Genomic DNA, 70443 nt, shown 5'->3' on the forward strand with positions numbered 1-70443 from the left:
AAGAATTGTTTTCGAAAGCCTGTAAAGGCTAGGCAGTGGTACAGGAAATGCGCCAGCGTTTCACGCCCTTCCCCACACGCTCTACACCTGTCGCTACCCTTGCATCCAATTTTTTGTAGATGTGCCTTCAGGCTGAGGTGTCCCGTAAGAATAGCCGTCAGTCAGCTTATTTCTTTATACCCTTCACCACACTGTGGTACAGGGTATAATGTCTTTGTGCATATGTTTGTAAGAGGCAAAAGGAAACGAGATAGACACATTATTCATTTTTAGAATATGAATAGAATCACTTTTTAAGTCGATTTTTGCATGTCCGTCCATCTGTCTGTCTGTCTGTCCATGTTAAATTGTAAACAAAGTACAGGTCGCATTTATGATCCGAATTGGATGAAACTTGGCATAGGTCACTAATTTGGCCCAAAGACGAACCCTATTGAAATTATCTAGAATGATGTGTATTAAGTTTTCTGAAATCGGTCCAGATTTAGATATAGCTCCCATATATATTTTCGTCCGATTTAAGGTAAACGGTGCGCCAAAGTCCCTAAATATCTTTCGATCTGCACAAAATTCGGCACAGCGTAAGTAATAACGTCTAGAATGATGTGTTTTAAGTTTTCTGAAAATCGGTTCAAATTTCGATATAGCTCCCATATATATTTTCGTCCGATTTTATGTAAATGGTGCACCAAAGTCCCTACATATCTTTCGATTTGCACGAAATTTGTATTCATAAGTAAATGAAGAACTCAAAATATAGCCGAATGCACAAAACATACGGAAATAAGTGTAAAATAACATGTGACAAGTTTCGATGAAATCGGTTTAGATTTCGATATTTTGCTTCAAATTTATTTACATAATTTTGTCCCATTGTAAGAAGCAACTCTATATCTGACCAAAGGTTAGTATATGTTGCAGAATGACATGTTTAATTTCATGTTAAAAATGCGACGTCTGTTAAGATTCCATCTGTTGAATATGAAGGGTATCTTATAGTAGAAGTGGTGAAGGGTATCTTACAGTCGGCCCCGTCCGACTTTACCACTTTCCTTACTGGTTTTTAGATGTGCCTTCATGTTTGGGGTGTCCCGTAAGAATAGCCGTCAGTCAGCTTATTTTCTTTTTGTTTAGCGTTTGGATTTGCTTAATTTTGTATTCATTTCTTTTTGTCTTTCCTGTCCCCTCATTATCCTAAAGAATTCTGTGGGTCTCTTTCATGAATACCCTCATTTCTTGGCGTGTTGCGCTAAAGGGTTTGGCACTACTCACATCTATTGTAGGTAGTGCAGTGGCACTTCTAGCCAGTTGGTTGGCTATCTGGATGGACTAAGCGGATTTACCATTTTAGGCGCAGTCGCGGTCAAAATTTGCATGAAATAATCTTTAAGCATTTAATTATATGAATCGTTCTATCGATTCGAATAAAGATTTCATAAAATTGTCTGGCTTTTCTGAGTACAATTTTCTACGTTTGGTTCTTTGGGTATAACAATTTCCTATCGAAAATGATCAATTCAATATTTTGGGGGTTTTAGGCACGCTTTTTTAAGAGAATCGGCTAAAATCGTATGATATTGGCCCACGTTTTGGGGTAGCTCGCATATATCGCATATATATATGAACCCAATAATTAGTTATGCCAAATTTCGTGCAAATCGAAGGATATAGAGGGACTTTGGTGCACTATCGGAAATCGGACGAAACTATATATCTAAATCTGGACCGATTTTCACGAAACATGGCAGACATCACTTTAGGCTCAATTCAGTACGTTATACCAAATTTGGGCAAATCGAAAGATATATAGGGACTTTTGTGCACCATTTACCTTAAATCGGAGCAAAATATATATGGGAGCTATATCTAAATCTGGACCGATTTTCTCGAAACTTGGTAGACATCACTCTGGGCTCAATTCAGTACGTTATGCCAAATTTGATGCAAATCGAAAGATATATAGAGACATTGGTGCACCATTTACATGAAATCGGACGAAATTATATATGGGTGCTATATCTAAATCTTGACAGACATCATTCTAGGCTTAATTCAGTACGTTATGCCAAATTTGGTGCAAATCGAAAGATAAATAGGGACATTGGTGCACCATTTACATGAAATCGGACGAAACTATACATGGGAGCTATATCTAGATCTGAACCGATTTTCACGAAACTTGGCAGACATCATTCTAGGCCCAGTTCTGTTCGTTATACTAAATTTTCGAATAAATCGAAGGATATATAGTGTCTTTGGTGCACCATCGGAAATAGGACGAAACTATACATGGGAGCTATATCTAAATCTGGACCGATTTTCACGAAACATGGCTCACATCATTCTGACTAAATTTACATTAAATCGGACGAAAATATATGGGAGCTATATATAAATCTGGACCGATTTTCACGAAACATGGCAAACATCACTCTAGGCTCAATTCAGTGCGTTATGCCAAATTTCGTGCAAATCGAAAGATATATAGGGACATTGGTGCACCATTTACATGAAATCGGACGAAACTATATATTTGGGAGCTATATCTAAATCTGGACCGATTTTCACGCAACTTGGCAGACATCATTCTAGGCTCAATTCAGTTCGTTATACTAAATTTCGAGCAAATCGACAGATTTATAGGATTTTTGGTTTTCGCCGATTTTTGACCAAAAACCAAGTTAATAACTACGGAAGATCTTCACCGATTGTCTTTATCCTTCTTCATACGACAGCTACACACTTACAGAGAAACGTGTAAAAATTTGGAATCGATTAGATTATTAGTTTTTGAGTTATCGTGCCCGCCATTTGCAAAAGAGAAAAACGCGTTTAACGTTTGAGAAGCCCTTTGGCCGTCACTTGATGCAGACACAATAAATCGGCTATATTTTCAAGAGTTCTTGAGATTTTCACTTGAAATTTTATAGGGACATTCTTGAATTAGTGTAGAATCGAATTAAATCAAAAAAATTGTCCCCGAGAATGGGGGGTCCCCTTAAGTTAGGTCCAATTAATTAAATATTTTTCCATCTCACATTATCAACATTTGCTTATAAATGCAAATGCAGATTCCATTTGAGTCAAACCTTGATCACGTTATTATGTTGAACGTTTATAACAAACCAAATGTCTCATCAAATAATTGTGACTCATCAATTTATTTTACACATACAGTATTTTTCGGTTAATTGCACATCAAAATCTGCACACATTTTTGTTCAATTAACCGAGAAACCAATTATCCGAACCCGCTGAATTGAATAGTAAGTTCAATTACAGTAATCACGTATAACTGGAACTACTAATGATGTAAAAAAATCGAATGTCAAATACAAATTACGCTTTTTTGCAGTTTTTCCTTTGTCATAAACATATACATATTTTGAATTAGTAAAGATGCCACCTAGACTTTTTCACAAATTATGTCAAATATGTATGTAAAAAATGGCAGATTATTTTTCAATTATTATTATGCAATTAACCGGTGAAAAGTAAAAGGAAATTAATTTTTGATGACATGAATTTTGAACCAATTAAGCGGGGAAATCAATTAACAGGGTTTGATTATCCGAGAAAATGTTGATGTATTTTCCTATGAAATATTTTTGCCCATCATGTGGTTCAATTAAGCGTGGAAACCAATTGACCGTAGGTCCAATTAACCGAAAAATACTGTGCATATGTCACATTAGTAGGGAAATTATGGGAAATCGTTGAAAATCTTATAAATTTACATCATAGTTGGGACAGTTGCCCCTAGATGGTGTTGTTCATATGTTTCTGTGATTGATTACACCTTTGTGGTGTGTGGCTTTGCTTATCGTTTTCAGGGCAGTATCTGCAATTCATCACTGATGGTCCGTGTCTCGGAATAAACCCAAAAAGTGCCATTTAGACACAATTGCAAAATTAAATAAAGCGATTATATGGACAGAACATTTTATGAGATTATGAGAAATATGAAAAATATGAAGTAGTTGAAAGTTATTGTCATTTTTAGAGGACAATAGCAACGAGTGCTTCAGTTTCCTTAATATTATACCTTACAATATTATATTTAAATTAACAAATTTCAAAATCTGTTATTATTTACCTAAATTTTAAATAACCGAAATTTGTTAACGTTAAAAAAATCATAATTTTTTTAAGCTCATATTTTCATTTAGATATTTTAAAATTAATTTCCAAAATAGATATCAAAATGAAAATACTGCAAAATTGTTGTAACTAAAAATACATACTCGTATACATATATATGTATATAAATTCACCACTTATTCATTTTTAACTCACCACACCATTTTTGTTTTGTTTTTTGGATAACACAGCGTAACGTTGTATTGGTTTTCGCGCTTAACAATATTCAAAATGAATTTTCCGATAGTTAAAATCTACGAAAATTCATTTTGAAGATCGTTAAGAAGGAAAAACATGTAAATCAAAAGAGATCGTTTCAATTCTTCTTTGTCTATATGTAATTGTTTTTTTTTCTTATTAGAAAATATTTAGGCACATCAATAAAACACACTACAATATGAAATGAAAATAGTAATAAAACAAAGAAACTGCAACAACAAAAATAATAGAAAAATTAAACACGTTTTATTGTTTTTGAGGGATAACAACATGGGAGCTTAGTAGGGTGTCGCGATTTACAGTGTCAGTCAAAATTACGGTAACGATATGTAGTTTAATGAGAACTATGAAAATTATGATGCGAAAAAAACTGATTTTCATTCGATTATGATTTTGTTTTGAACTACTGAGCGAGCTGTCATTGATAACTAAGATTTTGAGTTTTCGAAATTACTACAGAAGCATTTAATGATTGTAATTTTTATTTCTATTTCTATTTTTAATAACTACTTTTTGTTTCAGACAACTAATTTTTAAATGGAACTTAAAAAAATTACAAATTTCAACTCCTAAGTTACGTTTTTTTATTTTACTATACACAGGGAGAAATAGAGAAATAGTTAAGCTTTTCGATTTTCAAATTATTGATAAAAATTTTTTTCTGGCAGCCAATTGTAGATTTATTTTTTCAGATGGGTGAGCAATGAAAGTTTCTTACAAAATGTTTTGAAATTTTGTTCTTATTTGAATTGCAAACCAATTGGAAAATGTAAGGAAAAAAGTTTGTTTTTGAGTTTTGCGCTTTAAAGTCTGTAGAAAGTTCAAAGGATGAAAGAGCATTTTGTTTTTGGCATTGTAGTTGTTGTTGTTTTTGTTGGTTTTTAGCGTTCATTCAGTTATTGTTGTAGGAAATAGTGTTTAGAACTACGTGTGTTGTTGTTGGTTTTTTTGGCTTCAAGTCTTTGTTTTTTTTTCAAATTTAAATACAAGTTTTTGAGATTGTGAATAGCTGTAGTTGTAGTAGTAGTAATCATATTTTTTTTTATATTTGTAGTAGTGAGGAACAAAATAATCAAGAGAAAAAAAATGGTTGTCTTTCAATTACCTCGTTTGCAATCATTGAAATTTTCAAAAAAATTCAAATCATTTGGTTGTGAATCATCGCTTAGTATGCTGTTAACCATTTCGGAGAGTATGGACTCATAATTCAGGGATAAACATGAGGATATTCTAAAAATTGTTCTAATTTTGTTTAAATTGATTTGGGAATGGTTTTTTTGTTTCAAAAGTTAAAAAAATGATAAATAAATCAAAAAAATTTACACACATCCATTAATAAAAAAATTAAATAGAAAAACGAAAACAAAAATAATTATTACCAAATACGCACACAAAAACACACAGAAAGACATAATTATTAAGATTTCGTCAAAAATTGTAATTTTTTTTTTAGATTTTTCATTAAATAACAGAAAAAGAAACGAAATTAAATTAAGAAAATTGTTCTCCAAAGAAATATATAATATAAAAATTTTCATTAAATTGCATAAATACCGCTTGCCCATTTCTTCACTTTGTTGTTTGATATCCTTGACGACATCATCGGCACCGGAAACCAACATCAACGGCAGATTTAACCATGGTCCAGCCAATTCACTGATATCAGAAGCATCGGAGGCGCGTGACGATTTACGCGATGAGGCACGACTGGAACACTGCGTGCCACGGCGGGAAACCTAAAGGGGGCACCAAAAAAAGAATATTAATATAAAAATTTAAAATATATATATATATATTTCTGCACTGAACATCTCTGAGAGTTTTACTCCCTGATCCCCACATAGCGTAAGCATTTTTAACTCCCATACTCATAATTCATCGGCAATATCTTCTCATGCAATTTCCTAATGACTTATATTTGTTTCTATTCAAAAAGCAACAGCAAGCAAATAAAATTATAATTATACTCTACACAATAAATATATAAATATATTTTACCTTAAAGTATTGCAATTCGCATTTGCATAACCCAAAGACATTAAATTTGTTAACATAAAACACCAAATATTCAATCAAGTTTCCACCATTTTCTTTAAAATATACCTTCTTTAAATATGACCTTCAAAGTAAATATAACTTTAGAGGATCGTTATTAGAAAATTAATAATGGAACGTCTCTCTTAAAAATATCGTCCGTAAAATAAAAAAAAACCAGTAAGTAAAACAGTAAAGTCGGACGGGCCGACTATATGATACCCTTCACCACTTTGGGTATATTCTACATTTGTATCCGAAAAGACATCGCATTTTTGAAAGAATTTTGACATGAAATTGAACGAACTTAAATATGTGATTTTTATGTCTTTCTGAAACCTATGCTAAATTTCATTTCATTTGGGCAAATTTAGAGTCGTTTGCGCACAGTGGGACAGATTTGTGTAAACAGATTTAGAACAAACTTGACACATGCTATTCCGTATGCTGCACTGTTTAAAATTTAATCTCAATCAGACACCTATTGATTATTTGGTGTACAATTAACATAAATAAGTCGAAATTATATATGGAAGCTACGATATATCTATATCTGAACCGATTTTAAGCAAACTTGCCAGAGAGTAATTTATATTAATTTCAGAACGTTGTGTCAATCGGCCTAGCTGTGGATCTTTAGTGCACAATTTACTTATAATCGGACTAAATATATATAGGAGGTGTACACATCATTCTAGACTTAATTTAGTACGCTATACCAAAATTCGTGTCAATCAAAAGATTAGCAGGGACTTTGGTGCACCATTTACCTAAAATCGGGCGAAACTGTGTATAAAAAACTACATCTAAATCTGAACCGATTTTCACGAAACTTAGCACACATCATTCTAGTTCTAATTCAGTACGCTATACCATATTTCGTGCAAATCTAAAGGTATGTAGGGACTTTGTTAGACCATTTACCTAAAATCGGGAGAAACCGATTTTCACGAAACTTAGCACACATCATTCTAGACTTAATTCAGGACGCTATGCCAAAATTCGTGCAAATCAAATGATTTTCAGGGACTTTGGTGCACCATTTACCAAAAATCGGGCGAAACTATATATAGGAGCTATACCTAAATCTGAACCGATTTTTACAAAACTTGGCACATGTCTTTCTAGACTTAATTCAGTACGCTATGCCAAAATTCGTGCAAATCGAATGATTTGCAGGGACTATAGTCCGTAAATCGGACAAAAATATATATGGAAGCTATATCTAAATCTGAACCGATTTTTCCCAATTTCAATAGGGTTCGTCCTTGGGCCAAATAAATGAGCTGTACCAAATTTCAGCCAAATCGGATTATAAATGCGATCTGTACTTTGTTTACAATTTAACATCAACAGACGGACGGACATGCATAAATCGGCTCAGAAAGTGATTCTATGCATATTCTCAAAATGAACCATGGGTCTATCTCGATTCCTTTTGCCTGTTACAAACATATGCACAAAGACATAATACCCTGTACCACAGTGTGGTGAAGGGTATAAATATGTTTTAGAAGAGGATCTGAATTCCAAATAGACTGATATTCCAACTAGACTTTAGAGGATCTGAATTCCAACTAGACCGATAGTAATGATAATTACCAGGCTATACCGTTATATAGATAATGTATTCCATCAAATACCAAAGCTATCCCGAATAAGGCACCATTGGCGGATTTAAAAATATTTAACTAGTACTAATGTAGCATACGGTTTTGGTACGAAATTTTATAATTAAGTATCAGAAGATAATAACCAGTCTCAAACATTTTATACCTGTTGAATAAGTACTGAAATATAGAGCTCTAAACAAAAAGTGCAGGAACTGCCCATGTCCTCAAGTCACTGGTCGCCGGCACACATGGGACAGCAGGCTTCCTTCTGACGGCAACGAGGGAAAAAGTTAGGCAAGGAATGCTACAGAGATCTATTTCATTGCCACTTGTGTGGTTGTTTTAAGAGGATTCTGACTTTTTAACTCCGAACAGACTGAATTTTTATACTCTAATCATCGGGGTAAAAAATTCTGATTCTGATACTGTCTAATATTAACATTATCGCACTTTCAAATATCGTGATGATCATGTCGATCTATATGCCACAATTATAAGCAGAATGTTACACTGGAGAATGAATCTCTGGCCAAATGAAAAAAAATGGATATTATGATATAAAACATAATTCGAAAAAGATGTCATGGCAAGAAATAGGAGCTGTTGACCTCTAATCAAATAGATATAGATCTGCAGAAAGTTAGAGTTCCGTGGTAGTTGTGTAGGGTATCATATGGTCGGCCCCGTCCGACTATACTGCTCCGCTCACTGTTTACTCCTATTTTACAATTTATTTTTTAGCCCAAAACGAATTCCAGATAGAAAAATATTCTATTGTAACAACTCTCAAAGTTTTACATTTATATTTCTTGGTCGAGTTTACATGGAGCTTTACTAGATGAACTCGGAATTTTTGAAAATTCCCTCTCCTTATGACTTTTTTAACGATATTACCTTCCATTGTTTTCACGATTTCAGCATGAACATTGTCTAGTCTTTTTCAAATATATCTGTTTTTAAAAATCTAATATAAGAAATAACTTCAAAATTTTACTATAAAATAAATTATATTAATATAATGAAATTTACTTCACCTTGCACATTTCATTCGTCATGTACTCAAAAAATTACCTTAACATTTCCACATCTCTGTCCATATAGAAATGTTGAAAATATTTTATAGATATATTTTTATATATATTGTGTACAAAATATTAAACAAATAATATTAAATATTAAATCTACATATTGTAATAATAAATAATTTTATTTATATTAAAATAAATATTTAAAATTGTATATACTAAATAACTAAAACATGCTAAACTGTAACAATACGTGCAGAAAACAATCAACTGGTAATATTTATGTCAATATTAATATATTTTACACTTATAAATATAATAAAAAATAGTCTGAAAAATCGAAACATAACCATTAACATGGCAGGAATTATATCTTTGATGATGACATTTAATCATGATCACAATACAATAAATTTGTAAAAGATCTGAACAATAATGTCATCCTCACAAGACTATATATCACATTAATAATTATATTTTATTTTTTCATATTTAAAAAATATATTTTATTTAAGAAGCCTTTTGCAAATAAAAACAGTAGTTTTATATTTAAATTTCACATTCATAGTAGAAGAGAGCCTTAATATCGAGTTCAAAAAAAAAAAAAGCACCAAAGAGTTTTTTCCTTTCTTTTAAATTGCGAAACATTTAATTCCCCACCAAAACAAAAGGGGGAATCAATGCCTCTCAACGGCAACTGAGTATAACAAAATCAAATGAAAAAAAACAAAAGTGAGAAATATTTTCCATTGAGAAAAATATCACTCTCAGCACCGGAGACATATTTCATTAATCGTATGCATTGCCATTTGCAGTGCAAAACACATGTCTCTCATTAACCGAAACGGATGTTAACGATGACATATGTAAATATGTGTGTGAGTATTTTCCTTATGCCTCATAGTGACTGAGTTTGGGGTGGCAGGGCTCAAAACAACTACTGAGACACACTGCCGAGAGTGTCTCTCAATGGTGGAGCCCTACAATTGAATTGAAGATACAGCTCAGTTGGATACTCTCTCTTTGATTGAAGAAGACAATAACAAAGAAAAAAAAAAACAAAATCCCTATGCCAGCCAGACAGACAAGAGTAAGTATGAGTTTTTGTTGTTGTTGTTTGTTTAGAGAGTTAGCAGAGAAAAAAATATGTTGTGTTTTGGACCCTACCTGTGTGGGGTATTTGTTGTTGTTGCTCTATGGTTGGTTGTTACTTGCCTGTAAATGAAAGAAATTCAACGACGATAGACGGGCTTGCCAGCCACCTGGACTTGAGGTCTGTGTTGCACTGTCCCCCGAATTTGAGCGCTCCTTTTCCTTCTTTCTTCTGTGGTTGTTGTGTGTGTGATGGTAGTAGTAGTAGTAGTTGTTGTTGTTTGGAGGGGGAGGAGGCAGAGTGCACGTTTACGAACGAACGTATACAGAACGTTACAGAGACAGGAAACGTTTAACGTTAAATGAGGAATCCAAAAAAATAATAATAATGGAAGAAGAGAAAGAAACGAAACGGAAACAAACACATGGACACACACAGAGAGACATACAAATATATTAAATCAGGATCGTGATTGTCTGGTTGTTGATTGTAAATTGAGAGAAAGAGAGAGACAAACATATTAATTATGAGACGCGCACCTTTGATATTCCCTCCAGGCATTCTGTATGGTCTTGGCAGCTTTCTCTTGTCTCTTCCAAATCCGTGTTGAAGAAACAATTTCCAATTCCTTGCGAGTTGGGAATTGCTTCTTGAATTTAACATCCATTTGTTCTTGCAACTGTTTAAAGTTATCCGTTTCTTCAACATGACCCAAAACATGTTTGACCAAAGCATGTAAAATATCTAAACAGTGGATTTTATTACCCTTCGAAATGGGTAAATTAAAAGAGACCAGTGCCACGGTATTGGGCTTGGATATACCCAATGGAGGATCCAAAGAAGCAATAAAATCGGAAAGTTGTGCAAAGTGTATAAACTGTGTTGCATGGGGATCATATCTAAGTGTTGTTGTAGATGTTGTTGTTGTTAGTGTAGTGTTGTGGGTTTAAAAGTGGGGGGTTTCGGGGGGGTTATAAAACACACATATGGCGGGGAGAGAAAATATTTGTTCGGGTAAAGAAAGAAAAACACATAGAGAGAAAAAGAGAAACAGAAAGAGAGAGAGAGAGAGAGTTGAGGTTATGATCGTTGGAAGAAATTTCTGGTATGGATTAGGAGCCTTACTTAGACCATCTGATATAGAACATTTCCAAGTCATCCTCCACTATACCAATTTCTTCCTCCTGATGGGCTTGATTGAAATTTTCCAAAATGATCGCGATATACATGTTAATGACAATCATATAGCTAATTATAATGAAGCTGGTAAAGTACGTTATGGCCAGCAGCGGATGGCCACAGTCTCCATTCGTTTGCCGATTATAGTGCGGATCACAGTCCGGCGGCTGGATCATCAGCGATTCCAGTACATCATTCCACCCAGCCGAGGTCATCAAACGAAACAACAATTGCATGCTACGGCCAAATGTCTGGAAGTTCACCATATCATCTAGAGCACCTTGTAGCTTAACATGTCCAAATAGCGACATGCCTAATATGGCGTATATAAATGTGATTAGACCCAGTAAAGCGCCAATATTGAACAGGGCTGGCAGGGACACTACCAAGGCAAACAATAGCTTGCGTATGCCTTTGGCTGCTTTGATCAATCTCAATATACGGCCAATTCGAAATACTCTAACTACTCGCAACAGAGTAGGACTAATCGGTAAATCAATCATGATGTCTTCCATCAAAATGCCAAAAATCGAGGCCAATACCAACAGAAAATCAAAGACATTCCAGGGGACGGTAAAATAATGATAACGTAAGCCGACAATTTTAACAATGGCCTCTGCGTGAATGTCGTTTCGTTTAGAATGATGTGGGCGTTTTGGGTGAATGAGTAGAGGTGGATCGGTAGGTAGGTAGATGGTGATAGTTGTTGTGAATATATAAATGAGCCGCGTAACCGTAAGACGTAGCAAATCCGGGAAATATTAAAAAAAAAATAAATCACAAAAAACAACAGAATTACAATTAATACACTTGTGTACTAGGCTCACAAGAAAACAAAAAAGAAACAGAAACACACACACGAAGTTATGCCACAGAACGTCTTACTTACCTAGGCCAAAGACGGTGGTGAAGAATGCATTACTAACTTCGAGGATAAAAAATACCGCATGCGGCTGATTGTAGTGCTCAATGCCCATGGTTAACATATTTAAAAAAATCAACACAAATATGGCAATTTCAAATCTGATCGGTCCACATCAGCGATCGATTGAGCGATGTGTGATAATAGTTGAGATGTATTATTATTTTTTGTTTTTTTTATTAACAGTTTGATAGGCAGGGATTTATAGCGACACAGGGAGTAGAAGGTGTGTGTAAAAGAGATAGCGATAGCGACAGAGTTGGTTGGGATATAGATTTGGTTGACGATGTTGAAGAAAAGTCGTATTTTTGATGTTGTAAATAACAGGACGGACATTCACAAAAGTAAGTCGTCGGTTTTTTGGTTTAGTGTTGTAATCAAATTTTATTTATTTGGTTGTTGTTGTTGTTTTTTTAGCACAAAGTTCACAATTTCGTTGGATTGAGTTTGATTTTTTGTTTTTGGGTTAAGAGGGGGAAATTTAAAAAAAAAGTAAAATATTAAGAAAAAACAATTACATATATAAATATTATTATACAAAAATATTAACTCGTGTTTATATATAAGTAGTATATACGATTTATATTCAGACAAAAATAAAACACAAAATTAAAAAAAGAATAATAAATGCAACAACATTTGATGGCTTGCAAGCAGGTGTCAATGGTTGGCTACAAAATCAAAAGAAAAAAATTGAAATAAAATTAAAAAATGCTATGGCATTTGGTCATTTTAACAAGTATACGTCATGGTAATTTGGTTTTTTGTGTATAATGTCAGAGGTTTTCATATCCGAACTATAATGACTTTCTAGTAGAGTTTATGTGGAAATTTGTCTGTATGTTGAGTGTGTATTTTCGATTTGGTGTTAATTTTAATAATTAAATTTTTTGGTATGTTATCCATAGGAGGACATTGTATGCGAATCTATTACGTCATGCATAAAACTTAATCTACATTTATGTAAATTGTCTGTAATTGTTAAACACTGCAATACACAAGAGCAGAAATTCTCTATTAATATCGTTTCCATAGAGTTTTGATATTGATATTATTGTCTCATCAAAAAAAAAAAAAAACGGCACATTTGAAATCGATCTAACCAAAGCCGCCCGCTACATCACAATAAATTGTTATAATTACATACATAAACGTGGGATAATCGTTATTGCAGACGATGTGCAGACGATCGAGAGATGCTATTTATACCCTTCACCACACTGTGGTACAGGGTATTATGTCTTTGTGCATATGTTTGTAATAGGCAAAAATAATCGAGATAGACCCATGGTTCCTTTTGCGAATAAGCATAAAATCACTTTCTAAGTCGATTTATGCATGTCCGTCCGTCTGTCCATGTTAAATTCTAAACAAAGTACAGGTCGCATTTATAATCCGATTTGGATGAAATTTGGCACAGCTCACTTCTTTGACCCAAGGACGAACCCTATTGAAATTGGGAAAAATCGGTTTAGATTTAGATATAGCTCCCATATATATTTTCGTCCGATTTACGGTAAATGGTGTACCAAAGTCCCTTTATATCTTTTGATTTGCACGAAATTTGGATAGCGTAATGAATAAGGCCTAGAATGATGTGTGCAAACTTTCGTAGAAATCGGTTCAGATTTAGATATAGCTCCCATATTTAGTTTCGCCCGATTTTAGGTAAATAGTGCACTAAAGTCTCTATATATCTTTCAATTTGCACGAAATTTGGCACAGAGTAATGAATAAGGTCTAGACTGATGTGAGTTTGGTTTTGTGAAAATCGGTTCAGATTTAGATATAGCTCCCATATTTTGTTTCGCCCGATTTTAGGTAAATAGTGCACTAAAGTCTCTATATATCTTTCGATTTGCACGAAATTTGGCATAAAGTAGTGAATAAGGTCTAGAATGCTGTGTGTTAAGTTTCGTGAAAATCGCTTCATATTTAGGTATAGGTCCCATATATATATATATTGGTCCGATTTAAGGTTAATTGTGTACTATATATCTTTAGATGTACATGAAATTTGGCATAACGCACTGAATTGAATATAGAATTATGTGTGCAAAGTTTCGTGAAAATCGGTTCAGATTTAGATATAGCTCCCATATTTAGCTTCGCCCGATTTTAGGTGAATATTTCACTAATGTCCCTATATATCTTTCGAGTTTCACGAAATTTGGCACAGAGCAATGAATTAAGTCTAGAATGAGGTGTGTTAGGTTTCGTGAAAATGGGTTCAGATTCAGATATAGCTCCCATATATAGTTTCGTCCGATTTTATGTAAGTGGAGCACAATACTGTCGATATTGGTCCGATTGTTACAGAATTTTGCACAGTGTACTGACTTGTGTTCAGATTGATGTATGCTAAGTTTTGTTGAAATCGGTTCAGATTTAGATATAACTCCCATATCTAGTTTCATCCGATTTTATGTAAATGGATCACCAAAGAATCAAATTTAGGCCGATTCGCACAAAATGTTGCACAGAGTACTGAATTAAGTCTAGATTTATATATGCCAAGTTTTGTTGAAATCGATTCATATTTAGATATAACTCCCATATATAGTTTCATCCGATTACATGTAAATGGAGCGCCATACTGCTAATATTGGTCCGATTGAAACAACATTTTGCGCAGCTTACAGAAATAAGTCCAGTTTGATGTGTGTGAAGGTTTGTTGAAATTGGTTCAGATTTATCTCCCATATATATTTTCGTCCGAATTTAGGTAAAGGGTGATACAAAATTTTGCGCGGCTCACAGAATTAAGTCCAATTTGATGTGTTCGAAGGTTTGTTGAAATCGGTTCAGATTTACATATATCTCTCATATAAAATTTTCCGGATTTCATGCAAATGCTACACCAAAAATTCAAGTCTGCCCGATTGACATGCAATTTTTTATAGATTTCAGAATGGTATGTGGATGGTTTTTTATTGGTTCAAATATCAATGTAGATCACATTTGTTTTCCTCCCGAATCCATATCAATGATCATCCAAAGATGATATGTGGCTTCTATCAAGAGGATATTGTATACATTATCTTCACTTGTATGTACCCAAAGTGGTGAAGGGTAGCATATAGTTGGCCCGTCCGACTTTTGAACTTTCATTACTGGTTTTTTTCTGTTAATTGATGTGGCAACCAAACATTTTTAGCTCATGGGCGATGTTACGACTGCTAACATGCCGGTCAATTTCGATCATTTCTCCGATTTTGTTTGCACATAGGTCTCACATAAAAATAACGCCCTACTTTCGATATTTTGAAGATTATAGCCGTTCTTTAGCGTAGAACATTTTTTTGCGGATAATTTTTTACGAAGGTCTATGTTTGGACATATCCTCCATATACCAATTTCGTGCTATTTGAGTACGCTAAAGTTCGTAGAACCTTTTTCTCATCGAGTAGCTGTAATTAAAAAAATTTGGTGGATCGAAGTTGTTCGATGTAGGTCCATCTTTTGACATAATCCTTATATAAAGTGTGACGCGAACCATTTTCAGGGTAACTTAACGATTTGTCACTTGTTGTTGACGATTTATAGTTTTGCAGCTTATTCTCACATGGGGCACACATGTAAATCGATTCCGTCATGATAACTGTAATTTTGTTTTTTAAGGCAATTGGCACCTCCAATGTCGAAGGTTTGTACCCTTAAATTTTCTTAATTTGAAAGGTAAACCAGTAAGGAAAGTAGTAAAGTCGGACTAGCCCTACTATATGATACCCTTCACTACTTTGGGTATATACTACATATGTACAAATCATATTCGTGCAAATCAAATCATTTTCAGAAACCCATTGATTATTTGGTGTACAATTAACGTAAAATAAGTCGAAATTATATATGGAAGAGTTATATCTATATCGATTAATTTATATTAACTTCAGATTTTCAATCGGCCTAGCTAACTGTAGCACATAAAACCATCATTATCGACCTAATTCAGTAGGCTATACCAAATTTCGTGCAAATCGAAATATATATATATATAGGGACTTTGGTATACCATTTATCAAAAATCGAGCCATACTATATATGGGAGCTATATCTAAACCTGAACCGATTTTCACTAAACTTAGCACACATCATTCTAGACCTAATTCAATAGACTATACAAAATTTCGTGCAAATCGAAAGATATATAGGGACTTAGGCAGGTCATTTACCTAAAATCGGGCCATACTATATATGGGAGCTATATCTAAATCTGAACCGATTTTCACAAAACTTAGCACACGTCATTCTAGTCTTAATTCAATACGCTATGCAAAAATTCGTGCAAATCAAATGATTTTCAGGACTTTGGCGCACCATTTACCTAAAATCGGCCGAAACTATATATTGGAGCTATATCTACATCTGAACTAATTTTCACGAAACTTAGCACACATCATTCTAGACCTAATTCAGTGGGCTATACCAAATTTCGTGCAAATCAAATGATTTTCAGGGACTTTGGTACACCATTTACCTTAAATCGGGCGATACTATATATTGGAGCTATATATAAATCTTAACCAATTTTCACGAAACTTACCGCACATTATTCTCGACCTCATTCAGTGCCCTATGCAAATCGAAAGATATATAGGGACTTTGATGCACCATTTACCTAAAATCGGCCGAAACTATATATGGGAGCTATATCTAAATCTGAACCCATTTTCACGAAACTTAGCATACATCATTCTAGACCTAATTCAGTAGGCTATACCAAATTTCGTGCAAATCGAAATATATATGGGGATTTTGGTACACCATTTACATAAAATCGGACAAAAATATATATGGGAGCTATATCCAAATCTGAACCGATTTTTCTCAATTTCAATAGGGTTCATCCTTGGGCCAAATGAGCTGTGCGAAATTTCATCCAATTCGAATGCGACCTGTACTTTGTTTACAATTTAACACCAACAGACGGACGGACGGACATGCATAAATCGATTGAGAAAGTGATTCTATGCATATTCTCAAAAGGAACTATGGGTCTATCTCATTTCCTTTTGCCTGTTACAAACATATGCACAAAGACATAATACCCTGTACCACAGTGTGGTGAAAGGTATAAGAAGAGGAAATAATTCGATCATTCGATGACATTTCATCATCCACCAGTTTTATTTAATATTTTTAGTACAACATTTTCACTTTGGATTTTTTTCTTCATTAATAAAAAGCTCTTGTGTATCGCGGTGTCAATTGATGAGTAGTTAATGTTGATATTTCAAGGAAATAATAAATAAAAATAAAAATTAAGTATAATTTACTACAACAATTACAAACAACATTACACTACATTTAATGAACACATAACTCAAAAAATTAGAACCACAGGATTCAGGGATTTTGTTTAACAAACTTTCTAAGAACAGTTTCATATATTGAGACAGAGAGAGGGAGAGAGAGAGTTAGAGACAGATATATGTAGATAGAGAGAGACAGAGTTTTTGGAGTGGTTTTTTTCATTAAGACAACAAAACATGGTCTTTGTGTTTTCGGAGGGGTGGGAAGGACACAGGGGGGAACGGTTGTTAGAAGAAAACGAAACATTAGTAGGTAGGTAGAGAGGTAGAGGTCGGTGTAATAAAATCATCATCTGTTAAACTTTTGATTTACGATGCTTTAGACTTTATAGTTTAACAGCGGCGAGAAGCTATAAAGTTGAAAACACCCTCTACAAGACAGACAGGAAATGCTGCAATATATCTTCATGAGGAGAAGTTAAGTGTTCAAATAATTTCAAATCACCAAATCATTTATTCTATTTTATATTTTTTTTCTAGAAAATTAAAAAACAAAAAACGAACCTCAAACGTTGGCTGCAACGTTCAAGGTTTAGATTTTTTGTTTTGTTCTTTTTTTTCTGGGCTTTATCATCAATCAACGTTTACACAACAAAATGTTCTAATACAAAACTAATTATTTTTTCAAACATTTTTTTTAAGGAAATTGTATGCATCCTATTGGAAGAAAACCACTTTGAAAGTTGATTAGCGGTTTGCTGTTTGTTAGTTTGTTTGTGTGTGTGTAACATTGTTTTTCAGGTGTCATAGTGTCATTTGTTGTTGTTTTGAGTTTTGTGTTGTAAAGATTAAGTCATTAAAAAATTTTTCAAATTATAAAAATACTCTTGTTCAAACCTAACCTAACTATTTACAATTGAATTAGTGTTCGAAATTATATATTTTTAAAAATATTAAATAGATTTCAAAACAAAACAAGGGAAACCAAAAAATTTTGAAAATTTCATTTGGATGAGGGCTGAACTAAAGAAAAGCTGCTGCAGTTTTGGTTGGGTGAGGTTTAGTCGTTACGTTGTAGTTGTTGTTGTTATTTTTGTTACAGAATAATAATGTTATAAATCATAATTTTTTAGCAATTATTTTGTTTTAATAACAAAAGAAAAATAATTCATTGTTGTTGTTATTGTTTTGAATTGAATTGGCATACCTTCGAGAATTGGATAAATCATAAAACATAGCTAAAAAATGATTTATTGGTCGCTTAATGACTTTCTGTGGTTTTTTTCGTCCCAACTTTTTCATGGCGGTGTAATAATGCTTTTGCGATTCGGTGAGAAACATTTCCAACACTCCTCCTTCATACTAAAAAGTTTTTGTTATTTCGTGTGAGTGTTTTTTTTATTTATGTGTGTGAATGTTTTATTTTGGTGATGATATTTTTTTTAGTTTGGTGTTTGGTTTTTCACATATTTACATTCACAGTTACAGTTAGTGGTAGTGGTAGTAGTAGTTGTCATACATACATACAGTTACAAAGACACAGTTGTCAATGGAGTTGGATTTTTTTTAGTTTTGATTTTTTTTTCAACATGTAAATAAACATTTTTTTTTAAAAAATAGAATATAAAGAAAAACACATTTATATAAGATATATGTATGTAATTTTGTATGTTAAGTAGTTATTAATAAATTATACTAAATTGTAAATATTTTTGTAATACTAATTTAAGGCAGTTGTACAGTATTTGAAAAATTATGAAATATTTTTTTTTTTCATTTTTTCATCTTCTGATATTTGTTAATTTTGTAAATAGAAAAAAATTATTCTGTTCTAAAAAATTGAACAATTTTGTAAAATGTTTGTGATCCCAAGAGTTTGTAACGCCACGAAATCTTGGTTCACCATTTACCAGAATCGATCTAATGTGTGGGAAAAATCGGTTCAGATTTAGATGTAGCTCCCATATATATTTTCGTCTGATTTAAGGTAATTGGTGTACCAAAGTCCCTTAATATCTTTCGGTTTGCACGCAATTTGGCACAGCGTAATGAATTAGGTCTAAAATGATGTGTGTTAAGTTTCCTGAAATCGGTTCAGATTTAGATGTAGCTTCTATATCTAACCAAATGAAAAATTTAGTATAGGTTTCAGAATGACATATTTATGGATCCAATTTCATTTTATTGGTCCTTTAAAAATGCGAGGTCTGTTAGCATTAATCTGTTGAATATACCCAAAGTGGAGAAGGGTATCATATAGTCGGCCCCGTCCGACTTTACTACTTTCATTACTGGCTTTTTCTTTAGCAGTGAAGCACGTTTCTCACTCGAAGTAGTTCAAGTAGTTAAAGAGTGCTCATTACATCCAGAATATGTCACTGTTTGGTACGCTCTTTGGTCCAAAGGTGTGATTGGACATTACTTAATCGAAAACGACAATTCGGGCCGTATTGTCATTTGACAACCGACTTTTATTATTATTGAAGAATATAGCTTAGAGAATATGTGGTTTCAACAATCCACACAACCCAGGCAAATATGACGGTATGACGGATACATTTCCTGCCTGAGTAATTTCTTGTCGTGGCGTTAACAACTGGCCACCAACATCATGCTATTTGACAACATTAAACATTAATTATGGCGCTACGCGAAAGACTTAATTTATGCAGATATACCTTCATATATTGATTTGATAGGCTAAGAAGTTTCCGAACCGCCCTCATAATACTGAATATTTGAGGATACCTTTAAATTGGGGGATATACCAAAACCTGGGAGCGTGTGCTGATCGAAAATGTTTTGAATTATTGTGGGCCAATCATTGCTTTAGTATTTTGTGAGCATGCTTGGGATCGTTGTCTTAATAAAAGGCATGAATTCTAACCAAGCATACATTTTCAATGCTGGACATTACATTCTCCCGATCAAATAATGATTTTTTATTCTTGAAATTTTAATAGACTTATTTTTCGTACTTTTTGGCAAACTCTAAACGTCACATTGTTCTCGAAATATCTGATCTCGATTTCCAAAAATGTAATTCTGGTTTTTTTATTTAATTCGAACCTGCACTATGTCCTTGTAAATTTTCCCGTGAAAATCTCAACAACTCTTGAAGATATAGCCGATTTATTGTGCCAGCATTAAGCGAGAGTGTTTCTCAAACTATAAAACACGTATTTTGCAAATACGATCATTTTAGCAATCGGCCCAGATCTTCGTTATTGATTTTTGGTCCGAAATGTGCGATTTAAAAAAAAATTATTTTTCTAGGTCCGCCATTTTGGAACTTTTCGAAATAATCATATCCCCTTATAAATGATATATATTCTTGACATCGTAAAATTACATGAAAAAAGTTTTTATATAATGTTCTATATATACCACGAACGGATCATATTAAATCGGAAAGTTGGCAATTTTGAATAAACGTACTCGGTACGGTTTGCATTTCCCAAATAAATGGAATTAATTCCCCAATTTTCGTGTGATTTTTAGGTTCTTGAGCGCGTTTTTCAACTGAATTCGCTGAAATTTGGTATATTGAACATATGTAACACATTTTTCCACTAAAAATTATAAATATGGGTTCATATTTTCGGATAGCCCCCATATTTTGCGGTATTTTGGGGGGTTTGATCGCACTTTTCGACCGAATTCGCTGAAATTCGGAACTTTGAGTTCTTATTGGGTAGCAAATCTCTATACTAAAAATTATAAATATAGGTCAATTTTTTCGGGTAGCCCCCATATAAGAGTACCCCCCAATTATCGGTATTTTAGGGTTCTTGAGCGCGGTTTTCAACCGCATTCGCTGAAATTTGGTACATGGGGTTCTTATTGGGTGCCAAATTTCCCCACTAAAAATTATAAATATAGGTTCATTTTTTCTGGTAGCCTCCATTTTAAGGGTACCTCCCAATTTCCAATTTTTGGGGAGTTTGACCGGATTTCACCGAATTGTCTGTAATTTAGTAATTTGAGTTCTTATTGGGTAGCAAATCTCTCCACAAAAAATTATAAATATAGGTAAATTTTTTCGGGTAGCCCCCATATAATGTTACCCCCAATTTCCGATATAACCCCCTTTTTTATATTAAAATAGTTCTCTGATTTGTTCCGTGTGTTGCGGTTGGGTAGTCGTTACGGGGAATAGTAAATTGTTACCCTACAAAGACTATTTATCCATCTGTTGTAAGCTTTCCGCCTTCTAAAGATATTGTGATAAAAAAACTCAAACATGACTATAATGAAATACATCGGCAGACATTTAGGCATCTCCTCAATATAGAGTACCTCCTGAAGGAAAGAATTGAGATAAACAATTAAAATATTGGGTTCAAAATTGACGTATACCGGCCATTAATTAGGCATAGCCCTCATATAATGAGATCCCCAAATATTCACTATTTCCTACCCATTAAAAATTGCTGAAGTTTGTATTTGGTGTACATAATGGGTTACATAAATCGGTTGGTAGAATTATTGGTATATGCCCACTTTTTGATATGTTCCCCATATTTGCATTGCACGTATCTGTCAGTATAAGTATGGTGGAGGGTATCCAAAGTTCGGCCCGGCCGAACTTAACGCTTTTTCACTTGTTATATATAGATTTGCATTTATCTATTTTTAATTCATATTTTTCAAACACTGTACACTGCACTTAATGTAAATAAAATATAAATACAATAAAGGTGTGTGTGATTTTATTAAAAAGAACTCAGATCAGAACGAGTGATTTGTTTTATTTTTTTTTTTTTGTATAGATATTTAAAATAAAAACGCAATAACATCTAGGTATTTCAAAGTGTTTGTTAAGAACAATTATTATTTTACAAACCCACAATTGAGTTGAGCTAAAAATTTGATTTTTAAGAAAATTCCAAAAGGGAATTTTCATAAATACAAAATTTACCTTTATTTCTTTCCAAATATAATTTACATTTGTTTTCATCATCAATGTATTCAAAATATAAAATAAAATAAAAAATCCTCAAACCTCAATTTGATCCTCGTCATCACAACGATTGTATAGTTCTTTTCAATTTAAATAATATTTTTTGCCTCAATATATAAGAAACAAAATCATTTTACCTACTCGGTTTTTTGGTTGGACTCCTTGTGACTTACCTTTTTCTTCAGCATATTGAAATTATCAATGATTACTCCTATGAATAGATTGAGAGTAAAGAATGAACCGCACACAATAAAGATGACAAAATAGATGTAGGCATAGAGATTCGCTTCGCGTTGTGGCTGCAAATCGACACCACGGGCATCGACGGCATCGGCCATCACTTCCATCCAACCTTCAAAGGTGGCCACCTGCAGTAGGGCCAAATAACCCATACCTACATGATCGAAGGTGATTTTCGAATTGATCCAACTGTAATTTTGCTCAATGCAATCCCATTTGTCATTGACTTCCTGTGAAAGGGGTTTGTTTTTTGTTTCAAAACCAAAAACAAAAAATTGAAAAGTGAATTATTAGAAAATATGAATACAAAATTGATTTAAAAAATTAAGGGGTTATTATTTGCAGGCATATGCCGTTTTTTTCTATTACCATACACTAGGTGTTGTTCTATAGATTTGTATATATATATGACATTGTATTTTTTGGGGAAATCAGGGTTGGGGGATTTTAAAATCTTTATTTACTAAGAAGTGTTATTTATTGCTGTTTTTTTTTTCTTTTAATATATATAATTATTTTAATCCACACAATTCGCAAATATCCTTAAAGAAAGGATATTTTGTATTTAATTTTGTAAACAATTTGTATTTGAATTGTTGGGTGTATTTCGGTAGGACTCTAATATATGTTTAAATTTAAAGCTGTATATTGTTTTTAATCCCAATTGTATTTATAAACTGCAAACGTTGTCGCGGTGTTTTTAAACATTTTGATATTTCATTCAACCCAGAAAATCCTAAAGTAAACTTCAATTTATTTTAAATTGATAATTACTTGATGTTGTTCTTAAGAAAACAATTTGCAATATTCTTTTTTTTCAATAAATAAAAAGAAAATGAAAAATATTCTTTCAAAACTACGATTTTTTTTGGTTCTTAGAAAAATTTGCACTAACACGTCCCGCGTTGCGTATACGTAATTATTTTTAATATTTATTGAGCGAACCATATGGCGTATAACTAATATTAATTATTGAACATTTTCCAAAAACCTCTATAACTTCTAAAGTATTTGAGATTTTTATGAATTTCTTTTTGAACAAAATAGCGAATATTATAAAGATTTAAATATAATTTATATTTAACAAATTATAGAAGTATGTTAAACACTTTCTAAATCTTATTTGGCCTCATGCTCGACAGAAAAATTCGAACAAAAATAATAAGACAGGGTATACGGGTGACCTAGCGGATGATAGATATCAAGCAACGGCTCCGATTGTCTTTAACATGGCAAAGTCCATGTCCATATCTTGGTCCCTCTTTCATCTCAATTGTGTACACTGACATTCCCGCGGTGTCACCTGCGATAGCCCGTCAGTCACGCCAAGCTGTTCGATAACATCGAGAGAACAACCTTCCGGTCATGTTTGAAACGTTGGATCGTAAATTATATGTGTGGACGCCAGTCGTACGTGGAATTCAGAGACAGGAAATCGAAGGCCCGTAGAGTTAAACAGGGAGTTCCCCAAGGAGGGGTGATATCTCCGGAACTGTTTAACCTCTACCTCTCTGGAATTCCACGCCCACCGGACGGCATAAAGATCGTGACTTATGCGGAATGCACCATAATGGCGTCAGGACCTAAAATTGATGACATTTGCGAGAGGCTGAACTACTATCTCGTGGATATCGCTGATTTTTTTCCGGTCGAGGAATATGAAAATATCCGTCACTAAGTCAACTGCCACACTGTTTACCACATGGACAGCGGAGATGAATCTATCTTTGAATGTGCAGGTCGAGGGGTCCACAATTCCGACCACTAACTACCCCAAGGTCCTAGGGATCACATTCGATAGCCTATACAAGTCGTCCGCGCATGCCACAGCTATTTGCGATAAAGTCAGGAGCAGAAACAAGGTACTCAAGTCGCTAGCCGGCAGCACTTGGGGAGCTGACAAGGAAACCTTGTTAACGACTTATAAAGCAATAGGCCGGTCTGTGGTAAACTATGCGGCGCCAGTGTGGTCCGCTAACGTCAGTGCAACGCAGTGGAAAAATCTTCAATCCTGCCAGAATGCCGCCCTGAGGACTGCAACAGGGTGTCTCCTCATGACTCCAATAGACCACTTGCATGAGGAGACGAAGATCCTTCCTGTGCGTCAACACAACAAGATGTTGTTGATGCAATACTTGCTTGGGTGTTATAGGAGCAGCCATCCGAACCGCTACCTAATGGATAGGCACCCACCACCCAGGCATGTCAGGAAGGATCTCCATGATCTGGAGAGAGAGGTTCAGAGGTACAAAAGGGAGCCTCTAGATCAACTGGCCTATCAAGCAGGATTGAACAGTATTCACACGGACGTAGTTGAGGAAGCAGTTCAAGAATATCGCGTGAATACCATCCTCGGAGACCATCCGCCTTTGATAGCCGCAGAAGAGCAGCAGCTACCTCGACAAACTAGAGTGGTCTTGGCACAACTGAGATCTGGATGGTGTAGCCGCCTCAATTCGTATTGGGTACGAATTGATGGAGAGGTCGACAATGTCTGCCCGGCATGTGGTAACGGACCACATGACACGCTACATCTGTTCAACTTCCCAGCCAAGCCCACTCTCCTAACCCTATCTTCTCTCTGGACTCAACCTGTAAAGGTCGCAGCCTTTCTGAATTTGGAGTTAGAGGCAGAACCAGATTGAAGAAAATTGAAAATACACAGCTGTACTAGCTGCTACAACAACAACAACCTGCGGTAGTTACTTTCATCACCCCTTGAAATAGTGCTGCTAGTTCATCCATAAGAACTATAAGAAATGGGTTGAGGCCATGAAACGAGACATGACATGACAGGACAGACCTCCACACAAGCTTATCAATCTGTAGTGTAAATTACTCCCCGTAATCTCACCCAAACTTACAAAATGTTATATACGAAACCCATGTTCGCTACGTGAACACAACCTACATGAAGAAACATCCGACAACAGCATGTGGTTGATTGTCTTCGCGGCAGCCAAAAACATGGTAGTTAGCAGCACCAGATTCAAGCATCTCGATATACACAAGGCCATCCTTTGATGGACGGAAGGCAACGTGTTTTAGACGTTCGATCGATCAAAGGAACGAATATCGATTCGTACCACTACCTTGTAGCAGCGAGAGTTCACACTGGTCAGCAAAGGTGCGATATAACACAACACGAAAACTCGTCGTTGAAAAGCTGCAAACACAACAGATAGCAGAAGCCTACGCCGCTCAACTCATCCACTTGCTAGACGAAAGCACTCCTTGTCCATATAATAATAAAATAGATACCCACTCCCTACAAACTGCAGCAAAAGCAAAACTTGGGTACCAAAACCCACCATCAAGAAACCAGTGGTACGATCAGGAATGTCGCAATGCTACTGAGTTAAAAAACGCAGCGTATAGGGCAACACTGCAAACAGTAGCAACACGTAATGCGATGGAGAATTATCGGGAGAAAAGGAGAGAGGAGAAACGTATTTTCAAAAAAAAAAAAACAATAAGAATGAACAAGAAAAACGTGGGCGTGAGCAAATCGAGATGTACAGGAATCAGATCGAAATCCAAAAAATTTTACCAACGAGTAAAACACCAAACCGAAGGCTTTGGTGCAGGCACATCTTCCTGTAGAGATGAAGATGGAAACCTGGTGACAGATACAGACAGCGTGTTGAGGATGTGGAGGAGTATTTTGCAATGCTTTTGGTATCAAATAATGGCAGCGAAGAAGATACCCCAGAACCAATCAGAGATGACGGTATGGAGTGTATACCACCTAGCCAAGGTGATATATCAATCGACTGAAGAATAATAGTAATGACGATGGATTACCAGCCGAACTATTCAAGACCGGTGGTCAAGTTGGCTAGAGGAATGCATGTCCAATGATTGGAACCTCAGCGTGTCCCGTGCACAAAAAGGGGGACAAGACGATTGACCAGATTTTCACTCTGTGCCAAATCCTTGAAAAGATCCACGAAAAACACAACGACACATTCCACCAATTTGTCGACTATAAAGCCGCATTCGACAGCCCTATCCGTTCCGAGGTGTTTGAAGCCATGTCTGCGTTCGGCATTCCTGCGAAATTACTACGGCTATGCAGGATAACTTTAACTGGCACAAGGTCAGCAATTAAAGTCGGAAAGGACTTCTCGGAGTCCTTCAATACCCAATGACAATTCAGACAAGGTGACAGTTTGTTGTGTGACCTTTCTAACATTCTGCTGGAAATGGTCATGCACGATGCAAAAATGCCATTCTGTACACCAAACTGCATATGTTACTAGCCTACGTCGACGACATTGAAGCGGTAACAGCCGCCTTTTGAACGAATTGAGAAGAAATCCGCCAAAGTAGGTCTGGCAGTAAATGGCGAGAAATCCAAGCTGATGATATCAAAGCACAACACGTCCAGTAGACTCGGACCAACTGTGGAACTTGAGAACTACAGTTTCGAAGTAGTTAAAGATTTTATATGAATCGATATCGCCATAAATAAAACTAATGACATCAGTTTTGAAATTCGGATAGGATAGTATTGGCCAACAGATGCTACTATCCGGTCAATTCAAAAAAAGACCACTTGTCGCCAGAACAAACTCACGCTCTACAAGACGCTGATACCACCTGTGTTGGAGTATGTATCTGAAGCATGGGTAGTTGCGCAAGCAGATGATCAGCTCTTGTTTGAGAGAAAAATTCTGCGGAAAATCTGTGGGCCAATCTGCGTTGCTTTTTGCTAGGCCATGTTGTGCAAATGGATGAGGATGCCCCAGCCCAAAGGCATATAAAAGCGAGCCAAGTGATGGTTCATGCAGGAGGGGAGGGCGCGAATTCAATGAAAGATCAAGTGGAGAATGACATATCAATGCATGGTCTTTCAAATTGAAAAAAAACTGCGCACACGCGCTTGGAAATCTTTTCGGTATATGGAACAAATGTTCTGTCTCGAGCCAGCTAAGTAAAAGTAAGTAAGATATATTTTAGGTATTTCGAATGTCCACCTCATGGTGGAGCGTTTTAGTTCGTGATCAACTACAATATGACATCTACATTTCACCACACGTTGTTTGTGTCTTCGTTATAGTAAATATACTAACCATCCATCTTATGACGCACATCTAAATGAGGTATGTGTTTTGAATACATTATGAATGTCCAACTCATGGTGGACTTACAATTAATATTCCCCGTATTAATTCGTGATTAATCACAATATTATCTACCTACATTTCACCACATGTTGTTTGTGTCTTTGCTATGGTATACTAAGCATTTGTGTTATGGTAGCACACACATCTAAATCAGGGTTTTCAATAGGGTTTTCATTGAACTGCCATAACTATCCTACTCATGATTGCAGGCAAATCGAATGACCAGTTTCCCACATGAGAAAATATATTCTTGCACAAATGGTTCACACAAGATAATAATTTCAAATGGGGTAATGTGAAAGAAATAAAAACTCCCTGTTTGGTACAGTTGTTCGGTATTTTGATTATTTTGAACACTTTTTAACCGCAATTATTAATATTGACCCAAGTCAGTATTTTGAGAATTTTGGTCAATTTTTTCATCCGTCCATTTGCTCTAATTTGACTTTTCAGGTTCGTCAATATCATTTTACGATTTTGTATAGCTGGGAAATAAATTATAGAACCCCAGTTTCGGTATTTTGAAGGGATTAGCTGCGTTTTCCTTGAGATATATTTGGTATAAATGGTTTGAAGACTGACTTACATACATATAGAAAATTATTAATATAGGTCCATGTGTTGGGATAGCCCCATATAAATATGGAGCCCCATTGTCAGTATTTTAAAGGTTTTAGGCTAATTTTCCCATTGTAGTGGCTCTCATTTGACATTCCGGGATATTGAAGGGTGAAAGCTCACATAAAGGTCTCGAAGTATTTTCGGTACATTTTAACCGAATTTCACATCGATGTGACTATAATTAGGAGGTATGCCTTGGATTCCTTGTGAATCTTAATCTCCTTTTCCGAAAAATCAATAGACTGGTAAGTGAGACAAATAATATTAAAACCCACTAGAATGATGCCCTGAATACTATAACATATTAGAGCTATGACTTTTATCTCAAAAACTATTTCCGATAGTGGATGGTAAGTGAGACAAATAATATTAAAACCCACTAGAATGATGCCCTGAATACTATAACATATTACAGCTATGACTTTTATCTCAAAAACTATTTCCGATAGTGGGATGTAATGACTATAATATTATTTACTCCATGTATGTATTAAGAACGACCCGAATCGAGTTTTTGACATCTATATATCACTACATTTGGAGCGTGTCTTCTCTATCCCAAGATACAAACAGTGCCATCTGGCACAACAAATCTAAACATATTAAAAATCAATAGACTGGTAAGTGAGACAAATAATATTAAAACCCACTAGAATGATGTCCTGAATACTACAACATATTAGGGCTATGACTTTTATCTCAAAAACTATTTCCGATAGTAGGAATGAACTTTTGCCTATTAATAAGAAAATATTATTTATTCCATCTATGTATTAAGTACGACCCGAATCGAGTTGTTGACATCTATATATCACTACATTTGGGGTGTGTCTTCGCTATCCCAAAATACAAGCAGTGCCATCTGGCACAACATATCTAAACTACCTGAGTTATTTTAATGGAGTTTCGTCGAGCTCCCATAATTAGCCTACTCGTGACTGAAGACTAATCGAATTGGAGATTTTATATGTGGAACAATTCTCGATCAAATGATGTCAACCCCGTAATACAATTATGTTGAATTCCCTTTGGGTTCCAATATGGTATCTTACCCCTTATATTAAATTTCATCTCCCTATATCGAGGATTTCTTCAAGGAAAGCAAACTGATGTAATTTACACAGATTTCAGCAAGGCATTCGATAAAGTTAATCATAAATTATTACGATTAAAACTTAAAAACATTGGATTTACAAATAGAAGTTCCGAATGGATTTTTTCATATCTACAAAATAGAACACAAAAAGTATGTTTTAAAAACGACATTTCGAAGAGTATTATGGTTTCTTCTGGAGTCCCACAAGGAAGTCATCTAGGACCAATCCTATTTTCTTTATTTATAAATGATCTACCTTCATCTATAAAATTTTCAAATATTTTGATGTATGCCGACGATGTGAAAATATTTCTTAGCATTTCGGAGATATGTAAGAATCAGCTGCTTCAAAATGATTTGAATTCGTTTGTTAAATGGTGCAACATTAATCTTATGGAAATTAATTATTCGAAATGCAAACTTATGAGATTCACAAGAAAAAAATTATTGGATACTTGTTACACCCTCGGTGATTATTCTCTGGAAAAAGTTGATACATTCGTTGATCTTGGAGTTGTATTGGATTGTAAACTTAACTTTAAATCTCATATTTCTGTTTCTATAAACAAAGCAAAATCAGTTCTTGGTTTTGTGAAACGTTGGAGTAAAGAGTTTAAGGATCCTTATGTTTCAAAAAATTTATACATGTCAATTGTTCGCCCAATTTTGGAATACTCTTCGGTCATATGGGATCCAATTTATAAAACACACAGCGACCGCATCGAGTCTGTTCAAAAACAATTCCTACTTTTCTGTCTACGAAGTTTGAACTTTTCATATGATAATCTTCCACCATACACTGATAGACTCTCACTGATCAAGCTGCCAACTCTGGAAAGCCGTAGAAAAATGCTAAATGTCTCATTTTTTTATAATGTGATTATGGGTGATATTTCTGCTGGCTTTCTTGTTAACAACATAAATTTCAATGTTCCTCAACGTACTACCCGCCACTATGCACCACTAGCAATTCAATTCTCCAGGATGAGCTATGCAAACGCTGATCCTTTAACAAGAATTTCAAAAGATTTTAACGCGTTTTATAATTTTATCGATTTTACAATGGATATTAATACTATAAAAAGTAAAATAATAATGTTTTTAAATTCTTAATTTTAATTATACAATTATTAGTTATGTACATATATAGTCTGTAAGGAATTATCCATAGACTAATAGATTAAATAAATAAATAAATAGCTACCAGTTGGATGTGACTCATTTACAGTTACCGTATTTATAAGAGTATTTTTTAATATTTTCTAGTCGCATTTTTACCCATCAACAATTTTTTAAAATTTTTTCCTTTCGCTCAAACTTGCACTTCATTCCTTTGTATATATAGTTTTTTTTATTATTTTATTTTTCTTCGATTAAATTTTGAATTGTTTTTTAAATAATATCACATAAACGGTAACCCCTTTTCCTTTTCTCAGCAACACCTGGTGTAGGGTATCAAAAAATATTTGTTTATTTACTCGTAGATAAATTTCATTACGTGTTTAATACGAAAACAAAAAAATATTTGTATTTTTTTTTTATATAAATTAGATTTTGTTGTAAGCATTGAACTAACCGTGACTGGTAAGAGCTCTCCATCGTTATCGACACATTTGAAAAATTTACCACCGAAAAATTGTACACCCATTATAGAAAATATTAACCAAAAAACTAAACAAACTAAAAGTACATTGAAAATTGATGGTATGGCATACATGAGAGCATTTACTACAATTCGCATTCCTTGCCACCTGGAATAGAAATAAAATTTTCATGTTCGATACAGACAAGTTGTGATTGGCAAAGGATTGATTGATTGGTTGGTTGGTTGATTGTTAGAAAGGTAATACACAATTGAATTGAATCGATTGACAAAAACAAGGAAAACGGAAATGGATATTATATGGATAGAGAGAGAGAGAGACAGAGAGATAGGCGCAGACATACACACTCATACACAGTAAATATTAAAAAAAAACAAGGTGGGATACACAATCTTTGGTTTTTGGTTTGGTTTGGAATTTTCTTCAAAAATCAAAACGAAATTATGAACAAACTCACACACACATACAAATTTGAGAAATTGATCAAATTGTTAAATTACCGATTATCGGATTCAAAAAAAGAGAATATAATAACATGCCTGTGTAGTTTTTTAGGGGGGGGTTAGTAGGTGAAATGTTTGTTTGAGGTGTATTTTAAGAAAGGCAGCGTGTTTGAGTTGGGTGTGATGTTCGATTGCCTTGACGCAAAGGTGTTCACTTGTGCAGAAATTTGCAATTGTCTGAGTGCATTGTGAAAGAGTGGAGATGAAAATTCCAAATTTCAAACTTGTTGAAAATCGTCTAGGGAAACATTTTGAAATTTGAATTTTTCACCACGAAGAGGTGTATTTCTGTATTACGGTGTTTATATTTCTGGCAAAGTGGTTTGCGTGTTAGATTAGCTTTTGTGAGGGATAGATTAAATTTTTAAACATTGGGGTGGAGAAATAAAATTCAGAAACAAAACATGCCAATTTTAACAAATTTTGAACTTATTTATAAGTATACTTTTTGAAGCAGCCAGTTAATTTCCTGTCAAAGAGGAAAAAAACATACATAAATTATTTAAATTTAGTATTAAATTTTCTTTTTAAATTACACACATTTGGAAGTTTGGACTTTTACTTTTTTTTTGTATGAACAAAACAAACACACACGTTTAAGGATAACATTTTACAAGGATAATTTTGTTGTTTGTATACGTTTTTGCTGTTCTTGTTTTTTTTTCTTTCTTTGAATTATTTCTATTCAAAATCCATAAAGAAAACGATATTGTATTAAATACTTCCAAATTAATTTCAGAAAAAAAAGTTGGTTTATTTATTTTAACTTTCTTTTTACATATTTATAAAAAAACAATACTTTTAAGTTTGTTTTAGTTTTTTTTTCTTTTCTTTTTTCATAGAAAATGAAAAGAAATTTGCAATGTTGCCAATTTAAAGCGTCCATTAATGGAAAATAAAAAAAATAAATATTAATTTATAAAAGTGAAAATAAAAGAGGTGTTAGAAATAGTTTGAAAATAGATAGGTGAGAGATTTTGTAGAATTGTAGAAGGTTGATAATTTAAAAAATCCATCGGATAAAGGGACCGATGTTTAACTCTACACCACTTAGCAAAAAAAAAATTGATATAAAAATGAAAGAAATATAACTTTTATTGTTCAGCTGATATTGTCCTATGTAAACTCCATTGAAAAATTATAGACATCGGTATCAAACTTCATTCTACAACAAACATGAATTGGAGAATTCTTTTACCCAAATTTTGCATCGATCACAATGCGACTTATATTGTTCAGCTGATATTATCCTATGTAAACTCCATTGAAAATTTCTAGACATCGGCATCAAACTTCATTCTACCACAAATATGAATTGAAGAATTGTTTTACCCAAATTTTGCACAAATTGCAGTTAATATTATTCTTTATTAGTATTGTGATCGATCACAATGCGACATCTATATATCATCACATTTGGTTTGTGTCCATGCTATTATAAACACAACAGTGCCATCAGTGACAAAACAGCTTAACTAGCTGTAGTATTTTACTGGATTTCCATCGAACTCCCATAACTACCCTACTGAATTAAACATTAAATATGTAGAAAATGTCTCAATCACATGTATCGACGTTTCATGACATTTGAATTATTAGCATCGACAAATTCAACAGAGAATACAAAATTTGATCTACCACAAATATGAACCCTTTCTGGAGAATATGGTATGACATCTATATATCATCACATTTGGTTTCTGTCTACACTTTGATTTAAAAAAACGCGTCATCTGTCACAAAACATATGAACTAGCTGTAGTATTTTAATGGCTTTTCATCGAACCCCCATAACTAACCCACTTGAATTAAAAATATTATATGTATTTCTGAATCACGTGTATGGCGTTTCATACCATTTGGAGTCCACTTTATGACAATTATTAGCATCGATAAATTCACCAGAGAGTACAAAATTTGATGTACCACGAATATGAAACCTTTTGAAGAATTGTGTCACCCACATTGAACTTCCAGTTGGATCGTGGTCGATCATAATATGACATCTATATATCATCACATTTGATTTGTGTCTACGCTTTGATTAAAAAAAGCCGTGCCATCTGTCACAGAACAGCTGAACTAACTGAAGTATTTTAATTATATGCGGATATATTTTCTATTACAAGATGACACCTATATTTCATCACAGTTCTACAAAAAATATGAACCCTTTTGGAGAATTGTCACATTTAACATAGGTTGCATTTAATATTTTTTATTATTAGTTCGTAGTCGATCTCAATATCACATCTAAATACTATCACAGTTGGGGCGTGTCTTCGCTATCCAATTCCAAACAGCGCCATCTGGCACAACAAATCTAAACTATCTGAGTTATTTAAATGGGGTTTCGTCGAACTCCCATAATTATCCTACTAGTGACTGAAGACTAATCTAATTCGAGATTTTATATGTACAACAATCCTCGATGACATGATGGTACCGTTTCGTCGAACTTCCATAACTAACCTACTCCAATTAGAAATATTAAATTTAGAAATATTTTCTATCACAATATAAATATGTATGTCTACCACATTTGGAGTTCTACCAAAAATATAAACTGTTTTGGAAAATTGTATCACCCACATTAAGCATAGTATTTTTCATTATTAATTCATAGTCGATCTCAATACGAAATTTATATATTGCCACATTTCGGGTGTGTATTTGCTATACAAATACACAAACGCGCCATCTTGCACAAGACAGATAAACTATCAGAAGTATTTTAATGGATTTTCGTTGAACTCCCATAACTATCCTACTCGTGACTGAAGGCCAATAGAATTACAGATTTTATATGTAGAAAAATTCTCGATCACATAATGGCACCTTTGTTTTATCACGTTTGCAGTTCAGTTTATGTTAAGCCATCTCGGCAGATATTGAATCTACTATCTATCTGACAAGCCTCAAAATCAAATGATATATCACACAGGATTGAAACGTAATAACACATAAAGATGTGTAAATGACTCCAAATTAATCGATTTTTCAAATTAATAGATTTTTCATTAAAAGACGACTCGACTATAAACCCTAATTATTAAATTTATAAAGATCTATAAAATCAATTTTCTTTGTGGTGTAGAGTTTTTTCTTTTCAAATTCGATATTTAATTTGTAATAACAAAATGGTTTGATGTACATTAAGAAAAAAATTAGTAAATTTTTTTTCCAAGTATATATAAAAAATATACATCATATCAAAAATTAAACAGCATTCAAAAATAATTTTATTACATTTATATCAATAATATATATAGAGAGAGATAAAGAGAAAGGCATTTTTTCTTTTTTTTCAAAAACAAATATTTATAACATTTTGGCAATAATTAGAATAAAAAGGAAACAATACAAACATAAGAAACTGACAATGGAACTTTTCAAACATACCTGGATATGGCACGCAATGGACGTAACGCTCTCAGGGTGCGCAATGAACGTAACACTTTTAGATTTTCATTTTCTTCGATGAGCAATGAGAAAACGGAGACCTGGAAAAAATATACAAAAATTAATTATGTGTTGGGTTGGATTTTATGAGATATATATTGTAGAAAGAGTGTAGCCAGAAGAGTAAAGAGAACATTAATTGTAATTTTCTAACAGTAAATCTAGTAAAAGAGAAACTGTCATTCGACATTCGATAGACACAAAAAAATACATTGTAAGCAAAGTGAGTAGGAAAATTCATCTTCATGGTCATTGTAGAGTCAACGGACTATTATTTGAATTAAACCTTCATATTTGGTACAATTGTCACCATATCTGGCATCCTTTCACAATTGAGTAAATAACTTTTTTGGCGTAAAGGAAAATATTTTGGTTACCGAAATCACAACGCTGTGACAGACACAAGAAAAAAATTCATTGTAACTGTGATAGGCTTGCGAGATATAATTCGTCATGTTCCTCGTTATGGAGGCCAGTAGAGATAAGCTTTTGAAAGTTATCCCCCTCACAAAAAAAAACACTTTGTTGATCTTGATTATAGGATCAGTAGCCGAATTTCCTTTCTTCTTAAGACTGTTTTACGTCAGGTTGTTGGACGCATCGAGAAGAATATGGAGAAATCCGGTTACACATTGGCTGCGTTCCTTGGTATCGAAGGAGGCTTCAAAAATATGAAGCTGGAAGCGATCCTCCTAACGAACTGGATTGATAGAATGGTGGAAAGCAGAATTATCAATTCGTGAGGAAATCTGTAAACAGAGGCACACCACAACGAGGATGCGATGTTGGACGCATCGAGAAGAATATGGAGAAATCCGGTTACACATTGGCTGCGTTCCTTGATATCGAAGGAGGCTTCAACAATGTCAAGCTGGAAGCGATCCTCCTAACGAACTGGATTGATAGAATTGTGGAAAGCAGAATTATCAATTCGTGAGGAAATCTGCCAACAGAGGCACACCACAACGAGGATGCGGTGTTGGACGCATCGATAAAAATATGGAGACATCCGGTTACACATTGGCTGCGTTCCTTGATATCGAAGGAGGCTTCAACAATGTCAAGCTGGAAGCGATCCTCCTAACGAACTGGATTGAAAGAATGGTGGAAAGCAGAATTATCAATTCGTGAGGAAATCTGTCAACAGAAGCACACCACAACGAGGATGCGATGTTGGACGCATCCAGAAGAATATGGAGAAATCCGGTTACACATTGGCTGCGTTCCTTGAAATCGAAGGAGGCTTCAACAATGTGAAGCTGGAAGCGATCCTCCTAACGAACTGGATTGATAGAATGGTGGAAAGCTAAATTATCAATTCATGAGGAAATCTGTCAACAGAGGCACACCACAACGAGAAGTATTATCACCTTTACTATGATTTCTGGTCATAAAAGAGATACTGCTGGAAAATTCGATCATTTTAAGATAAAGGCTGTAGCCTATGCTGATGATGTAGTCTTGCTAGTCGGTGGGAAGTTTCTGTCGACTATTTCTGATATCATGCTAGATGCCCTTCTAAATCTGTCCAACTCGGCACACGCCAATGGACTTGGCGTAAACCACTCTCCACTAGGAAACGAAAAATCCCAAATTTCCGATCGCCATCCTTTCCTTAAAACCAAAATACCTTGGTACAGTCCTTGACCACACACTAACGTGGAAAAAGAATGTTGAGGAAAGCATATGAAAGGACTAATAGCACTCCAATCCTGCAAGAACTCCATAGGTAAGAGTTGGGACTAAAACCAGAAATCATAAACTTGCGGTATGTAACGGTTGTACTCAACATTCGTACATATGGTTGACTTGTAGGGTGGCAAGGCAGTCAACATGGAGATAGTGCAGTGTTTTTCACGCAGAAATCCTGGCTATCACGAAAGCGGCTGAGATAGTCAAAACACTTACTGCCGACAACATAGGACCGTTGACTATATATGTCGATAGTCAGGCAGCCCCAAAGTCGTGCATTATTAACTCAAAAGCGGTTTGAGATGGCAAGGATGCTTTTCATGATATACGACGGATGGTTAAATTAAGTTGGGTTCCAGGACATAGCAACATAGAAGAAAATAAAAAAAACGGATGAGATTGCTCGAGGGGGTTCGCAATCATCCAATCTATCGATTGAGGTATCTGTACAACTTTCCATTGGCTACTTGAGCTACTGCGAGGTAGTCCTGAACATATGGTCAACTGAACCTAGATGCAGGATTTCAAAAGCCATCTGGCAGGAATCCTCTCGCCGTAGAACTTCTTCGCTTTTGTCTCATAGTAAGAGGAAGATTAAAATCGTTGTGGTGATCATAACAGGTCACTGCAGGATTAGATCTCTCACTTTCAAATGACATCTAGAAACAATTGAACATATACTTTGTATGTATCCATCACTAAGCGGCAGAAGACACAGAGAGTTCGATAAATATGAAATTGATAATTTAGAATTCTTCTCCGGAATAGACCCCCAGTTTTCTACACTCTCTAAACTTCCACTATCATTCCTCTTTTCCACTTTCCTCTACTCCTTTTTTTTTTTTTTTTTTTTTGATCCCGATTACTGATGGAATTATATTACGAACGAGCGGAATAAATATATGTTGACTATAAAAATCTAAAGGCATTTCAATCGAAGATTGTAATCTCCAAAATTTCTTCTTTCTTTCCCTCTGGCTACCTTCCTCCCTTCTCGTCATATTTACTTCCTCGTTATACTTACAAAAACGATTATAAAATCCAATATTGTCCAAAAACTTGTAAAATATTTGGAAAACCCCAATGCCAACCATTTGAGAACCATTTCGATGACGAATATTAGACAAAACGAAAAATTCGTCCAATACAGGATACGTTTCAGAGATTTGTTGCTATCCAAATAGATGTCCTCGAAACACAATGTGATGCTGGAGGCAAATATTAACACCAAGACAAACCACTCAAAGGCTGGAGTATCCACAACAGTTAAGACGGCCGTTCTGACGCGTGTCCAATGTTTAGCGGTCGGTGTATCCATACATGACATAAACCAAGGACAGCGAAAATAAAAGCTGCAGGACAAAAGAAAATAAATTATTTAAATACTCATCAGGAACATTATCCTCCCACTTACTGTTCATAACACTTCTGCGGAAAACAATCATCTGGCACTTTTGGTGGCTTCGAATGTCCGAAACTTGGAAAAGTCATGGGATCATTGTATGCTCCCTGCGAATTACGTCTCCCACCCACTGTGAGATCGTCTACGTAGGAGACCAGACAATGCCATGGTTTTTCAGTCAGTCGTGAAAATGCAGATTTTTGCGACTGGAGCGCATCACCGCTCTTATCTTGTGACCCACCGGCCGACTGCAACTGTCCCACAATCACATCGCCGGCCGCGGCCAGTGCCAGAGCTGAGGAGGTATCGGCCGCACCCGAACTATGCGATTCGGTGCGGGCCGATTGAAAAGAACCAGCTTTGTCTAGTGCCGATTGTGGATGCTCTGAGCGTGACTTGACTTGCAGCCGCCGCTGTTGTTTCTTTTGCTGTTGCAGTTGTTCGGTGTCAACGCTATTGGCACGCGACTGCCCAGCCCTTGGGAGGAGTGGTGTGGCGCGCATCTGAGCATTGGTGGCATGGAAATGTTGCTGGTGTTCGGTTAAGGCCGTCAGCGGTGGTGTCGCCTTCAGCGACGACATTTGCGCCAGTGTGGGTGGTTCGATAGAAGACTTTAGCGAGGCTGGTGGTGTGGGTGGTACAACGGCGGACGATGAATTGGAAGAGTCGTGATGATGCAAAAGATGTGGCTGCTGCTGGTGCTGCTGTTGTTGTTGGTGTTGAGCTAATTGGGTCAATTGTTTGTGCAGCAAGAGATTTTCATAAGAATTTGTACTTTTCAGTGAGAGACTTTCGATTTTGTCCGCCCCATCAACGGTCAGACATTTACGCGGCAACCTTTCCGATTCCATGCGTAGCGTTGAAATGGGCTTATCCTCTTCGGGTACCTCGTCGACACGCTCAATTAGCGACATTCGTTTGAAACGATCAAATTGAGCACTAAAGAGATCACTTTTCCGGCGCATAAATGGCGATTGGGCGCCAGAGGCTTGAGTGGCCGCAATCGACATTGCCTCCACCGAGGCAAAGGGAGCTTGTATTTGATCACAGATCTTGCGTATTTCATTGCTTATGCAAAAGTCTTCATCGATTTTACGTTGTTTTTCAAGGCTTCGTCGTTTGATCTTGACCGAAGCACGATTTGTGTTGGCCGGCAGGGAGTGTTGCCTTCGTGGCACAGTGGACAAATCGTAGCTATCGTAGGGATTCAGTGGTGTTACCACTTCATCGGCTGCCGTCCTCTCCGAGGCCCCTGTGATGACGGCGATATGTTCCAATATCGCCTTATTGGCCTCATCAGCTGCCGGTGAGGGTTCGGACAGCGTTGACAACCTTCTTTCCAGTGAAGTGGTGGATTTTTTAATCTCTTCCAATTCCTTTTCAAAACTCTGTATGATGTTATCAAATTCGGAGTGTTCTACCAAGGGTACCGATTCATTATCGTGACCATTACCATTGGAGGAGTGGCTACCACCATTCCGCCGAGACTCTATGGTCTGCAGTATGGAATTGGAGATGTAGCTTAAATTCGATTTGATGCTGCTGGTCGAGGGTTTGCGCTCTTCACGTTTACTTTCGTTGACGATTAACGAATCCGTGTCGGCATCCATGGTCGAGCCATAACCTACCGTATCGCTAAAATAATTGTGGCTATTATCCTGGGCATCTTCCTGTAAAAATTGAAATAATTCCTTCTGATCACAGTTCAGCAGTTCATCCCTAAGATTGACATGATTCGACAGCAACTCCTCCTGTTCCATCGAGATTGTATTCAACGAATGGCCACTTGTGTCACGTCGCATACTTGAGACGATTTCATCGTCTGAACGTCGTGAGGGTATCAGCGATCGCTGGGACTGGTCACTGGACTGTGACAGGCGATCCAAGGATTTGCGATAGCTAGGCGATCGTGTCAACAACGATTTCTGATATTGTAAATATGATTCGTCATGTTCCTCGCTACAGAGTCGTGTTGAGATACGCTCTTGAAAGGAATCACCACGCATATAAGAACCACTTCGTTGATCCTGATTATAGGGATCTGTGTCTGTGGAATTATACTGACCCATTAGTTGTAGTTCAATGGATTCGGTATAGGTGGTCGGATCATCACGTGAATCATTTGGTTGTGTACCAAAACCGGAAGACATTTGATGTTGCAGGCGCCGCTCAGCCTGTGGATTTGGGCTATTATTGTCTAATTGGCAGGAACTGGCCACGGTGCCATCGAATGATGGCATGGCCGTTTGTTGTTGCTGATAGAGCAGCTGTAAAGCTGGTTGGGTATTTAACATGGGTGATGTGCTGCTATATTCATGTGTGGTTTGTTGTTGTTGCTGCTGTTGTAATTGTTGTTGGTATTGTTGTTGTTGCTGGTGTGCGGATGTGTGTGATTTACGATCTTCATCAGTTTCAGTACCATCGACGATGGTGTGTAGGCTACCCTTTAAGGGTATTATGACGCCAAAATCTGAGCCGGAAACAGGGCGATTCATGGATTCCTAAAACAAACAAAAAATAAAACAGGGTGAGTCATGAGAATAAAATCTTCAGACAAAAAGGGTGCCTCAGAACATCCATTAGCCACTGTTAATGGCATATTTATACCCTTCACCACTCTGTGGTACAGGGTATTATGTCTTTGTGCATATATTTGTAACAGGCAAAAGGAATCGAGATAGACACATTGTTCCTTTTGAGAATATGCATAGAATCACTTTTTAAATCGATTTATGCATGTCCGTCCGTCCGTCTGTCTGTCCATGTTAAATTGTAAACAAAATACAGGTCGCATTTATTATCCGATTTGGATGAAATATGGCACAGCTCACATATTTGGCCCAAGGACGAACCCTATTGAAATTGGGAAAAATCGGTTCAGATTTAGATATAGCCCCCATATATTTTTTCGTCCGATTTTAGGTAAATGGGGCACCAAAGTCCCTATATATGTTTCGATTTGCACGAAATTTGGCATAACGTACTGAATTAGTTCCAGAATAATGTGTGTCAATTTTCGAGAAAATCGGTTTAGATATAGCTCCCATATATAGTTTCGTCCGATTTAAGGTAAATGGTGCACCAAAGTCCTTATATATCTTTAGATTTGTACGAAATGTGGTATAGTGTACTGAAGTAGGTCTAGAAAGATGTGTGTTAAGTTTCCTGAAAATCGGTCCAGATTTAGATATAGCTCCCATATATATTTTCGTTCGATTTAATGTAAATGGTCCACCAAATACCCTATATATCTTTCGATTTGTACGAAATTTGGTATAGTGTACTGAATTAGGTCTAGAATGATGTGTGTTCAGTTTCGTGGCAATCGGTTCAGATTTAAATATATCTCCCATATATATTTTCGTCCGATTTAATGTAAATTGTGTACCAAAGTCCCTATATATCTTTCGATTTGCACGAAGTTTGGTACATCGTAATGAATTAGGTCTAGAATGATGTGTGATCCATTCATGTTAATGGTCCTTCAAAAATTCGACGTCTGTTAGGATTCATCTGTTGAATATACCCAAAGTGGTGAAGGGTATCATATAGTCGGGCCCGTCCGACTTTACTACTTTCCTTACTGGTTTTAATATAAAAAATTAGGCCTCAGTAGTGAGGTATTTTTTCTATTGAAAAGAAATCAGGCATAAGTTAAAGAGACATTTGTTTCTAAAGAAAAAAAAATAGGCCTCAGTTAATGAGGTATTTTTTCTATAGAAAAATTAGGCCTCACTTAGAGGGGCAATTTTCCCATAGAAAAAAATCTCGCCTCAGTAAGAGGGGCAATTTTTCAATAGAAAAAATCAGGCCTCTGAAATATTTAATTCATTTTCCTTACCTGATAACTAAGCCGGTGAAACTTAGTTTCCGACATCAGACCTGACTTATCAAGCATGGATGAGGCGGCAGCATTTTGAGCTTCAATAACAATTTGTTGAAATTTCGAAGCATATTTACGCTCCTTGCGCTCTTTACGTTCTTGGCGCTTTTTTCGTATTAAATCGCGCACGCGTTCAATGCTGCGCGCCAATTTCGATTCCTCACCAACTTCCTAGATATGGCAATGACCAAAAGATATATCGAAACGCAGCAAGAGAAATGGGGAAGTATTCAAATTATTGCAATTGCAGTAGACAATTCGGAAAAATTATATTTTACGCAATTATATTACAAAATTAAAATAAAATAATCACAAATTATTAACAATTAAATATTGTATTTTTTTCTTTAATTATGCCAATACACAAATACAGTTGCAGCAAAACACTAATTTTGGATTGTTCTGATGCAGATACCAATATGCTTAAGCCTAAGCTCAAAACACCGATTTCAAGTCCAAAAGTTTAGGGGGGGAGGGTTATTGGGGGAGAGTACTACTACAGCTACAATAGAATTTTTATTAATTAAAATTTCAATGGGTTACGGGGATGGGGGAATTAAATTATAAAACTACAGGTTGCATGCGTTAATTTTTTCCGAATTTTGAAGTTAATTTGTAAAGGATTTGGAGCCAAATACTAGTTTACTGGTTGTTGTTTAGTTTTATTTTTTTCGATTCAAATCAAATTAAAAATGGGTTTCAAGTTTCAGTGGAAGTATTATTACAAGCTACAATTACCTTTTTCTTGAATATCTGTTTTTAGTTTAAGGTTTACAGTTTTTTTGTTTTATAAACGTTGTATTTGGCGTTGGGGTTTTGATAGAAAGTGTTGTTTTTTTTTTAGTGTGTAGACACGGTGCACGGAGTATTTTAGAAAATATTTGTTTTTTGGTCATTTGTAGGATAGTTGGTCAATTAGTTATAGATTAGTGCGAGAGATATGTATATATAATTGAGATATTTGTATTGTTGTATATGTTGTTGTTGTTTTTGTTATTTTCATTTCAATTAAATTTTATAATTATTAGTTTTTTTATTTAAGTTTAATAGTTCGTTTTTTTTATAAATTAAGCACATGTAAAATAACGCAGTCACACACACGCACATATATATGTAACAATAACAACAAAGAAGGAGGAAGATAGTAAAATATTTTTATTAAATATTAGAAAATATTATTTGTGTTATATAGTTAGATGATAGATATAGAGGGCCTTAAGGTGAATCTATGAAAAGTCGTTGTCATGTTCCAAATGAGTTTTCAACTTTTCAATAATTCCTCTTTTTATAGATAAGGCTCAAATGAAAAACTAAAGATTTTTTAAATATATATTTTTTTAATAAATTAATATAAAAATTATTACAAAATGTAACTTGGCAAACCACTAATATTGAACTATTATATATTTGAATAGTTTAAAAATTATATAATTATAATAATTATTGTTATATTTTTTATAAAATTAAAAAAAAATATATATTTGTTTATTTTCAGTAGTGCTGGCGGGTTATTTGGGATACCATTTGTATTTTGTTTTTGCAAAAAAGTCAGGCTGAATCCCAGTTTGTTGTTTTTATAAAAAAACAACAACTATTTATTAATGGGGAATGTATGGCATTGTCCCCAAGGGATAAGGCAGGCAAGACTATAATTTCGGATCACGTCACTGATACTCATCAGTTCCCTTAGAAGCTATTTATTGCTTCTTTACAAAAAAAACCCTTTTATACCCAAATGTCTCATGTGACAAAGCGAAGTTCTTACGTTACCAGCGATACGACCTCAATGAGAAGTTCGTTGGTGCCAGACTACAGTCTTCCCTGCCTTATCCCTCGGCGGACAATGCCATACATTCCCCAATAATAAATAGTTGTTTGTTTATTTTATAAATAATAGTAGTCCTTAAACAATTTCGGGTTTTCGTGGAAAATAATAGACGTTAATGACCTGTGTGAATTTTTTTATACCAATAACTCACCACAGACCTGCAGATTTTGTCTTTAAAACATGTAGTCCACACGGACCTTGAAAATTTCGTTCTTTATCAAAAACTAAATAGTTTTCAGTGATCTAAGTTTTTTTTTTCAATAAAAAAGCGATCTTCTGGGATTTGAGGAATTATTTCTATAAAAAAGAAACCTTAGGGACTTTTAGACACAATTAATCATCAGTGACAGGGTTTGTTCTAATAAAACAAGCAGTCCCCAGGGACCTGAGATATTTGCCCACAATAAAAACAAAAAGCGAACTGAGGAAAATTTTTATATAAAAAAGTAGTGGTCAAAGACCAAAAAAAATGTAATAACCTGGGACCTGAGCGAAGTTTACATAGAAAGTCCTCATACATCTAAGGCTTTTGTTATAAAAAACAGTAAAGCTACACGGTGTTGATTAAATAGGCTTCGTTGTGTAAGTGGTCCACTGAAAACATGCTGTTCCAAGACGAAAGGTATTAAAAAACACTCAAGTGCCGTATAGCTCACAACGAAGTTAAAGACATCTACTCTTCTTTCTTAACCTCCAAGTGCTGTAAGACAGCGGCTTGTCCCTATTTCTAAACCTATTTTGAAAGCCTATAATTCACTTTTTTCAATTGTTTTGGACTGAATCAATGTTTTGATATAGCTCCCTTATAACGGTAGTCCCCAAAATTCGGTATTTTTGCACTTTTTATCAGATTTTTTAAATCGAATTGGTATCTAGAGATCCCATGATGTAACAAACCGTTCTATTAAAAATGACCAGTATTGGTTCATTTTTCCGGGTAGTCCACATACCTATTCGCATTTTATGGATCAATTCTATATTTTGGGTACTCTGGAAATTTACCCTAATGAAAATTATAAATATTGGCTCTTGCTCATGGGTGGCGTAGAGGATGATAGATACCAAGCAACGGCTCTGATTGGATTTAACATGGCGAAGTCCAGGCTTATCTTGGTCCCTCTTTCATCTCAATTGTGGACACTGGCCTCCCCGCGGTGCCACCTGGGGAGCTATTCTCATCACCCACGATGAAATAGTGAGCTAATATGTGTCGCGAGTTCACCCATAAGAACTATAAAAAATGGGTTGAGGCGTCGGGTTAGTTGCCCACTCTCGGAAAACCCAACCTACTATGAAAAAGCAAAGAAAAAGAAAACCAAACCCCCCTAATGTTGACGACCCCCGCAAACGTATAAAGGGCCACGATCTACGAATCTGCATTTGGAATGTGCGCACGTTGTATAGAACAGGCGCAGTGTTCACTTTGGCGGATATACTCAAGAAGTACAAAGCCGATATTATTGCCTTACATGAAATGCGATGGAAATGGACATGCGTAAGTAAATCAGACGATTACGCCCTGTATTATAGCTGCCATGAAACGAGACATGAATTTGGCTGCGGATTTATGGTTAACAGGAGAATAAAAGACCATGTCTCCAGATTCCCTCAGGTAGATGAGCGAATTGCTATAATCCGTATAAAAGTGAAGTTCTTTTACATCAGTCTCATTTGCGCCCATGCTCCGACCGAAGATAAAGATGAACAGACCAAAGACATATTTTACGAGCGCCTAGAAACAGCATAGATAAATGCATGCATGGCTAGATAAATGCATGCCCAATGAAAAAGGAGACTCCTTCCCATCGCATTCCCACCATTAACCAGATTTTCCCTCTGCGCCAAATCCTGGAAAAGACCCACGAAAAACACATTGACACATACCACCTATTTGTTGACTATAAAGCCGCATTCGACAGCCCTATCCGTTCAGAGGCGTTTAAAGCCATATCTGCGTTCGGTATTCCTGCAAAATTAATACGGCTATGCAGGATAACTTTATGTGGCACAAGGTCAGCAGTTAAAGTAGGAAAGGACCTATCGAAGCCCTTCAATACCGAACGAGGATTCAGACAAAGTGACAGTTTGTCGTGTGATCTTTTTAACATCCTGCTGGAAAAGGTCATACGAGACGCAAAGGTGAACAGAAATGGTACTCTGTACACCAAACAACACATGTTACTCGCCTACGCCGATGACAATTTGAAAAGGAGTCTTCCAAAGTGGGTCTGGCAGTAAACGGCGAGAAGACCAAGCTGATGGTATCAACGCGCAAGACGTCCAATAGACTCGGACCAACTGTGGAACTTGAGAACTACAGCTTCGAGATAGTTAAAGACTTTATATACCCTGGTACCGCCATAAATAAAACGAATGACATCAGCTTTGAAATTCGAAGAAGGATTGTGATGCCCAACATATGCTACATCTGTAAGTAATCTAAGTAAGCTATTTAGAAACAAGGCCACCTCCCGCCAGACCAAACTCACACTTTACAAGACGCTGATACTACCCGTGCTATTATATGGACCAGAAGCATGGGTACTTGCGCAAGCAGATGAGGCAGCTTTTGGGGTGTTTGAGAGAATAATTCTCCGAAAGATCTACGGGCCGATCTGCGTCGACGGTGAATATCGGTGTCGAATGAATCACGAGCTTTACCATTTATATGCGGACATCGACATAGTCAGTCGTATTGAGCTGCAGTGACTACGGTGGCTAGGCCATGTTGTGCGGATGAATGAGAATGCCCCAACTCAAAAGGCATATAAAAACGAGCCTACTGATGGTTCCCGTAGAAGGGGAAGGCCACGAATTAGATGGAAAGACAAAGTAGAAAACAACACCTTGGAACGTGGTCTTCCAAATTGGTGGACTTGCGCACAAGACCGACGCGCTTGGAAATCTTTTTTAAGCTCGGCTTATGGAACAACCGTTCTGTAACAAGCCAGCTAAGTAAGTATGTTTTGGGGTAGACCCAATACATACGGTACACACAATTTTCGGCCTTTGGGTACATTTTAAACCCCATTGATATCTTGGTTTCTCTCTGTCTGTGTGCTAAATTTAACTACCGAAAAAAATATTTTTTTTTGGGATTTTTGATTACAGCTCATTTTTTTGGCCCAACGAAGAACCATATTGAAATTGGTGAAAATCGGTTCAGATTTAGATATAGCTCCCATATACATATATTTTCGTCAGATTTTATGTAAATGGTGTTCCCAAGTCCTTATATATCCTTCTGAAATCATTTTGACATTAATTTAATGGAATGTTGGAAATCAAAGAATTAAAGTCAAAATATAATTACCAAGCGTCAAAAGTTTTGAAAAATTTATGTATAAAAAAATAATGAACAAAGCATTTTTAACTCTAATACACCACAATAACAATAGTTTGAAACTCAATATTGAAATAGAATAACATACTAATGACTAAACATCAAAAAAACACCACATTTAAATATTAACTCAATTCTCTTTTAAAACACAATTAAAAATCTTTTTAATTCAAAGTAAATAATATTTTGCGAATTTCTTTTTTTTAAATTATAAAATCATTAATTTTTTTAACAAATTATTTTTTCTCTTTTTTTAAGTCATAAAATAGAAACCACACACATAAAAAAGTTTGCACACATCAATGCTTGTTTTTTGGGCAGTTTTTATCCATTTCCAAACCATTTTTTCATATTTTGTTTTTTTTTCTCAAAAAAGTTTTAAACATCAATGACATTTTATGTGACAAATACGACAAGAACATCATAATAAAGCCGGGTAAATAAAATAGTAAATAGACAACAAAAAAAATCTGGAAAGTCGAACATGCATTTTACCTCTTTCTTGGATTTTAGCTCCTCCGAATTAAAGCTGTTGAGCAACAAGGCCAAGAACAAGTTTAGCACCATGAAATTGCCCATTACCAGAGTGGGTAGGAAGATGGCAAAGCATGTGGAAGCACCTTGCTGTAAGTTTAAAAAATAAAATAAATACATTTTGAATTTAAGAAGAACAGATTTTAGATTGTGAAAATACCCACCTCTTCTTCGGCTCTCATACAATCCCACAAAGGTTCAATCCATTCACCGCACAGGATACGAAAAATCATCATAAACGAATGGAAAAAATCATTGAAATTCCATCTGTGGTCGATAAAACAAATAGAAACGCATTAATAAATTCTTTTAATTCTTGTTTTCTAAAAATAATAATATTCCAAAAAATATTTTACCTTGGCACCGGATCGGGTTCAAATTTTTCTGGTGTATAATCTTTAGAAAACAATTGCATGCCAATGACGGCAAATATGTAAATGACTATAACCAATATTAAGGTAAGATTACCCAAAGCTCCTATGGTTGAAATAATAATACTTAATAACACTTTCATTGTAGTCCAAGATTGAGCCAATTTTAAAACACGCAACTAGAATAGGTTGATTTGGTTGTTTGTTTGTTGTAGATTTTTTTTTTGTTTTGGTTCAAAAAGAAAAAATAAATACAAAAGAAACATAATAAATACAATTTTCCATTTCCAAGCAAGGCCAATTTTCTTTTCTTAATAGATTTTTTTTGTTGTCTTACCAATCTGAGACCTCTCAATACACTGAGACCATCAACTAATTCAAATATTATGTCCAACAATGAGGCCGTTACTATGATCAAATCAAATATATTCCAACCACATAGAAAAAACTCTTTGGATAATGCCATTAATTTTATAATACATTCAAATGTAAATATTGAAGTGAAAACCTGCGGAAAAACAAGAAGAAGAACAACAAGAAAAAATGTAGTATTGAAAATATTTCCCTTTATTTTACACATTGAAAGCCACCCTCCAATTTTTTTCAGTGCAACGAGGGCTCATGCATGCTGCTTTTGCGTTTCATTTTTTTTTCTTGAGTGCCAGGAGTTGGTTTTTGGTTTTTCCTTTCATGGTTATATATTCCTACCTTATTTCCTACATCCAGAGCATTGCGAAAACTTTCACTCATACCATGATGTTCCATGGCCAAAAATGCCGTATTCAAAACAATACATAGCGTGATGGCCAATTCGAATAGCGGATCACGTACCACTTTATAGAGGCAATTTTGAAATTGCAACCATCCTTCATAGTCGATGCAACATTGAACACATCTATCACAATTTCGATCGGGAAGATCATCTGAAAATAAACCAAAAAAATAAATATACGATTATTAAAAAAATTTTTTAGAAGAAAATATCAGTCACCAGTAGCTAAGAATTTTTTTCTAAAAAAAATATTCCAGCTATTCACTATTTTTGAAATGTTTTAATTTCCCATTACTTCTAATACTGAATTGATGTAAAACTTTATGAGGATTTATTTGACATATATACAATAGATTTGACAATTGAAACCCACTGGCTTAACGAAATCCGGTTAAATGTAAACGTACTTTAAACCTTATTTATTAAAATTTTCCAATTAGATTTAATGCAACCCTAGTTTATGTAACAACAACCCTGTAAATATTCTAAGAATATTATCGATATTTTAGCAGCACTATCGATTACGATACACACATTTTGTAATCGAGAAAATGGTATAAAAGAGTGAAGAAATTGCAAGGAATTCAGGATCACAAGGGAGTAATCGTCGCAGACAACTCCTTAAAGGCCAAGATTTTAGCCGATCATATGGATGGTATCCACTAATCCGATGTTGCAGTGGATAATTCTTTTCGCAGTCTTGTCAGCACTGCAGTGGAAGATTTTAACCACGATGCACCACTGGTTAATTTATGCAGTGATTTGAAGGCGGATGGAATTGCAATCAACGATGGATGTAGATGAGAACACAAAGGACTTATAGACTCAGACATGGCCGGGTCTGCTATCGACATTGCCATGAAGAAAGCAGGAGAAACCATAATAATTCTCCTGACAATACTTTTTAATCACTGCCTCAACATTGGCTATTTCCCAATAGCATCGAAGGAGCCACTAGTTGTACCACTACATACCAATTTCCCTATTATCGCTCTTTGGGAAATTACTGGAGCACTTTATCAACCGGTTGATTGAAGAAAAGAAAATCCGTAGGGATTGCCAGTTTGGATTTCGAGCAATCGCTCGTATTCGATCAACAAACCAGTCGCATGGTAGCAAGTTTTCTTAAGGATCGATTATTTCGTGTGATAAGATGTTGATCGGTCAAAGCAAGGGTGCCTCAGGGATCACAACTAGGATCGGTTCTATACAACATGTTAGTTTGTGGCATACCAGGGCCAACTGAAAGACGACTGCTGTTAACATACTTGCGCTGCGAGGCTGCTTTGGAAGCACTGTGGAAAGAAAATTTAATGTGTACATGGAAATACTTCACAAATACTTCAGCAATGGCGATTCAATGTTGGAAAGGGTGGTTTTGAAGAGCAAAACCAAGTCCACTGCGAAGAGCTTCCAAAAATACATTCCAACTATAAAAGTTGGAAATTAATTCATAGATATGGCAGACAGGATGATCCTGCATGAAATATTCAACTTATCAGAGACAAAAAAGAATAACTTTGCCTATCAAAGATTCTTTCAAATGCGAGGGGGACTTTCTTCAGAGGTAAAGTTTCTAATATACTCTTACTCCTTTCCTGCATGGTAAGACATATCGTCACCTCAAATGGAAAGGATTAGAATGTGGGAGAGATTCCTGCTAACGGAGGAATTCTATATGATGAATATGACCGGCTGATTTACGACCTTCAGAGGTACCACAGATTTGGCGACACAGATATTAAGCCTGTATATAATACAGTTCAATAAAATAAGAATTGTAAATGGTTTAATTTTAAGTAAGATTGAACAGATTTTACATTAACCAAAATCCTCACTATTGGGAAAATCGCACGTTTTCAGTCAAAAACCAATCTCGAAAATAGAAAAGATCTTGACCAATTGGATTTATCCTAGTTCATACAATAGCTATGTAGGTCCAGAATAACGTGTTAATATTTGGAACCGATCTGATTAATAGTTTTTAAGTAATCGTGCCCGACAATCCTAAAAACGCGGTGTCGAAAAAAAAGATGTTTAAAGTTTGATAAGCACGCTTGCAATCGCTTGATGCTGACACAATAAATCGATTATATCTTCAAGAGTTATTGAAATTTTAAAGGGACATTCCTGCGATGCTATAGGTTCATATTAAATTAATTTTAAAAAATTTACCAAACTTGACGTGTGTTTTTCGATTTTGGACTTTCGCTTCGGATTTTTCCATTGGGATCATTGGGCTTTGGTTCCAATGTCATAGCCATAGACCCATGATTAGTTAATAAGATAAAAGTAATTCGATTTCTTCAAGAGGAACTTGTTGAACAAAAGCAAAAATGAACGACTGGAGCAAAGTGAACTATATGAACGAAAGAATCGGAACTAAAACGGCATATACATTAGAACTTTTTACCGGGTTAATCTACTTTATGAGGATTTATTTGACATATATGCAAAGGAATTGACAATTGAAACCCACTGGGTTAACGAAATCCGGTTAAATGTAAACGTACTATAATAATTGTTCCTTTTGGGGAATACCCCCTTTGAATTTGTTCATCCTGGAAAGGCCCAACTTAAGACATAACATTCTTAAAATGCCGGAGGAGTGAAGAGACAGATAGTAGAAGAAATGAGTATATTAGAAACCTTTCAACTCAGTATAATCAATTATCTGGTGCGTAAAAACGAAATCTGGAAAACCCTGATCTTCTTACAACTCCCTCAGAAGAGGCGAAGGGAAAAGAGAAAGCTTAGTCAGCCACAATAATCCATATACTAATGGGCGATCAAGCTCAAGCAGTTTGTAAATTCCAAAAGGAATCGGAAGATGACAGCAAACACTGGTAAGGGGCTGTCATCTTATGCGATTTTAGAAGAAATCATTATAGAGTCAAGCTCTGCAGAGATCAACGAAAATAGTGCGTCCGGTCAACTGAGCAAGGAATTCTTCGACCACCTTCTGCGAAGTTGAGAGTTTAAGGAGGAATTCACAACATAAGGCGTACCTCAATGGCGTACTTCAATGAAAATATTACATACTAATATTTTAAGACTGATTTTTTCCTAAACTAAAAAAATTATAACCCTTAAAGTTTTCTTACACTTACCGATTACAACAATTTCGGAAGAATCTTCCGGATGTAAAGCATAAATATTATGCTTTTTAATGCGTGCTATATTTCCATTGCACTTTATCAGTCGAACTTCACGCGGTGACAGGGCTAATGTGACCGCTGTATGTTCATTGGTGCTGCCACATTCGTCCACCATCGTTGTCGTGGTGGTGGCGATAGCAGTAGTCGCTGCTGCGGCATTATTATTATTGTTATTATTACTATTGTTATTATTATTGGTGGCAGTTACATTGACCACTTCGGAAGCTGTTATATCTTGTTCTTCATGATCGTCCACCACACCTGAATCATCCTGAGATGATTCACGATTCACACCACCGCCGGCTGAATTTGAGCTACCTTGGCGGCCGGCATGCACCAGCTGGCCGGAGGGATACAACATATTTGGATTGAGTTCGGTATCCTGCTCCTGAAAACAAATGCGTGTCTGGCGTTGTTTGTCTTTGGCCGAGCCGATTTTTTGGTGTTGACCTCCTTTCAGATCCAGATCGGTAGGTCGTTCACAACCACTGTGGCGGGGACTGGGACTAGGTGTGGGTGTGAGTGAATCACCTTTACCAGTGTGCTGTAACAGAAGATATTAGATAAAAATCATATCCATTGAAAATGTTTAAGTCAAGGTACTTACTGTTCCATTGCCATTGCTATCGGTATTGTTACCACTTGTTTCACCCTTGCCGGTGCCCTTGACTTTTTTCCGTCTCACCTTCTTCTTATTGTAGGAGGCCAATACACCCTTACGGGAGTCAATTTTATTTTTATTGTTTTTATTTAATTTTTTCACATTCAGAACGGACGGGTCGAAGCTAAATGTTGAATCATCACGATGATCCATTAAGTCTTTTTTACGTTCCTGGAAAATCAGAACAACATTATTGAGATTCCCTTACACCAAGAGTTCCAAATTTTTAACCGACTTACTTCATTCGTTATTTCGGCTTCTTCCTCGTAACTTAGAGCAACTACGGCTAACATTAGATTTATTAAATAAAATGAACCAAAAAACACAACCACTGTAAAAAATGATACACTCATCGGTCCCGAAGTGGCCAACACCATATTATACACATTCTCCCAATAGTCCAGGGTGATTAACTGAAATGTTGTCAACATCGACCACATAAAGTTATCGAAATTCGTATAACCATGATTGGGATTTTCGCCCACACACAGGCACGTATAGCCTTCGGGGCAGTGACGTGCCCCCGTTAAGTTACCACATAACAGAGGCAGCTCCTCGTCATCGTACAACCAATTGTCTGTGTCGTTTATCCATCTGTGAAGAGAAAGGATATATTAATATATTTAAAATAAAGTTATCCTTATAGTTTAGGGCTACTACTTACAATTTCCATTCAAGATCGGTGGTATTGACCCAATCTTCTGGTACATTTTTAACACACTTATTTCTCAGTTCACCCATGTAAACCTGAATGAGGGAGGAAATATGGAAATGTTCAGATGTTATTTGATATGTAGGGATAATGGGTTAAAAATGTTATTGAATTGAATTATATTAAAGTAAAATGCAATTAAAAATATACAGTATTGTTTATTACATTTAAGTAAAATGTTATGAAAAATACATGAAGATGTAATAAACAATATACAGTATGTCAAGAAAAAGTTCTCACTTGGATAATTATTAAACACTTTCAAATATAGAAGGTCGAATAATGATCCTAGGCATATTTGTAATGAATTACGGCATTTTCGATAAACACTATGCGGTGAAATACTATTGGCGAGTGGAGTGGATCTCCTCACATACACTGCATGTACTTGCTTAAGGATGCTTCTATAATAAACCCTAACAATTCATCTTCTTTTGCTTCTGTCATAGTTTCGTAGATAAATAAGTTTCTACTAATTGATCTGATGAACATTTATAAGAATATATTGCTTATCAGCGTCACAACCACAATCGTTCTTGTACTAGAGGTATGCCATATCCGCATGCATAGACCTTACTAATTCATCTTCTTTTGCTTCTGGCATTAGTTTCATAGATAAATATATTTCTACTAATCGTTCTAATGAAAATTTATAAGAATATATTGTTTATCAGCGTCACAACCAAAATCGTTCTTGTACTAGAGGTATGTCATATTCGCCTGCAGCAGAAATTCATGAAAACTCTGAAAATATCTAGGAATTAAAATATATCTATGATAGAAACAAGCCTCTCAATTAAACAATTTTGACCATTTCCTGTCCGAGAAAAATATAAATCTAACATATGAGAATTATTTATTGGCTCTTAGATCGTCGTAAAAAACCTCAAAATTTCTTAAAATGAAGATTTGAAAACAAAATATTCAACAAAACCCCACAATATTGTCACTGCACACAGCAATTATACGGATATAACTCATTAACTATATTAATAAGTCAAATCGTGGACCTTCGAGATGCTGTTGAAGAAATTAGGGCTGGCAACCATTCTATAAAGCAAAAGCTACAGCGTATAGCTCAAAAGTCTATCTCTGGTACTGAAATATCAGCACAAGAGTCAACATATTGCTGTTTTGGGATGCGGCTTTCAGAAAGTAGTAACGCCGAGGTTTACATAAATACTACTGGCGAATACGACCAGAACAGCTACAAAATTTACCAACAGTCAGATATTTATGCTGTTGATATTTTAGACCTCAAGAACAGCTACAAAATTTACCATAACATACCGATTTGCATATCCCATCTTGATACAACGCCTATGTACCGTTGTCTTGTGAATGTTACTGTCATCCACTATCTCGCGCACGCTACACCGTATCCGTCGTTAGTGGGCGTCTGCTGCGGTCTTCATCTTCCAAATCAAAATTGCCGGCTCTAAATTTCTTACACCAATTGCGAACGGTCCTAATGGTCGAGTACCACTCCCGTAAATGGTGCAAATTTCATGTGCAGTGTTCTTTGCACTATTGCCTTTTTTAAAGCAATGAAGCATAACATACCGTAAATGCTTCTTTTGGTTCTCCATATTGAACGGGGTAGAAACAAATTTTAGAAGGCGCTTTGTCACCAACGAAACGAACTTTGAAAGAGCTCTGAGACGACTACAACCGATACCATAAACGGCTAGGAAATAAGCCTGCGTGTTTATATGAGCATAGCCAGTCAGACTAATTCATAGCGTGGCGCGGAAGAAACTTATGGGACAACCTAATATAAATATTTCAGAACCCGCAGAAACAAAGCCAGTGCAGGAGACTACGAAGAGCATGATGATCACGAAGATCGGTTACCACCGTTCGGACAGACAGACAGTCATTTTCGATGATGCACATTTTTATATGTGTTTAAGAGGAGATTATGATTTACAAAATCGTCCAAATACGCAAGCATTTGGAAGAATTCTGAAAAAAAAATTGAAGAGACTGGAACGGTTATAAATATTTTAAGGCCGGAGCACTATAGTTTCGCTAGTACCGCTGAAATTTTCGAAATTTTCATAAACAAAATTGTCATAGTTGGGTTTTTGAGAATCCTCAAGTAATTAAGGAAAGGCCATTACATCCGGAAAAGATCACAGTCTGGTTGTCTGCTATTAAAGAATACGACTTGGTGAATATGGGGTATCAAAAAGACGGTGTCAAATGTAGCGGCGTAATTTCTCGTTGTGGCGATACCAACTGGCCACCAAGATCATTTTATTGGCTATGCGAAAGATCTTGTTTTTGGTGATAAACCTTCAACACATGAGCACTTAAAAACTAACATTCGTCGAGTTAGGGCTGAGATACCGTCCAATATATTTCAAAAAGTGATCGAAAATACCTCAAATTCACCTTCCCCGTCTATGACCTTCAGCAGTAAATATGTTGTTATATTAAAGGTGGATCTAGAGGCTACACAAAGCTATAATACGCTTACAACATTCTTGTGTTCTTGATTCGTTTACTATTGAAACTTCGAAATGGATAACCATGTAATTTCTAACTTTTTAAATAATCTTTCATTCCTGATGCTGGAAATCATTTTTGAGAACAAAAATAAATAAAACCCTAATGTACACCGCTTTTCCGTTACGTTATCCATTTCATTTGTCATGCACGCAATTTGTCATGGTTTTGAACTGTCAGATAGTGTATACCTCTCTTTATATGTGTTGCTAAAACTGTGTGGCACAAAAAATACAGCATACTTCTAGGCGGCAATTATTAAAACGCTCATTGTCGTCAGTGTTATTTTCGATCATAAAACAAGTGAAAAGGCGTTAAGTTCGGCCGGGCCGAACTTTGAATACCCTCCACCATAGACATACTGACAGGTACTAGAAATGAAAATACCAAAAGGTGGACCTATACCGACATTTCTAAAAAGGGATTATATAAACAAAAATAAAAAATTCAGAAATTTTTAATGGATAATTATACCCTCACTTCCACTTCTTCTGGAACCTCCACACAGGGGCTAGGTCTAAATGCGGCTTTTAGTTCATTATCGAACCTTACGTTCTACTTGTTTATGATTACATCAGAGACTTAAACCGCGGAACAAATCAGATAACCATTTTAATATAAAAAAGGGGGGTTATATGAGGACTACCCTAAAATGGGGGCGAATATTAATAATTTTTAGTAGGGAGATTTGGTACCATATACGACTACAAAATACCAATTTGCAGCTAATTCGGTTGAAAAACGCGCTCAAGAACCCCAAAATACCGAAAATTGGGGGTACCGTTATATGGGGTCTACCAGAAAAAGTGGACCAATATTTATAATTTTCTGTGGGGAGATTTGCTACCCAATAAGAACTCAAAGTACCAAATTTCAGCGAATTCGGCTGAAAAACACGCTCAAGAACCCCAAAATACCGAAATTTGGGGGGGTACCCTTATATGGGAGCTATGCCTAAACGTTGACCGAAATAGCTCATCTTCGAACTTGCCTGCAGACAAAAGACGACTATATGCAAAATTTTGAGGCTCTATCTCAATTCGTTTAGACGCTAGAGTGTTTACAACAGACGGACATGGCTAAATCGTCATAGAATTTTACGCTGATCAAGAATATATATATATATACTTTATAGGGTCGGAAATGATTATTTCGATGAGTTACAAACGGAAAAACAAAACTAATATATCCTCCATATAATTCTATAATAATATATTCACAGAATGTACACGACCATCGCTATTTTATAGCTAAACCAGTAAGGAAAGTAGTAAAGTCGGACGGGGCCGACTATATGATACCCTTCACCACTATGGGTATATTAAACTGGACTATTAGCATGAAATTGGATGAAATAAAATATGTGATATTTATCTAAATGTTAATCTACGTAGATCTATCCATAAAGTATGTAAATCGACTTCAAACAAATATAAATGGGTCATCCGTTGGGCTATGTCTGTACTTCTAGAAAACGCAACTACATAATTCTATGCTCAATTTTGTACGTTGTGCAAAATTTGATGTCAAACTGACTAACATGAGGAGTTTGATGCCCAATTTACTTGAAATCGGGCGAAAATATATATGGAAGGTCTATCCAAATATTAAGCGATTTCAAACAAACTTGTGACAGGATAGGTTATACTAATTTCAGAACGTTTTGTTCCTATTGGTTCTTGGTGCGTCAATTACTTAAAATCAATCTATAATAAAAAGGAGCTATATCTAAATCTGGACCGATTTTCACGAAACAACGCAGACATCACTCTAGGCTCAATTCAGTACGTTATGCCAAATTTTGTGCAAAACGAAAGATATACATGAAATCGGACGAAACTATATGTGGGAGCTATATAGAAATCTGGACCGATTTTCACGAAACTTGGCAGACATCATTCTAGACTCAATTCAGTACGTTATGCCAAATTTCGTGCAAATCGAAGGATATATATGGACTTTGGTGCACCATTTACATGAAATCGGACGAAACTATATATGGGAGCTATATGTAAATCTTGACCTATTTTCACGAAACTTGGCAGACATCATTCTAGGCCTAAATGATTAGGCTGTACCAAATTTCGTGCAAATCAAAAGATATATAGGGACTTTGGGGCACCATTTACATGAAATCGGACGAAACTATATATGGAAGATATATCTAAATCAGGACCGATTTTCATGAAACTTGGCAGACATCATTCTGGGCTCAATTAAGTACGTTATGCCACATTTCGTGCACCTCGAAGGATATATAGGGACTTTGGTGCACCATTTACATGTAATCGGACGAAACTATATATGGGAGCTATATCTAAATCTGGACCGATTTTCTCGAAACTTGGCAGACATCATTCTGGGCTCAATTAAGTACGTTATGCCAAATTTCGTGCAAATCGAAGGATATATATGGACTTTGGTGCACCATTTACATGTAATCGGACGAAGCTATATATGGGAGCTATATCTAAATCTGGACCGATTTTCTCGAAACTTGGCAGACATCATTCTAGGCTCAATTCAGTACGTTATACCAAATTTCGTGGAAATCGAAAGATATGTAAGAACATTAGGGCACCATTTACATGAAATCAGACGAAACTATATATGGGAGCTATATCTAAATCTGGACCGATTTTCTCGAAACTTGGCAGACATCATTCTGGGCTCAATTAAGTACGTTATGCCAAATTTCGTGCAAATCGAAGGATATATAGGGGCTTTGGTGCACCATTTACATGTAATCGGACGAAGCTATATATGGGAGCTATATCTAAATCTGGACCGATTTTCTCGAAACTTGGCAGACATCATTCTTGGCTCAATTCTGTACGTTATACCAAATTTCGTGCAAATCGAAAGATATATAAGAACATTAGGGCACCATTTACATGAAATCGGACGAAACTATATATGGGAGCTATATCTTAATCTGGACCGATTTTCACGAAAATTGCCAGACATCACTCTAGGCTTAATTCAGTACGTTATGCCAAATTTCGTGCAAATCAAAAGATATATAGGGACTTTGGGGCACCATTTGTATGAAATCGGACGAAACTATATATGGGAGCTATATCTAAATCTGGACCGACTTTCACGAAACTTGGCAGACATCACTCTAGGCTTAATTCAGTACGTTATGCCAAATTTCGTACAAATCAAAAGATATATAGGGACTTAGGGGCACCATTTACATGAAATCGGACGAAACTATATATGGGAGCTATATCTAAATCTGGACCGATTTTCACGAAAATTGGCAGACATCATTATAGGCCTAAATGATTAGCCTGTACCAAATTTCGTGCAAATCGAAAGATATATAGGGACCGTTTACATTAAATCGGTTAAATATATATATGGGAGCTATATCTAAATCTGAACCGATTTTTCCCAATTTCAATAGGGTTCGTCCTTGGGCCGAATAAGTGACCTATGCCAAATTTCATCCAATTCGGATCATAAATGCGACCTGTACTTTGTTTACAATTTAACATGGACAGACAGGCAGACGGACGGACGGACGGACGGACATGCATAAATCGACTTAGAAAGTGATTCTATGCATATTCTCAAAAGGAACCATGGGTCTATCTCAATTATTTTTGCCTGTTACAAACATATGCACAAAGACATAATACCCTGTACCACAGTGTGGTGAAGGGTATAAAAATACGGGATGCTTCGGACAATTATTTAAAGAGTGTTTAAATTGTTCCTAATATATCGACTGGATTAGGAAAACCTAAAATATGCCCTAAGACACCCTCCATTAAATTTATGACTACGATTTATGGAATTGGACATTGGCGATATGGAATTGAAAATTAAAATCGAGTGGATTTTCCCGTAACCGTTTAGATTAACTTTGAAATGATGGGCTCACTATTATTAGATTAATGCCTTATCGCAATGATAAATTAAAAACAATGGCATGGAAATATAAACACTATTATAATTATAAATACACAAAACATTAAATCCACATCCACTTACCTGCAGTGCGAACAGTGCAAAGACCATTAAACAAAATATGGTCAACGTCATGACCTCGGCCAATTGACGAAACGAGTGCAATAGTGCATTGATAATAGTCTTTAAACCTGGCATTATGGAAACAGTCTTTAAGGCTCTCAGCACACGAAATGTACGCAAACCGGCCAAATTGCCCACATCCATACCGATCGTTGCATAACCGCTTGCTATGACCACAAAATCCAGCCAATTCCATGGATTTCGTAAATATGTGTACTTGTTGAGCAGGAAGCCTTTGGCAATGATTTTGATTACCATTTCAATGGTGTAAATCGCTAGGAAGACAAATCTAAAAAGAAACGATAACAACAACAACAAATGCAAATAATGAAGAAAAAGAAGGGGCGAAAGAAAATGAAATGGAAAATCAGAAAATTTTGTATTGGATGCTGCTGCGTTGTGCGATAATGACATTGATTGAGTGATTGCATGAATGGGTTGGTTGATGTATGGACATATATAGATTGATTGGCGGGACACTTACTCAGCTTCTTCGACTGTCTCTGTCATGGCTAAAAAAATGCAATTAAACAATATTGTGGCCATGACACAATAATCGAAGAACTGATTTGTTGCTATATAGACGCATATTCGTCTCGCCGCACTCCATGGATGGAAGAGAAATAAACTTTTGGTGCCGGTAAATCGATGTATGTAATTTTTGCGAAAACGTTTTGAAACCACACAGAATGTCTGAAAATATATAGATGAAGAAAAAGGGGAAAACATTTGTTATTGCATATTTTGTTAGAGTTTAAAAATTATAGAGTAGATAAGAATTTAATTAATACATGATCGTGTACGGTTTCGTATCTGATATATTAATAGTATTTTTATTAATTTATTAAATTTTTAAATAATTTAATGATGGTATTTTTTTCACTATGACAACAAATAGAATATGTTTAAAAAATGCTTTTAAAACTGATGGTTTTTATTAAAACTATTTACCACAAAAAGCGCCATCTACATTTCAAGTGTTGACATTTTATGATCATGTGAACTCATTTCCCAATAACTTCTGCCATGGTACACTTATTAGGGTAGTAGTGATGGAGAATGGAGTTCTCAAAAAGTTGATATTTGAAACAAAAACACTAAAAAATATATTATCCTGTTCCTATATAAAAATATTTTCAAAATATATTTTTTAAATAATATACGTCAAATATAAGGCAATAAAGATAAGTCATGTTGCGTATGCAATTCTAATGAATGAATCTATTTTTAACAGTATATTATAATAACTTTACATCTTAATGGTACCCATGGTATAATAATAGAAGGTAACAGCAAGTGTTGTTGTAAAAAAAGGATACAACAACCACGTGGAAATTTGTTGTTGTAAGTTCTACTAGTGTCAACTCATTTGACAGAAAAATGTTAACAAACAAACAAATTATCATCAAATTATTTTTATTTTTAAAATGAAATATTTTCGAATCCTCAAAATAAAAATTGTAAAATATGAATGAAAATCTATCAAATTTATATTTCTATCGCTTCCACATCTTTCCTAAATTGAGCCATTGCCAAATATATGTGTAACACATATGAAAAGGCAGGGAATAGCGAGTTGTTCCTTGAAGAAAGATTTGCTTCCTCAAACATTCCCAGCAGGTAGATTGAGTAATGGTCTGTTCCCGTACTGAAAGAATGTACTATTTTTTACTCCGATAACACATTTTTCCTTTATGATATCGAAAAAAATAGTAAAATCGAGTAGATTCTTGCAGTACGGGAACAGACCATAAGTTGAATACGGGAGCACATTTAATCATGGTATAATAATAGAAGGTAACAGAAAGTGTTGTTGTACAAAAAACGATACAACAACCACATGGAAATTTGTTGTTGTAAGTTCTACTAGTGTCAACTCATTTGACAGAAAAATGTAAACAAACAAACAAATTATCATCAAATTATTTTTATTTTGAAAATGAAATATTTTCGAATCCTCAAAATAAAAATTGAAAAACATGAATGAAAATATATCAAATTTATATTTCTATCGCTTCCACATCTTTCCTATGATTGAGCCATTGCCATATATATGTGTAACACATATGAAAATGCTGGGAATAGCGAGTTATTCCCAGAACGAAGATTTGCTTCCTCAAACTTTCCCAGCAGGCAGATTGAGTAAATTGAATACGGGAGCACATTTAATAAAGAACAATTTCAAATTGTATGCGTTCCCAATTTTCCTGTTGGGTGATTTTAAAAACATAATTTGTCGAATTCATATTGACACTAGTATTACGTTGGAATCAAATCAGCTGGGATTTGCTGTTACCTTTTATAATTGTACCATGAATGGTACCAAACATAGCTATTTAGGCTAGTATTAATATAATAGGTTCGTTCCCGTACTTTTTGATAGTAAAGCTAGTAAAAGAGCGAACTATCAAAAATTACTCTAACATACAAGATTTGCGCAAAAAGTAAAGAAACGGAAAATAGTTAAAACATGAAGAAACGTCCAAATCAAAAAATTCATCAGTTAAGGACAAAAAAAAAGACTACAGAAACCTAATGCACACAAAGAAACAAAAAGTTAAACGGCGTCCATTGTGTGATTTTGATTATATTAATAGTTATTTTTTATTTGCATAATTTATAGGAAAACATTATCGAATATTTGGAAGTGGAGTTTCCGACGACTCCAAGCCCGGAAAGGCTTACATGGTTGGACGCTCCCATAATGTTGATGCTATTGAAATTTGTAGATATTTTGATTGCATTGTTTTAGCGCACTAGAACAACAAGATATGGAAGAAGTCAAGCTTAGGGGCTCCACTCGGATCATTTTAAAATGATTACCGTTAGTAGCCCTCCTTGGAGCTGATTACTGTGATATCCCGAGATATTGGCCTTGAAATTTCGGAACATATGCATGTTCCCAACCCAGGTCTTCTTTCTATAGTATCTTCATCTGAATCTTCTGCCAGCCATTCATCTTCGCTATCCTCCAAAAGAGAATAAAAAACCTGTTTGTCCATTTTTTAATTCCTTACTTGTGTGTGCGTCTGTACGTGTGTCCCTTTTGTTGAAGCGCTCAAGAGAACGTCATTTTGGTTTTAACTCTCTTAAATTTAACTTCAAATTGTCCTACTTTTCGGCGTAAGGGATCGCTTTTCTAGCAAAAATTGCAAAACTAGTACAATATAGTACTATATTGCATGTTTGGGAACACAGCTAATATAAAAGGACCAGACAGGTGTTATTAAGGGCTAAACATAAAGTTCGCGTTGAGCGTTTTTTGTTATCGCGTTAACGCACGCAAAAAGTTAAAATATATTACCTGCGTGAAGTTAGCGATATCGCTAACTTTCGATAACACAATTTTTATCGAAATTACAGGGTGACACAGAACATCACAATTTCACGTTTAATACTATTTTTATCAACAGTGCTTTCCAACAGAGATAGCGCAGAATATTATAAATTAATAATTTTTTAAAATTATTAATAAAAATGTTAACATAATTCATTAGTAATGAAAACTAATAAAAATACGAAGATTTTGAAACATATTTTATTATAATCTAAAACTAAAGTATTACTAAGTCACAAACATTTTAATCCAGTGAATCAGGAGAGATGTCCGCCTCTGGAAGCCTCCCTATATAAACCTCGAACATAGTGATGGTACCAAATGAAAGAGGAAGTCTCTACGAGTATTTTGTTATGCACCATTTGTTCAAATTCAGTTTTTTGTAGAACAAAGTTGTTGAATTTCTGATTTCCAACTGGTGGTCAGGACACAAAAATGGCTCTGGAAGACTCCATATACAAACCTCGAACAAAGTGATGGTACCAAATGAAAGAGGGAGTCTCTACGAGTATTTTGGTATGCACCATATGTTCAAATTCAGTTTTTTGTAGAACAAAGTTGTTGAATTTCTGATTTCCAACTGGTGGTCAGGACACAAAAATGGCTCTGGAAGCCTCCCTATATAAACCTCGAACAAAGTGATGGTACCAAATGAAAGAGGGAGTCTCTACGAGTATTTTGGTATGCACCATTTGTTCAAATTCAGTTTTTTGTAGAACAAAGTTGTTGAATTTCTGATTTCCAACTGGTGGTCAGGACACAAAAATGGCTCTGGAAGACTCCATATACAAACCTCGAACAAAGTGATGGTACCAAATGAAAGAGGGAGTCTCTACGAGTATTTTGGTATCCACCATATGTTCAAATTCAGTTTTTTGTAGAACAAAGTTGTTGAATTTCTGATTTCCAACTGGTGGTCAGGACACAAAAATGGCTCTGGAAGACTCCATATACAAACCTCGAAAAAAGTGATGGTACCAAATGAAAGAGGGAGTCTCTACGAGTATTTTGGTATCCACCATATGTTCAGATTCAGTTTTTTGTAGAACAAAGTTGTTGAATTTCTGATTTCCAACTGGTGGTCAGGACACAAAAATGGCTCTGGAAGCCTCCCTATATAAACCTCGAACAAAGTGATGGTACCAAATGAAAGAGGGAGTCTCTACGAGTATTTTGGTATGCACCATTTGTTCAAATTCAGTTTTTTGTAGAACAAAGTTGTTGAATTTCTGATTTCCAACTGGTGGTCAGGACACAAAAATGGCTCTGGAAGACTCCATATACAAACCTCGAACAAAGTGATGGTACCAAATGAAAGAGGGAGTCTCTACGAGTATTTTGGTATCCACCATATGTTCAAATTCAGTTTTTTGTAGAACAAAGTTGTTGAATTTCTGATTTCCAACTGGTGGTCAGGACACAAAAATGGCTCTGGAAGCCTCCCTATATAAACCTCGAACAAAGTGATGGTACCAAATGAAAGAGGGAGTCTCTACGAGTATTTTGGTATGCACCATTTGTTCAAATTCAGTTTTTTTGTAGAACAAAGTTGTTGAATTGAAGTGATGGTACCAAATGAAAGAGGGAGTCTCTACGAGTATTTTGGTATCCACCATATGTTCAAATTCAGTTTTTTGTAGAACAAAGTTGTTGAATTTCTGATTTCCAACTGGTTGTCAGGACACAAAAATGGCTCTGAAAGCCTCCCTATATAAACCTCGAACAAAGTGATGGTACCAAATGAAAGAGGGAGTCTCTACGAGTATTTTGGTATGCACCATTTGTTCAAATTCAGTTTTTTGTAGAACAAAGTTGTTGAATTTCTGATTTCCAACTGGTGGTCAGGACACAAAAATGGCTCTGGAAGACTCCATATACAAACCTCGAACAAAGTGATGGTACCAAATGAAAGAGGAAGTCTCTACGAGTATTTTGTTATGCACCATTTGTTCAAATTCAGTTTTTTGTAGAACAAAGTTGTTGAATTTCTGATTTCCAACTGGTGGTCAGGACACAAAAATGGCTCTGGAAGACTCCATATACAAACCTCGAACAAAGTGATGGTACCAAATGAAAGAGGGAGTCTCTACGAGTATTTTGGTATGCACCATATGTTCAAATTCAGTTTTTTGTAGAACAAAGTTGTTGAATTTCTGATTTCCAACTGGTGGTCAGGACACAAAAATGGCTCTGGAAGCCTCCCTATATAAACCTCGAACAAAGTGATGGTACCAAATGAAAGAGGGAGTCTCTACGAGTATTTTGGTATGCACCATTTGTTCAAATTCAGTTTTTTGTAGAACAAAGTTGTTGAATTTCTGATTTCCAACTGGTGGTCAGGACACAAAAATGGCTCTGGAAGACTCCATATACAAACCTCGAACAAAGTGATGGTACCAAATGAAAGAGGGAGTCTCTACGAGTATTTTGGTATCCACCATATGTTCAAATTCAGTTTTTTGTAGAACAAAGTTGTTGAATTTCTGATTTCCAACTGGTGGTCAGGACACAAAAATGGCTCTGGAAGCCCCCCTATTCAAACCTCGAACATAGTGATGGTACCAAATGAAAGAGTGAGTCTCTACGAGTATTTTGGTATGCACCATATGTTCAGATTCAGTTTTTTGTAGAACAAAAAACCCGAACCCGAACATCCGGGTCAAATAACCGGGTAACTAGGTACGTCCCCCAAGAAAAAAAGATATCCCCATAGTTAGGGTAAAAATACCTACCTCTGGAAAAAATTTCGGAAAAATCTGATCGTTTTTACTAAACTAGAGTTGTTCCAATTTTTTATTTTTAAGATTTTAAATTGGCTGGTAAATGAATACCAATGCTTCTTAATATTTGTAACTTTGCACATACACCTAAACAACAATTTTTACTGGTCAAAGCAAATGTGAATAGCACTAATTTAGGGGAATTCCCTTTTTTACACGGCTACTGCTGGAACCAATCTACCGTGTAAAAACAGACTAAGGTGTGTATATTTGAAGATTTAAAAAGGAAGAAAAATAAATTACAAAAATTGTTTGTTGTTTTTGTTTGTGATCAAAGAAAAGTCCTTATTTTTGATGGCGGATACGATAACTCAAAAACTAATAATCCAATTGTTGACGCCGAAATTGCGTGCAAAATAGAAGAAATAAAAACACGAACGTTTTTAGATTTAAATTAAAATAAAGGCAGTTGCTTTATTGATAAAAAAAATAGAAGAGTGGAAAAATTTAGAGATTGTGACAGATTACCTGTTGTTTGGTAGGCCAACGAAAAGAGAGTGTTTGAGAGTCAACAATAATAATGGAAGGTGGCGTCGGCGCTAATTCCATACTCGTTAGAATCTGTCATTTGACATTTCAATGTTGTAATATTACGGAGTATGAAGATTGTAACGAATATGGAATTCAATGCGTTTTGAAACACAATAAAAGTGTAAACGCCCAAGAGAATGAAATCAATAGATTTTCTAAATTAAACATTGGCGACCCCCTTGCAACATTATTAATGTTGTAACACTCCAAATTATACAATATATATAACTTAATTTATAAGTACAAATAAGATAGAGTAGGACAGTGCAGTTTTGTGAGCAATTCATAATAATTTCATTTATTTTTTTCCAATTAAATACGAGCATTTAATATCTAAGAACTAGGTGTGGCATACTCCAGAGAGTACCCAACCAAACATAGTATAGTGGGCTACAGGAAGCCCCGGCATCGCTTGCACCCGATTGGTGACGATTTTGGCATACATTTCAGGACCAAATACTAATGCCACGCGGCCTGGCCTAAAAAAGCATGGGTCTGCCAGCGGTAGCCCAAGGAATGACTCTTTTGTGCGTTCGGGGATGGCTTCCAACGGAGTAACGACATGTCGCAAATCTGTTACCCGAGCCATGACTGAGAGGGTTTGAGATGGGTCGTAGGTAGATGCCACCGAAATGCGACAGAACCGGATCCCATCTAAATTGGATGTGGGAAGCCTCAGGTCAGACACCATTGAGGCACATATTAGGCTTTGCCTACCACAAGGATCCAATACTGCACGAATTGGAATCGAGGGTCCGACATGCTGAAGTCTTACGATAAGACTGGGGGATATTGTCGATACCTGTTGCAAGGGTAATGACCCGAGAGAATTTCCAACAAAATTGGCAACATGGCGATTATCAACGGACGATGTTGAATCGGATCTCAATCTCGGACCTGACATAGGACTAGGATACGGACGAGACTTTATGTTTTCACGAGAACGGACGGACATTTTAGTTACGTTCCCTTGATCCACAGACTCCAAATGCAAAAGGGTATTGTGCCTTCCTCCGCATTTGACACACGTTTTTTGACTGTGGCATTCTTTGGCTTGATGCCATTTGGCTAGGCAGCGTGTACAGTCCCGGTTGACAGTTATGATGTGTATGCGCGCTTCGACAGACATCGCAAGAAAATCGCGGCACGTACCAATCGAGTGCCGGCGATTGCAAACGCGACAATTTCTATTTAAATTCGAGGAGCCCGCAGATACGGACTCCGATGGTGGAACCACGACCGAGTCACCCACAGCTATGGGATCAGATCTGGGTTTTGAGTTTTCCACGATTGGTGCCGAAGAACCCGCAGTTACGGATTCCGGTGGTTGCACACGATTCGAACCCGCAGTTACGGATTCGGATAATGTATCGATGGTGATTGGGGGTATGCTGGAACCCGCAGTTACGGATTCCGTCTCAAAGTCAGTTATTTTAACCGCAGCTATTGGACGAACCAACTCATCCAAAACTTCCGAAGTTGTGCGGTTTTTCGACCTAGTGGTACGCTCTCCACTTTGCAATATATCGTCGATTTCAGCGATGAGATCAATGGTGTACATATTGGAAGCGTCCATGTTACTAAGAGGGAAGAAAAATATTTTAATGATTTTCATCATTCGACGATTGGTCGGTCAGAATGACCAACTTGGATATAGGCCGCTTTACAACGCCGTTTGCCGTACGAATATCTACCACTCGAACGTGCCCATCTACACCCGGGTAAACATTTTCTACACGACCTAACTTCCACGAGGTCGGAGGGAGATTCTCGTGCCGAACCACGACTAAATCGCCATTTACAATATCTCTTTGCGGAAATTTCCACTTATACCGCATATGCAAATTTTTAAGGTATTCATCTTTCCATCTGATGCAAAATTGATGAGCAAGTGCCTGGACTTTTCTAAACCGATTCACCAGCGACATCGGTTGCTCAGTTATAACAGGCTCAGGCGGAGCTAATAAAGGGGCTCCTATCAAAAAATGGCCGGGTGTTAAAGCTACAACTTCTCCTGGACTATCCGACATTGGGCAAAGAGGACGTGAGTTAAGACAAGCTTCTATTCGGGATAAGACCGTGGCTAACTCTTCAAATGTGAAACGAAGATTTCGACTATATTTTCGAAGATGATGTTTGAAACTTTTAACTCCCGCTTCCCAGAGTCCACCCATATGTGGTGCACCCGCTGGAATAAATTTCCATTCTAGACCCTGCTGAATAAGGGTATCTGAAATCGATTCGGAACTTTCGCGAATGAATTGAATGAAGTTCCGCCTAATTTCACGTGAAGCGCCAACAAAATTTGTACCATTATCAGAAAATATCGTACGTGGACAACCTCGACGAGCAATAAATCGATGTAATGCGGCCATGAAGTTAGCAGTTGACAAATCAGATACGGCTTCCAAGTGAATAGCCTTAGTCGAAAAACAAATGAACACACAAACATATCCTTTGGTAATTTTACAAGCTCGACCACTGTACGATTTCACATCAAAAGGACCGGCAAAGTCAATACCGGTATTAGTGAACGCCCTATCAATCATTGTTCTTTCCGGTGGTAGCGCTGCCATAATTTGGCTACAATGTTTCTTTTTATCTAATAAACAGACTTTACAATTCCGAATGACTGATCGGATCAAATTTTTTACTCTTGGAATCCAATATTCCATTCGTAAAGTGCGTAGCATTAACTGTATTCCACCGTGAACACACTTTATATGAACGTATTCCACCAAAAGTCTAGCGAACCTACTTTTATAAGGGAGAATAATTGGACACCGTTCCGATGGAGAAAGAGTTGGCGAACGTGCCAAACGACCATTCATTCGCATGACACCATTGTCATCTAAAATTGGATTTAAAGGAACAAGACTGCTCGAGGTTGATAATAATTTCTTATCCAACAAATCTTTATATTCCTTTACAAAATGTACCTTTTGAGTGAGGGTTATTAGGAGAAGTCGAACCTCCTCAAATTCCGACGTCGTAATTCTTTTATCGGGATAACAATATTTACCTCGGTATCGACTACAAGTTTGACGAAGGAACCTAAACATATATGCAACTGCACGAATGCCCTTTACAAAGGATGAATATTTATCCAAAATATCTACAAAAGTTGACGAAACAAAGGAAAAATGAGTTTGCACCGAGCGCATTTCAATATCTGTTTCAAGTGGAGTTAAATCTCGAATAGACCAACTCGATTTATCTTGACTGAGCCACTCCGGCCCATGCCACCAAAGGGAACTATTAGCTAAATCAACTGGCGATATACCTCGACTTCCTAAATCTGCAGGATTATCTTCCGACCGAACGTGGTACCAGTTGTGATTACCAACATTTTCTTGGATTCTACAAACTCTATTGGCGACGAATGTTGTCCAAGTAGAAGGTGTTTTCCGAAGCCACGACAAAACTATCGTAGAATCTGTCCAACAATAGACCTGACGAAATTCTACGTCTATCTCTTTTGTAATAACCTTCAAAAGTTCCGAGGCTAAAACTGCTCCACAAAGTTCCAAACGAGGAAGGGAAATTGATTTAATTGGAGCTACTTTGGTCTTGCTAGATAGCAAATGCACGAACACATTCTGACCAGGGACTTCAATTCGAATATATACTACCCCGGCGTATGCCTTAACTGAGGCATCAGAGAACACATGCAATTCCGCCGAACATTGAGGGGTGTACCGAACCCACCGAGGAATTTGAATTGCATTTACTTGGGGGTATGTCTCTACGAATTTAAGCCATTCCGAATAAGTGGCTTGTACAAGCGGATAA

The 70443-nt window shown here is 35.7% G+C and overlaps 1 protein-coding gene across 1 annotated transcript; it reads right to left on the bottom strand.

Annotated features, from left to right (window-relative positions):
* Nucleotides 1-11245: 11245 nt before the first annotated feature.
* On the bottom strand, nucleotides 11246-60702 carry LOC133329709 (sodium channel protein 60E). Its single transcript, XM_061538179.1, has 21 exons — nucleotides 60488-60702; nucleotides 59965-60292; nucleotides 53404-53486; nucleotides 52979-53333; nucleotides 52686-52910; nucleotides 52259-52622; nucleotides 52031-52156; nucleotides 48857-49071; nucleotides 48486-48656; nucleotides 48134-48327; nucleotides 47942-48044; nucleotides 47739-47867; nucleotides 42031-42243; nucleotides 38202-40690; nucleotides 37812-38139; nucleotides 35036-35136; nucleotides 31103-31277; nucleotides 22614-22910; nucleotides 18685-18839; nucleotides 12193-12326; nucleotides 11246-11919 (listed from the first exon to the last, which is right to left on the bottom strand). Exons 1-21 carry the CDS (start codon nucleotides 60547-60549, stop codon nucleotides 11246-11248), a joined length of 6921 nt encoding a protein of 2306 aa, XP_061394163.1. The 5' UTR covers nucleotides 60550-60702.
* Between the last annotated feature and the right edge of the window lie 9741 nt (nucleotides 60703-70443).

The sequence above is a fragment of the Musca vetustissima genome, unplaced genomic scaffold (assembly GCF_032173495.1).
Source record: "Musca vetustissima isolate MV318-11 ecotype Yass unplaced genomic scaffold, APGP_CSIRO_Mvet_v1 utg13113, whole genome shotgun sequence".
Classification (NCBI taxonomy): Eukaryota; Metazoa; Arthropoda; class Insecta; order Diptera; family Muscidae; genus Musca; species Musca vetustissima.

Coding starts and splice junctions, on each gene's coding strand:
- LOC133329709 (XM_061538179.1), bottom strand. CDS start 60,549: ATGGCCACAATATTGTTTAATTGCATTTTTTTAGCCATGACAGAGACA. Junction 40,691..42,030: donor TTCACCGGCTTAGTTATCAG/GTAAGGAAAATG, acceptor TGTTTGTTTTAG/GAATCCATGAATCGCCCTGT. Junction 22,911..31,102: donor GAGAGCTCTTACCAGTCACG/GTTAGTTCAATG, acceptor CCCCTTTCACAG/GAAGTCAATGACAAATGGGA.